Source organism: Athene noctua, chromosome 17, assembly GCF_965140245.1.
Source record: "Athene noctua chromosome 17, bAthNoc1.hap1.1, whole genome shotgun sequence".
Lineage (NCBI taxonomy): Eukaryota > Metazoa > Chordata > Aves > Strigiformes > Strigidae > Athene > Athene noctua.
Window position 1 is genome coordinate 927,746 of NC_134053.1, and position 70,446 is coordinate 998,191.

The window sequence follows — 70,446 nt, forward strand, 5'->3', positions numbered from 1 at the left end:
TTTCAGCAGAGAAAAGGTCTTGGGATATGAAATAGTTTCACCTGGTGCCTTCATCTTCTGGAAAATCACACGTGCCAATTCCTTTTGAAAATGATCAAAGCCAGGCACGGTGTTTCCTCTCTCCTTGCCGATCTACTCCAGTCTGTTTTATCAGATGGAGTTTAAAGCAATAGTATGTTTTATTTTAAAACAGACTTAAAAAATATTTCGGCCTTTCGGCTTGACCATTCAAACCATCTGGTTTCATACATTTCAGATCTTAGCCCAAAGAAGAGAAACAGTGTTAACAATAAGCAAAAGTACCTAATAATCAGTTTAATACAATGCTTACTTATGAAGTTGGCATATCCAAAATTATTACCAGAAGCCCAATCTTAATCCTTTTTAAGTTGGGGGAAAAATGGATCAAAAATTAGAATGATATCAAGCATAAAATAATCTTCTGTCTGTGTTGCACTGATAAAAAAAATAGAATATATAATTACCGTGTAAAAACTGCTTATGTTTGTGATTATATGTTGCTGCCATCTCCAGGTCCTCACTGTAAATGACTTAATTGGGTTGTCCTGATATATGGCTGCAGAGAGCAGGAGCTCCCGGGGGTGCCGGTGCTCGCGCCGGGCTGGGCGCTCGCCCGGGGAGATCCGGGACCGGCCCAAGGTTCGAGCCCCCGGGATGTGCTGCAGCCGGGCCGAGGGGCTGCTGCGAGCCCTCCGGGGCTGGGGAGGCCCCAGTGGCTGGGCTCGGGGTTTCGTTTTCCTCCTCCTTTATAATTGCCATATCCCACCACGGATTATATTTTTTCCCGGCTGTTTATGAGGAGAGTGAGCAGAAAGTCTGGCGGAACGATGGCACAGCAGCTCAAACGGTGGTGGGGTGGACGCGGCATGGGGACGCCCACAGGGCTGGCGATTTTTGAATTTAGAAAGTGCCTCGTGCCTGAAGGGCTATTGAAAGCGGTAAAGGGACTGGGAGGGAAGGACAAAGGATCGCAATGCCCTGTCTAGACGCTAAATGTACTTGAAAATCAAGTCATGGGATTATCTCCACATAAGAACAGACTGGGCAGACATACAGCAACCAGTGTTCAGGACTGAAAAGAAATTGAAAGGAAAAAAAGCAAAAACCACCAAGTCAGAAAGCTGGCAAAACTGAAAGGATGTGCTCTTTTTGTTGCTTTGAATAGTGCTCAGATAGATAAGTCACTGCCTTATACGGGAGGCAAAACTTCAGGGTATTAGAGAAGCATCTTTCCATCTACACACACGCGTTGCCAGCGGCGGGGAACCTGCCCCGGGTCCCGCATCCCTGCGGGAACGACGTGCGGGCAGGGGCCAGCGTCCCCTTCCCAGGGCTGGAACCACGCCGGGAGCCTGGGCCACGCGTAGGCAGCAGCCCCTGAGCCTGCGGTGTAACCCGGGGGTGCAGCCCCCCAGCAGGATCACCCCAGCCTCGGAACAAAGCGGGAGGACACGAAGCCTGGATTTCCGCCGTGGGAGAGGGGAGATGCTGAGGCTGGGAGCCGCGGGCAGAGCTTGGCTCATCTCCACCGTGCCCAGGGCAGAGCTGAGGAGCACGAGGTCGCAGCAGGAATGTGAAAAAAGCCTGAGCAGAGGCAAGAATCACATTTATATCTGGGATGAATAACACCCGAATGCTCTCGATGTAAAGGAGATACCCAAGGATTCTCTGTATGCAAGCTCCGATCTGCATCTCCTTGCAAAACAGATAGCTGTGTATAATAATAAATATCTGCCCATGGATAGACCATGAATAAGTACAACATGTATAATGCACCAGGATTACGTGATTTTTTTATGTATAAAAATGTCTTATTAGCTTTCTGGTTCTTCTCCCACATATCAAATAACAATACCCCACTTACAGCTGAAGTATGCTCCTTTTTACTACCCGCTATATTTATTACAGCTGAGAAAATAGATTTTTTTCTTTTTTGTTTGGTTTTTTTTTTTATTTGCTAAATTTAGCCATTTTTCTGGCGATGACGTTCAGCAGCATGGAAAGCAACGTTCTCAAATAAGTTCATCATTCTCAAAAGCCTTTGGTGTCATTTAGTGAGGGATTCTTGCTCTGAAAAGCATTTGAATGCAAATTATGGCCATTACCACAATTAAATATTTATTTTTGCCCCCAAATGCGAGGATAATTTCATAACTAACTCAGGAAGGTAGGCAGCAGCAGAGGGGAGCGTGACAGCCGCCGTACGTCGTGCGCCGGGGCGGCTCCTCGGAGCTGCGCTGGGAGCACACTGGGACGGGGGCTGCCAGGGAGGAACCTGCCGGAGCGCTTTCTGGGTCTGTGGAGCCCCCCCAGCATCCCCCCTAGTCCAGCTCTTGGGGAGGCAGGGGTGCTGGGGGGAGCGGGGAGGTGGTGGCCGCGGGGTCCCTGTGGGTCTCTGTGATTGCTGGTACTCGCCAGGTCCCGTCAGAAAACCTTGTTTGGTTTTTCCCGATGAACATTTTTGACTAATGGAAAACTACGGTGAAAAATCCTGTAATCGTGAATGAAAGTTTGGAATTTGCCAAAACCTCACACTCCTGACTTCTTGACTTTTTCATCGAAAGCCTGAATCTTTTACTTGAAAAATAGAGGAAAATCTGACAAAACTTCTGAAAAGATCACTTTTCCAGCAAACCCAAGCCAAGCCTTCCATCAAAAAGAGTGACACCATTGTTTTGAAAGAAGAGCTTTGCTCACCCTACACTGGGCAGGATGACACGAGTTATGCCAAAGAGATTGATGGGTCTGCTCTCAGTGCGTTTTTCTAGAGGCTCTTACTGGTCCTAAATTCTTGGGCAGAGTATTTTTCAAAATAGCTTCTAAAACTGCAAATCAATAAATGATGTTTGCTGAACAATTCAGTCAAATCAAAGTTATATTTTGAACCTGAAAAAGTACCCACTGCACTTTTTAATACCATTTACCCGGCGCTAATATTTACCTGGAATTAATTCTGACCATTTCACAACGTTGCCCTTCGGGCCCAGGCTGCCTGGCAGGGTCTTTCATTGCTCCTCAGGGGTGAAAATGTTTTGGATGAACGTAATTTGTTCTCTGATTTCCCAGGATCCAAAATCTATTTGATAGTAAAGGTCAGAGGAGTTTTCAGTTATGCAGACAAGCTGCCAAATATAGATGGCCAGAACCACAGAAATATGTAAATTCATTGACTTGAACAATTAACATTTAAGCTTAATTAAAACTAGAATCAGTGAAGACACAAGAGCAAGGGCTGTGCCCATCATGTCTCTTCAGGCTGGCACAGCACAGCCCGTTCTGATCCTTCGGCCCCATCTGCACTCAGGTTGTTTGTTTATCACCAGTAAATCAAGAATTCCGGTGAGTTTTGGCTGCCGTGCCGTGGACTTGTCTAAAATCCAGCAGAAATCTGTTTGCTGTGCCACGTCTCGCGGCGTCTTCCCCGGCCGTGCCAGGCGGGGGGTTCAGCTGGCGGCTCTGCCACGCAGCCAGCACGGGGATCTCGCCGTCCCTTCCTCTGCCCTCTGCTCTGTAACGATTCCTGGATGTTTTCAAGCTGGGAGGGAAATCGAGCAAGAAGCTGGTGGCGTTCTGGGCCACGCCACTTCCCTCTGCCAGCTCAGCTGCATCTCTTGCCATGACCTTGCCTCCACCCATCCCCACTCCTCTTACAGCAGGGACGGTGAAATCCCATCTGCTGTCTCTCTCTTTGCCTTGCCGTTCATTATACTTTTTAAACCACAGGTTCCTGCTGTGCCTGGATGCCTTTCCCTACCGTGACTGTATCTGGAAATCTCTCATTTCCTCCCATTCCTTTAGCAAGCAGATTTGAACTGGCGCCGCTTTTCTTAATTTTTCCTTACGGCACATTTGGGACTCGCTGCACGAGCTCGGTCAGGCTGGCAGGTGCCCGGAATTTCTGGTTTTGCCGTAACACTCCCAATTGCTGCCATCCTCTTAACACAACCTTGCAGCTGGCAGAAAAGGGATGTGCTCCCTAAAGCTGTCTGCTCACCGGCCATTGTGTGGGAGAAATTCCACACGGTGTAAGCATCTCTTCTGTAGTGCTCAGTAAAGGTGGGGCAGGAGAAGACAGGAGCGGCTCTTTAATGAGGGGGGATGTCTAAAGAAGTTTGTGAATGGACTGGGAAAGTCATGGGCTTAGGATCACATTGCGCCTGCTGAAAGAGCTCTGTAAATGGAGCCTTTATTGGTGGCGGTAACTGATCCGCCTCCTGGCTGAGAGTCATGGAGATTAGACATTAATTGAACATGGTCTCTGAGAGGGGAGTGTTTCAGGGTTAAAATGGGGAGGCAGGAGAAACAGTAGAATTGTAGAATAGAGAGGGGCTGTTAATAAAGACACAAGGGCAGCTGTGCACCGAACGTGGGGGGTGATATAGGATTTCAAGAGCCGGGGTCCTCTTTCCACTGACAGTTACCTTACACGGGGGTGTAACCCAAGGACTCGAGCCCGGAGCCGCTGCTGCTCCCCCGCGCTCGGGGGCCGGTGGCGCGGGGCCGCCGCAGCCCGGCCCTGCGAGGGGTCCCCAGGCAGCAGCACGGAGGGTTGGCCATCGCTTCCCACCGCACACGGGACCTTTCGTCTCGGCGACTTGAGGCTTCTCTGTCGCGGAAATTAATGGATCGGGAGGGGTGTGATGCGCGGAGCGCGCTGGGGAGGTGGAGGTTCACTGGCATGCCGTGCCCTAGCACAGCTGTGCCTGGATTTAATACTGAACTCATGATGAGACAATGAGTTTTCTTCGTCACAGCTTTGCAGTTCATTACTCTCCCTCTTTCTTTTCTGCAAATAAGTAAATGCACTTAACAGGTGGCTGCAGGTCACCTAAGCTAACTGTCATGTATGCACTCTTATCCCATGGTAATTGCAAAGTACTGTTACCGATCTTAAATGTCAAGAAAGTGATTTAAATATAAATTTACATTTGCTGCAAACTAAGAACGTGTACACAGACGGTCACTGTGGCCCAGCTAATGCACCGTAGCCTGTGAAATGTGGTACTCTGGGATCCTCAACCTGAGTGACGTTTGTATGTGCAGGAAATTTCAGAGGAGGGTGTTGCAACTTGGAAATCGGCTGCCAGTGCTGCGTGCAGCGGGACGGGGCGTCACAGCAAATCCCCACCTCTACCGCAGAGGCTCCTCTCCTGCGTAGCCTCCCCTCCAGCAGGTCCCAGAGGAAGGCCACGTTTTGCTGGTAGGAGTAGAGGGACTCACACAAGGCTTCCCCAGCTCTGCGCTGGCCGCAGGTGGCTCGGGGTGGAAGGGGCTCGGTGTGAACCCCCGTGTGTGCGTCAGGCCGCTCCAGGTGCAGCGGGAGGGGTGCGGAGTTCCCAGGCGGCGCCTCTGCCGCGTGCCCAGCCCAGGCCTCACCGCAGGCGTTCCCGGGAATTCGACAGCCAGAAGGACGTCGAAGCAAGCAAACCCCCCCCGCCGTGAGAAGTGGTGATTCCTCCAGCGGTCGTAAACAGCGAGCAGAAGCAGGAAGATGGGTGACCAGCACCTGCAGGCGCCTGGCTGGGGCTGGACACGGGGCTGCCCCCACGCCCCCCAGCCCAGCCTGGAGGGACCGGTGGGGCCTTGGCGCTGGCACGAGCCGACGGCGGCGGCAAAACGTCCCTCGCAGGCACGGGCAGAGGCGGCGGGGCCGGGAGCGGGGCCCTTGGCAGTGCGGGGGGAACGGGCAGGCGGACGGTGTCTGCAGCTCCCGCCAGGGCTGGAAGGAGGAACGGGAGGGGAACCGTTTCCAGGAGCAGAGCAGCACCGGCGAGGCCGAAGGGGGGACGTGCCTCTGACGCCCGCGGTACTCTGTACCTCTGGTTTCACCACCAGCCTGGGCGGAGGGGCTCTGGGCACCAGCGCGCCCCTGGGCAGCCCCGTGGGTCCCGGCTTTGGACATCGTGCCCTCAGGCAGAGCTTCCGGAACTAGACATTGTGTAAGGGCATTTAGAAACACCTGGTTTAGGTCTGAAAAAAAAGCATGTTTTCCCTCCCTGAATTTCAAGATCACTCCTGAAATTGCAAGTGAAATTCCCGCTCGTGGCCAACCTGGTCCCCGGCGCTGGGGAAGCCATCGCAATCCACGTAGCCTCCACGTAGCCGGGCTGTCCGGACAACCCTTAGTGATGTGTCCAAACTTGGGAGACACCGGTTTTGCCTCTTCCGCGTCTGACAGGCTTTCATTAACAGCCTTGGTGTAACTCTGATCCAGAGGATAATCTGTGTTTTCCTAACTGAGCGTGTATTTCCTCAGGCAGATAGCTGGCACCTTTCCCCTTCTTCTTCTCCCACAGTTTCCACATGAGTAGCCCCAGAAAGAGGCACAAACCCATTTAGCAAATGGATTTTTTCTTGTGAATTGTTCAAAAACAGTCGCCCTTTATTATTAAAAATGGTGACTGGTGTATCATGACTCAACAGTCTGAGGGCGAATCTGCACGCTGTATATCAATACTTCACGTAAGCAACTGAAGCAATCAATAGTTCAAGTATATTTCTGTATTTATTACATATTCAATCGACTAACTCATGCTCTTTCATCAATACATTAACTGATAATAAAACTCTGTTTACTATAGAAAATATTAGACGCTGTGTAACAAATAATTGAACGTTAGTGTGTGCAAGTATTGAGCTACAAAGGAGCAGCGGGAGGGAACTGTATAACATCCTCCTGGTTAAGCCCACCTCGTTTGATTAAAGGGAAAACAAAATGCCACAGATAAGAGATTAAAAACATCTTGTGCTCATACAGATCTGAAGTCATCAAAGAGGGAAAGACTAAAATGAGCCGGTTCCCGATCCCAAGTCGCCGCCCGCTCGGAGGCTGCTCCCGGGCCAGGTTTGCTGCAGCTGCCCGTTACCGGCAGCGAAGCTCCGGGCTCGGGCCCGCGGCCGGCCTGGGCTGAAGCGACAGGACTTTGGGTGCCAGGGGCTCTGCAGAAGCGTCTCTGCAGGGCAGCTGGTGACTGCGGATGGCTCGGGGGACAATCAGCTGGGCTCCAACCCAAAGCTTTGATTGTGCTGCAGTTTTGCACAGGTAACACAGACCTCAGTGTCTGTGACTGGGGCATAAACATCCTTCTCTGGCCAGTGTCTGCTGGCATAAGGGATAAGCTTTTTGGGGCAGTAACTTTTTCAAGGGGGGGTGCCTGGACCCTGCAACAAAGCCCCTGTCCCACCAGCAGTGGCTGGGAGCCTCCTCTGAGCCACTGCTCTTGGACACAGACCCGTACAGTAAAAACCCCAGACGGGTGCTGCAGCGCGTGAGAGCGCAGGGTCAAGCCAGAGCCAGGGGGGTGCCAGGAAACCCTCACACTGCACGGACACATGGCTGAGAGCCACGGGCATCGTCCAGGCACGGCGCGGGCAGCAGAAATGCCCCGCTTAGTGCAAAGCCCAGCGCCGAGCACAGGCAAAGGGGGTGCAACATCTTGCAGCAGGGCCGAGGTCTGCAGCAGCAGAGAGCAGTGGGATCCAGGCACGTTTTATCCGGGACAAACATTGGCTTTGATGATATTTTAGCTGAGAAAGCCTAACTGAAGCCATCTGGTTCCAGGGGAAGAGGACACCAGGAGGTGGTAGGTCAGGGGCTTTCAGACAGCCCTGGGCAGGGGTACCCGTGACTCGGTGTGTGCAGCGGAGCGGCGCCCGGCTCTGTAACCCTCCTCCAGGCAGGTGTCGGGGCTGCAGACACACTCAGGGTCTTCTTGCTCGCACAGGGTAACCCCTTTAAATCCACAGTGATACTTAACAGCCAGGAAGCATCTTGTTACAATTTACAGGGTATTAATGAGCAATCTGGTACATATGGGAACAAATGATAGCACTCTGCGTTAATACCAGGGTCATTAATGCATACTCTAACAGAGGAAATAATTAGGGTGAATTACAGCTATAAGGCTGCGTTGGCTGCTGCGTGTGTGGGTACAGTTCTCGGATCGTTCTCCGAACTCACCTGGTCGGTTTGAGGTGGCACCTGGGAGGGCAGCGGCGTTCCACTGCCCGTGGGCGACGGCCAGCGCCGCGCTGCAGCGGGCCAGCGGCTCCTGGGGTGGCCTCTGTCCTGAAGAGAGAGCAGCCGACAGTTTGGAGGCAAATGTGAAAGAACAGTTTATTTGGTGTCACTTTTAATTAAGCGTGATAGCAAAGCCTCTATTAAGCGTGAGGAATGTGTCCTATGAATGCACCGCATTACTATTAGTTATATTTTATTGTTATCATTGTTATTATTTAGCAGCCTGGAGACCCAGTATCCATCGATTTGTTTCCGAGTAGCCCAGATGAGCCCGAGTAGTTGTAGATCATCTTCAGCTGACACGGGCGTTTCGCTCCTAAACCGTCCAGCAGAGCGTGCGGGCTCTGGAGCGGGTTTGCTTTGAGACGTCGTTGCAGGCGAGGCCGGAGCCGAGAGCGGCCCCGGCTCCGCTGGGCGCCGAGGCCGCGCGGGAGCTGCATCCCGGCCGGCGCCGCATCCCGCGGGATGCCAGCGGCACCGCGCGCCGGGGCGGCCTCAGCGGGACCCGGAGCCGCCCGGGGAGGTGCAGCCAGGCGGGCCGGGGGTCGCTGCCCCGGCTAAGCCACCTCCCTGGCAGGGACTTCGCGGTTCAGAGAACAAAGAGCTCTTTTTTGTTGTCAGGACTAAGGATCGCGCTGTGTGCGCCGTAGCCGGCTCAGTGGAGGTGCGTGACCCGTCTACGTTCACTTGGAGAGCGCAGGGGGGTCCTGCTGCAGCGGGCAGGGAGCCGGGCCCTGCCCGCACTGAAAGCAGAGCGGGGATGAAAGCAGAGGGTGCGTTTTCCTGCAGCTCTGCAAATATTAATAACGCACAATCCCTTTATGAAAGCAAACGGAGGAAATGAAAGCATGAAAAGTAAGATGCAAAGAAAATTGAAAAGCGCTTCATCTGCAGCGAATAGGGGGTGGAGGAGTGAGGAAGGGCTGTGGGCTTACCACAGCTGGCACATCTGCACCCGCCAGCACGCCGTTTGCCCCAGGAACCGGGGGGCCTCAAACAGGGGAGGCTTTGGTCCTCGCTAAGCATTGCTCTCGGTTCAGCACGGTGCTCGAACGTGGTTGTCCCCTTTCTGGGAAGTGCAGGAAACCAGTGGGCACAGGATTTGGAGCCTGACCCCCCCTCAGCCTGTCCTGGGACTCACCCATCCCCAAATTGACGGGTCCCCCCCCGGCAGCCTGAGCTGCTGCGAGTGCCGGCGCGGGGAGGCAGCGCCGAGGCCGTGTGCCACGTGCCACGCGGTGACCAGCCACGGCCTCCGTGTCCAGACGCGCGGTTACATCCCTTTACTCCGGCGCTTTACGAGGGAGAACGCCCGTGTCTCTGTCACTGCTGATTGCCCGCCGCTTGTTCTTGCGTTTGATAGCTTCAGACAAGCAGCCTTCACCTGAGGACATGTCAGAGCGTCGCTGGTTGCTTGTCCAAAGGGGAAAACATTCTTTATCTCCTTCAGTAGCTCGTGCTTTATGATGCAGTAATATCCTCTGCTGCCGGAGCTGCAGCCTCCTCGGTTAGCACGAGGTACGTGTGAGGCGTAATGCAGTGATTCTGCAGATACTCCGTGTATTGAACCGACCACCTCAAGCACCGTGCAAAGAAGAAAAATCTGCATTGTTTTCAAGGTGGAAAAGGGGCTTCATTGCCGGAGGTAGAGATTTTTGCGGCAGAGGGGGAGGGTAGCTGCCCCGCTGCCAGCTCAGACGCCGCTCTGCGAGGGCAGGGGGTGACCCCGGGCTGGGCGGCAGCGAGCCCTCGGCGGCACGGCCCTGCCCTCACCCTGGCAGGAACGTGCTGGACACCCGGGGTTGACCTCGGGCAGCTGAACCACCAAGCCGAAACAAATCCGAATTACCGGTCAGGATTTTCACAGGGGCCCTTCAGCGTGGCCAGCGGCCGGCCGAGGCGCCCGTGATGGAGATGGGGGGTCATGAGCGGCTTTCGGCCCCGGGTGAGAGCTCACCCGCAGCCTCCTGCCAGTGCAGCGGGGAGCGGGAGCTGGGGGACAGGGGGGTCCCCTGGGGTGCACTGCCAGCGCTCCCCGAAGGCGCTTTGGATGGCGGGGGTCACCGCAGCCCCCCGCCCTGCCCTCGGTGCTCTGGCGCAGCCTCGAGGCCCCAGACACCCCCTGCGTGTGCAGATCTGTGGGTAGCGTGTGCGTTCCATAAAACACAAACTTACATTTCCCTTTTCAAATGAAATTAACATACTTTATTGCCAGCTATAAGAAATATTCCTTAAGGGTAAGAAGTTTATAAAAAATTTAAAGTAACAAAGGCAAACTTATAAAAAATTCATCTTTTAGTAGTGATTGCTCTATAAAAAAAAGAGTGAGTTTAAGTGAGAATACAAAATTCACAGAATTAATTATGTAAACAGAAAAAAAAAGCACAACGGTTGAGAACTGAACTAATTAGCAGCAGAGTCGCCCCGCCAGTGTCAGCCTGGACCTGCAAGTCATCTGCTTAAGAATAACCCACAGTGACAATTGTGTCCTGAAGTTATTTATTAAATAACTCTGCTAAAGTTCAGAACAGTGTTGACTTAATTAACTGAATGGTAAGTGAGGGGAGACACCAACTTTTCTCACCTGTGCATCACGCATGGCGGCACTTCTGTGGTATTTATACCAAGGCTGGCTGCAGGGATTCGGGGAGGTTTGCTCCTTTTCCCCGAGGTTTGCTCCTTTTCCCCGAGGGCACCTCCAGAGGAGCTGGCTGCAGCTCTGCAAAACGCGCCCATGGTCCATCGTGGGGTCCGGGCGGGACGTTTCGGCAGAGCCGTGACACGGCTCGCTGGGGCAGAAGAGGTGACTCGTGACTTCGTCCAGATGCTTAAGAAGCGCCAGGTTCAGCAAGTCTAATCTGCTTATAAAGTGCCGTGCCAAGGCACTCGCTGCTTCCCCTGTTTTGCCTGTGGGAGTGGGTTTGAAGAGCTGCCTGGCCAAGAGTCCCAGAAGGAAGAAGAAAAAAACCCCAGACTCATACAAATAAGAGCACCTGGAGAGAAATCCTCCTGCAGCTTCTGCTTTCCTGCCCTCTCAAAGCCAGAGCAAGGCTGCGGCCAAACACCCCGCACACCAAACCCTCCCTCCTCCCTCGGCGGAGAGCAGAGAAGGGGCAGGAGAGAGAAGACTGAGGGTGGAAGGAGAAGCCGCCTCGCCGGGGCAAGCGCAGGTGCCTTGGCTCAGGCTCCGTCCCAAGAGCATCCTCCTGCCACCGGCCCCGACCGGTGGACAGCCACGGGGGCTGCTGAGGGGGGGGCAGCGAGGGGGTCCCTGCCCTGAGTCTCTTTCCAGCCACCTCCAGGTCTGCAGGGCTGGCTCTCACCTCCCCGCGGGACCCCGAACGCGGGGCACGCGCCTCCCCGCACGTACTGGCCCACGCCTCGCGCCCGAACACGGCGGTTGGGCTCCCTTCTCCAGACCGCTCCGGTTTAATGATTGCCCTGCTAAATTCAGAACAGCCAAACGCAAAGGACGGGACTGGAATGAGCAAGAGACTTTCCATTCACAGGCACATTAAACGTGTCTTTGAGATGGAAGTCACTTGCTCATTCCAGCCTGCGCCTTGCATTATTTTTCACTGTAGGAAAATTTTCAGGAGGAGAAAAGAAACTTAAGGAACACATTTAAAAGTAAAGTTGAATAGAACAGGACTGTTGGGAATACAAATGCTGCTGAAGTTTCGTTCTGATTCTTTTTCATCGCTGTCCTCTGCCGCAGAGGCTCGGCCACCCCTGCCCCGGAGGAGCTGCTGTCAGCAGGATCCACCAGCGCCGCGCCAGCTCCCGGCACAGCTACGGGAGCGGGACAGGACGGCGAGTGCCACGGCTGCCGTGGGTGCCCACGTGGGGATGGCGAGTGCCACGGCTGCCGTGGGTGCCCAGGCAGAGCACCGACCTGTCTCTGCCAGTGTCCTCGCTGCACGTCTTGTGCAGCTGGGAGCACAAACAAACCTCAGGCCGCAGGTCCCGAACCTGCAAGAGAGGCTGTGAAGCAGCCCTCAGGAAATCGGGTCTGTGAGCGCGCCCCGAAGGGGAGGCCGGGATGGCCGTCCTCCAGCCCCGCTCCGCTCGGCCGGTCCCTGGTGGTGGCTCCGGGCAGGAATGGCTCGGCTGGGTCCTTGCTTTGGAAGCGCCTCTGATTTCTCTCCGGTTTTGCTTTTTGCCTTGAGCTCCACTGCTCCGCTGATAACTTTCCTCTGATGATGATCCCTTTGGCAGGTGACTCGTGAGAGAGACTGAAGGTCTTTGTCCCTCTTTCGTGCCACAGTGTTTGCCTTATCTGTTTGTTTTTCTTCAGCTAAAAAAGAAGATGACTGGGGTGACCTGTGCAGTGGAAAAATTGCTATTCCAGTGTACGTGGGCACTGGTGAAACCATTGGCCGCAGGCAGAGCTCTCAGCCCCTGCTCGGGGACCTGCTCCTGCGTGCTGCAGCAGGACAGGACAGGGACAGGGACAGGGTCAGGGACGGGACAGGGGACGAGGGCTGGCCCTGACCCTCTCCCCACAGCCTCTCCAGTGCTGCCATGTAAGAGGCAGAAGCATCATCTCAGATGGGGAAGGAGCAGCTACATTTAGAAAGTGCATGAAAGGAAGTGTTTGAATTTCACAGGAGCCCCTCGCCCACTCCTTTTTCTCACCCGCTCAGCTTAATGCATTCCTGAAAAATCTCCTTGCTTCATCTGTGGTTATTTTTGCCCGTGAGCTATAGCACGAGTAGGTGTGGATCATCTCGCCGTGCCCAGGTGTGCTGTCCCAGGGGCTCACACAGGTTTTGCAGCGTGAGGAAGCTCCATCGTTTCCCGGTGAAATGCCTGGAAGGATTTGCCTTCCCTCCTGCAGCCTCTTCCCTCCCTAGATCTGGTTTTCCCCTGCCACATGACGAAGCAGTTTTAATGGGAGCTCTGATGGTTTATGCTCCACGTTGTTCTTCCCTGGCAATATCGCAGTGATGCAGCTCCCGCCATCCCTGGGTGCCGAACATCCCTGCCCCAAATTCCTCCTCCTGCGTGGGGACACGGTGCCTGTCTTGTGAGGGGAGGAAGGGTCTGCGGGGCTCTGCTCATGCAGTGAAATCCTGGAGAAATGCAGGTGCCGAGGGCAGGGTCTGGCAGCCCCCACTGAGACCTCCTGAAGGCAGAGCAGGGACCAGGCGCTGCTGCACAGCGTTTGCTAGATGATGCAAAGCTGAAATAATCTCCCCCAGCCGGGCGTGCTTCTGCCAGCCCCTCCGATCTAAACACCCTCCTTTCCTTTTCCCTGCTGACAAGTGCCAGCAGCACAATGCATGTGGCAGTAGATGCTCTCCAGTGCCCTCTGCTTGGCATCGCTGCCCCTTCCCCTGCCCGCTCTCTGAAGTGACACTTAATGAGGATTTTAAGCTGTTCCTTCAGGCAGGTGCCTGCCAGGCCAGCCCACCTGGAACAAAACCCACCGTGGTAGCTCTTCTAATGAACCTTGCAGCCAGAGGAAGGGATATATACGTGTACTTCTTTGCACTTGCCTTTGCTGGAAGTGCAGGCACGGCTCTGAGCGCTCTGCTCCAGCTGCTGGCCGTGGCACCGGGGCCGGTGTCAGACTCGCAGTCAGAGCAGCGAGGGAGCAGGGACGGGGGCACCATGAATATTTCATGCTGCAGCGCCAGACCTTTTCATTAACACCGGAGTGGAGGGCTCAGCACTTCTGATGTTTGTTACCGTACACAGGAATGTCACAGCGAGCAAGCCTGGGTGGGCTCCGCTCGCCGAAACAGGAAAGCAGCCAATGTTGTAATTGTTTGCACAGAACTGGCCAGTTGGCCCAGCAGGACCTGGGCATCGGCTGCACGGCTTGATGGAGACACGGCGATAATAACGCCCTGGATTTCCTCGGGGCTCTGAAAATACGTGACAAAAGAGAAAACGTTTGTTATAACGTGAGAGCGGGAAAGGTTGGACTGACCTTCCCACGAAGCGCCAGCTGCCACCAGTAAAAAGGTCACTGAGAGTATTTTTGCTGCCTCGGTTCCCTGCAAGGGGAGGGAGCCCCGGGCCCGTGGGGGTGGCGGGGACAAGAACCTGCTCGACACGAGTGGGAGCTGCCGTGGGAGCGAACACCAGCCCTCCCGGCGCAACCCCCCGTCCCGCTGCGTCTCGGCCTTGGGAACCTTTGGCTGGTTTTAAAGCAAAAGGGTTTCCGCGGGGTCGGACGCCGCCCGGGACCCAGCGGCGGGGCCGACAGCCTCTCCCCGAGCAGAGCCCTGCAGCCGGGCTCCCTGTCACCGCCTGCTGCTCTGCTCCAGCCCTGGTGATACCAGAGCGGCACTTCAGAGCTGGAGAGCTCTCAGCTGGGAGGTGCTCCCTGCCACTGGCACTAGTTCAAGCCGCCTGGTGAACTAAATTGATTTTTTATAGTTGCTCTGGAGCAAGTTTAATGAATCTGTTAGTAGCTGCTCCCTGCTTAAACCTTTCCTCGGTGCTGGAACTGCAGCACAGCGTTTCATAAAACAGAGGAGGCTGCTTAAGCCGCGGCGCTCACCCCCGAGCAGCACGGCCGTGATTAGCTGCCTGCTGCATAACTCCACATCATTACCGCACGCTCGGAGAGAGCCGTCAGCTGAGCGAGCCGCACCGAGCTGGGAGAGGAATCAGATGCCAATCTCGAACGGGAACCTTGTGCAAAACACGACATACAGGTGTCGGTGTGCTCCTGGTTTGCGTCTGCAGCCTTCTGTGTCAGGCCGGCGCCAGCTCCAAGTGTTCAATCACTGGGAGTCATGCTCTGCGATCACAAGACTGCCTCAGAGACAATGAGGTTAAAAATTACAAGCAGTTTTGCTTTTATTTTTGTAGAGGTTTTTTTCCTTCTTTGAACATTTTCCCACATTTCTGTGCGGTAAGAGGACTGTCAACCCGCTCCCAAACAAAAGCATGGGCTCAGATTCACGTGACTCCGGGACCTGGAGCCCTGAGAAAACAAAGGCCACCCCTTGTGCGTGTTTGCTCCCCAGGGAGATGGTGAATCTCAGGGGGGTGCAGACGAGGGGGCTCGACGGCTTCGCTTCCCCGCGCCAGGCAGCGGCGGCCGGGGGGACGCTGAGCTGCGGAACATCCCTCCCCAGAGCGGGGCCAGGCCGGCGGCGCGCGGCGGCGGGGCTGGCACCATCGCGGGCGGTTTCCATCGCAGCACACAGCTGCCGAGCGCGGCTCTTCCTTCAAAACAGCTGCTGGGATCTGACCCTGTCGATCAGGCAGTGCCGGGGAACCCAGCGAGCCTGCCGGCAGCCTGCTCGCTGACATAAATGTTTTCAAACATGCAGGCAGCTATCTGATCGGCGCCTTCCCCAGAGGACGGGGCTCGGGGCCTCGGCGCACGCTGCGCGCTGGGTTTTGCCGGTAAATGATGCTGCTGCCGAGCAGAGTGTTTAACTCTTGACGCGCAGCGGGGCTGGGGCGGGCGCTGGGGGCTGTGCCGGGGGCTCCCGGCTCGCACCGTCCCGGCGCTGGGGAGAGCAGCGGGACGAGAAGGAAACTTTGGAGAGGGAGGAGGCAGAGCTGGAGAGGCCAAGGCTGGCGGGAGGTTTCCTGGTGGTGCCACCACTGGGGGCAGAAAGGGGCACAAATCCCGCATGACATCACAAACAATGGGTAGGGAATAAAAAAATGGGTTTTGTTGACTTGGGACAAAAGATAATTAATATTGATTAAAGCGATATAAATGTCACCAAGCATTAGCCGGAGAGCCAAGAAATCACTTAACCAGCAAACAAAGGCTGCCTGCGAGGGGCCAGAGCAGGGAGCAGGGGAAGCTGCCCGGGAGCCATGGCGAGCTCCCCCCTGGGCTGGCCACTGCCCGCGGGAGATTTTTGCCTCTGGCCTGGCCCGGGGGGATTTGCTGCCGTAGGGACGGGCACCAGGGGAGTCACGTTATTCCACGAGCCTCACTGGGGCTCTGACCCTCCCGGAGCTGGCGTCGCGGCGGTTCCCCGGTCAGGTGGCTCACGCCTCACCCTCGCCCACATGTCTGCCCCGGAACCCTCACCAGCACAATGCCAGCACCCGCTGGGAGATCCCTCACCCTAAAACCAGCAAACAGGGGGGGTGCCCCTGCACAGGCCCTCCAGGGTGAAAAACCCTTGGGGAGGGGTTTGTCCCCAGCCCTGCGGTGCCACCGGGAGCCCCGGCGGCCCGGCTGGGGTCACTGAGCGCTCTCAGGGCCGAGCAAACAAGGGCTTGTGGCAGACGGGACCATCTGTGCCCGTCCCGTGGTGGCCCAGGGCGCCAGCTGGGGGGATGGACGGCGGAGATGGGCCCAGGCTCAGGCCGGCGGCCCCGCGGCGATGCCCGGGCTGGCCCCCCGTCCCCATCCCTCCTGCTCAGGCGGTGAAGGTGCTGCCAGCGCCCGTTTGCTTTATTGTTTTTCTGACTTTAGAAAGTCATTAGGCTGGAAGCGGAGGAATGCATCTTGGAGCACCCTTGTTAATTTGAACAACTATTTACTTAAGCATCCAGCCCGCTCCCCGCTGCATTATGTATGCGGCGATCCGCCTGCTCTCTGTGTGAGAACTGCGGTATCGACCGGGACCACTTCAATAACCTCATTGAGATTCCGGACACTGGCTCAGGGACTCTATCTCAGTGTCTGGTCAATAGCTTATATTTTTAATTTGTCGATAATCAGTCAGGACCTTGGTCTGAGTGCTGCCGAGGTTCTTTGCTCAATGGGGAAGGTGAAATCACTCAAGCAGGGTCATGTTTATGGCCTAAGCTGAACCATGGGAAATGGAGATATCAGTCAGGCTTATGAAAAATAACATGCTATATTATTTTTCATAAACCTGACAAAATCATATTTATTTAAAGACAAAGATAAGGCACCCAGCTGGCAGCACTCACTTTCTCTTCTCATCTGAACGTGCTGTGCCCTAGAAAGTGCGAACAGCCCCAGAATGTGCAAGTCTTGCACCCACGCTGCTGCTTCCCAGGCCCCCCGCTCCCAGGCCGGATCTCCCCAGGGAGAACAGGGGTGCAGGTGCAGCTTCACCTGCGCTGCTCGGGTTCCTGTGAGACCTGCTCATACCCCCACCTACCCCCCTGCCTCAGCTTGGGCCGCTTCTCCTCCTCTTCCTCACCCCCTTCAGGCTCCAGCTGAAAGCCATTCCTGCAGCCTGACCTGTGCCCTTCGTTAGCAGCAGCAGGGGGTAATAAGGCGTTGGGGGGGGTGGGGGGTGTATATCTGGCTCCGGGGAGCAGCCACTGAAGGTCAGTGTGGGGGGGCTGCTGCTCCGGCTCTGCCCAGGGCTCCTCAAGGTGTCTGAGGTGAAGGTGGGTGATTTTTGGAGAAAGAGGAGAAGACAGCCCTGTCTGCAGGTGGGTGGTGTGGCCCAGTGCCTTTTTCCACTAATACTTGGGGTGTTTAACTTGTTTTAAGGCTTTTTTTTGAGTGTTTGATAAGACAAAGGGTTAATGTCTAAAAATCTTGGCTTTTGTAGTTTGTATCTCTGGACAGTGTCACAAAAGGCAAGTTGTTAGTGTTGGCTTTGCTGTAAATGTACCTGTAAGTTTTCAGGGGAGGGAAAAATAAAGCTTGAAGTTGTAGCTTCAGCCCTGAAGCAGGTAACTTGGTTTGTTGAGTTTTGTATCTGCTGGAGGTGTGTACCAGGGCAGAGGAGCCCCCCGCAATGGTCTGTGCGAGGATAAGTGCGTTGTGGGGGGTTTCCAGGCCCACGGGCTGTGCTGGGCTCAGCTCTGCGGGCTGGTGCCTCCTGCTCCTGGTGTAGTGATGCTGCGAGAGGGCAGCGCTGCTGGGGCTTGGCCCCTCTGACAGACTTACCCCCTCTGGACTGGGGCGAGCGGCTGTGCCCAGGCTGGGTCTGTGTGGGCAGACCTGTCAGCGCTGGGGCAGAAAATGGGGCTCGCTGCAACTGCTGTGAAATGAGTTCTGAGGATCTTGTTACTTGGCGATGTGTATTTTTGTGCGCGGTTTGGCTGCAGTCACTCAGATACCGTGCGCTCAGTTCAACTTGAAATGGCAAAAGAAAGGGTAGAATAAACTATTGGAAACCCCCCAGGCAAGATGAGCTGACAAGTCAGAAATTGCATCTGAACACCTGGAGAGGCTGTACCGAGGAAAAAAGGCAGAAAAACCTGTAGTGTTGATCAGGGAGACTTCAGTTGCCTTGACACTGCAGGGAAGGGAGGAAGGGGCAGGGCTGCACGCGTGGAGCTGCTGCCTTGCAGGGGTGTCGTAGCATCAGCCGGCGCTTCCCGACGTCCCCAGGCAGTGAAGTGGACAGACGGACAGAGCGACCGACCGTGTGCGGGGTTTTAGTGGTGCTGGGCAGGAGCTGGGGCTGCGTGTGCGAGAGGAGTTTGGGTGTGTGGAGTCAGGAGAACCCTCGAGGGGGATTTTGGGGAGACGCTGGAGGCTGTGTCATGGACGATGGACAGAGGAGGGGGGAAGCGGGGGGAAGGCTGCGTTCCGGGACAACCCACCCAGGCAATTAGAAATGTGTGAAGAAGGTGAGGGCAGGCTGGCCTGGGGACGGGTATCGGAGCAGGAGGCAGCGCGTGGTCTGGGGCTCCACGGTGTGCTGCAGGGCTGTGTGTGTCCTGGGGCACAAGGGGCTCTGCTCCTCTCCTCCTTGAAGGTGTGTGGACGGGAGGAAGAAGAGGCACAGTGGGGTGGGGGTGCCTGTGACCTGCCTGCACAGGAGGGAGGGATGCTCTTGGACCGATCCTGCTCCCGGGCTCCCCCCACGCTGCCGGTGCTGAGAGCCCCCTCCGTGCCCCACACTGCCCTGTGCCTGTGTCCCCCCTCTGCCAGCAGCTGGCCCTGTGCCCCCCCCCATGAAACGGACTGTGGGCTCGCCAGCCTGGGGGGGGGGGGGGGGCTGCGTTTCTGTGGCTCTCGTATCCACCAAGGAGTCCTGTTCCTGTATCGCACACTTGTCTCCTTCGATTTCCCTGACAGCCAATTCTGGAAAGTTGGAAGGTGTGCCATTATCTGGGACTACATTATGAAAGTGTCACACGGGTGATGAATGGCAGCGCTCACAGGCTCCCGAGGAGCGGGGAGGAAAGAGTGACATTAGGAAAGATTTTCTTTTTATGGTTTCTTCAATAGGGAGGGTTCTTCGGAGGGTTGTATCTCAAATCAGATAATCAAACGCTCCTCTTGGCCTCCCAAACTTTGCAAGGAGCTGCCGACGGAGTGCCCGGGTAGGGTAACAAGGGGGGAAGACCCGTTCCAGCTCTCGCCCGCCTACTGCAGCGAGCCCGTGGGCAGCGGCGTCCGTCCTCGCGTCCCGCAGCCTGCGCCGGCGCTGGGCCTTGGCTGGGTGCTGCTGGGGTGGGGAGCGGCTCCGGGGGCGGGGGGGTTGCTCCATGCGGGGGGAGAGGCGCAGGGGAAGCTGCGGGAGGTGGGTGGGCGCTGGCGACCCCCGTGCTCTGTGGCTCCTCGCTCATGGGCACCCTGGGGACGGTGAGACATCGCTGGAGAGGGGGGACCCGGGCCGCCGGGGTGGGGTGGGGTGGGTGGGGGGCCGAGGCGGGCTCCGGCAGCTGACAGGATCCTTGTGTGCTCCCACCTGGACACGGTGAGCACGCGGGTCCCAGAGAGGCCGCGGCTCTCCCCGTGTCCAGGGCTGCCCCGTGGCTGCCCCGACGCTTCCCAGGCGCTGCCTCGCGCTCTGCCATGGGAGCAACTAATAAGGTACACGGGCACGTCATTTAAAATGATATTTAATACTGCTGGAAAAACCCTAAAGACCTATTGACCGTGCAATATACTGTGTCAGTGCATTTTACAGGCAAGTACAAAGCGAACATCAATAACCCCACATGTGCTATTACTACACACATCTTGCCATTAAAATAAAGATCCAGCTCAGCAGCTGAAAGCCCTGTTTGTGTTTCTCCTGTCACGGTAAGCCCAATGCCTCCCTGGGCGCAGGGAGGGGACAGGACTGTCCCCCTGTGCCCTCCTCAGTGTGTGCCGGGCAGCATTAAGTGCTGGTGTGAGAGCTGGGAGGTAACACGCACCTACAGCTGCGTGTCTGTGCCTACGAAGCCTTACTCATTTTGTAGCAGTTAGATGTCTGCACTACGGGCAGAGACGACCCCGCGAACCCCTCCGGTGTCGGACACTGCACGGCCTGAAGTCCCGGTTGCAGGGCTGTGGTGCTCTGCGCCTTGCAGTCACCTTTGGACACTTCTCTGTTTTCCAGCCCGGCAGAATTTCCTGTTGGGCTGAAGCAGGCTTTGTTATCCCACGTTATTTTGTTATCCTATGAGTAGAGGGGGAAACTGAAAAGGTAGTGGGTTTGGAAGCAGAAGTTTCCTTGTTTCTTTTCACATATTTATATATAAGCAAACCCCGTGCCTTATCGGTTGAATATTTGAAGGTCAGTGGTTGGCTCCAAGATAAAGCAGCTCTCCTTGCTCTAATGTGTCTGTGCTGATGGTATCGATGCTGGTCTCGGTATCGCAGAGACTTGAAGGAGTAACAGCCCCTGGAGAGCAAACACACAGGAACTGTTGATATGGAAACTCCATAACTAGTACATAGAAACTCTTCCATTTATACTGGATAATGAAACGGAATGTGAGTTTGTGATGGAGTGCAGCCACAGGGCTGAGGAAAGCTGTGCCCGGGGCTGGGGGTGCCCAGGCTGCTCCTCGCCGTGGCCCCGCAGGTCTGGGCTGAGCCCTGGGGGGGTCCCTGCTCCGTGCCTGGGTGCTGTGTTTGTGGGGTGGGTGATAGCCCCCCCTTTCCCGCAGCTTGGCCTTCTCCTGTCCTGCAAGCTGCTTGGCAGGCTCAGCTGCAGATTATGCAGCATGTGGTTTAACACACACACACACACACACACACACCCCCCCGCTCAGGACGAGCCTTCCTGGCATGTGCGAGTGAGGAAGCAGCAGCGATAGCATCAATATTGATGTGGGGGTGACCTCGGCAGGGGTCAGGTACCTGCTGGGGAGAGGGGTGGTGCCTCCCCCAGCTCGGGGCCCTGCCTGGCTCTGACACGGGCTGGTGGGGTCAGCCCCTTGCATGGTGGGGAGGTAAAACCTTGGGGACAAACTTTGTGACGCTTCTGGTTTTGAGACCCCCTGGAAACGATGGGCTGGCGAGCACAGTGCCGGGAGACAGTCCGGGCAGACGGGGATGTACGTGGGGAGATCTGCCGAGGTGGGATGGGCCCGCGGTGCCTTTCTCCTGCGCCCTGGCCGCAGAGGAACCTTAGGGGTCTGCAGGGCTGGTACTTGACCCTGCCTCCAAGCAAGGAGAGGGCGCTCAGGCTCGTTCTTTTCCTTCCAGGCAGATGGGTGCTGTCCTACATCCCGCATAACCGCCCTATTTAATAAGACAAAATACAAGCAGCACCAGCCATTTCAGAAAGCAAAAGCTTTTCTTTTTTTTTTTTTCCTGTTGCCTTCAGGATATTAATAAAAACAGATTAATAAAATCAAAGGCAGCACAATTAGACAGGGTATCAAGGAAAAAAAAAATGTTTGCTGTACAATCTTTCAATTTCCATGGCAGTTCTCACGCTGAGAAAATCTGTCTGCAATTGCTGATGAAAAGATAGAAGGCTAATGTATGAAACACAAGGGAGGTGTGTGTAAGTGCGGCTCCCTTTGTGTTCCTCGTGTACAACACTTGTGCGGCGATACTAGCAGGTTCCCAGCGCAGGGATGCCCCGTGCTTTCATCTGGCAATACCTGCAGGATGGGGCTTGCTGAATGAGCTGGGGGGTTAAATAAAGGTGCCTGGCAGAGGGGGGGTGTGGGGGGTGAGCCGTGAGCCCCTCGTGGGGACGGGCGCCTGCTCCCAGATCCCCACCAGCCCTGAGGGTGGGCAGGGGCCGGTGCAGGGTCTGGGGGTGTGTTTGCTGGGCCGGCGACCCCTCGGCGTGGGCTGTCGGGTGAACCTGCAGGCTGGTCTCTGACGCGCGGGCTGAGATCTCTCCTGGTCCCTGATTCTCCCAGCCCTGTTTCATAAGGAAAGCATTTATTTTAGCAGCGTTGCTGGGTTACCTCCATTAACCTGGACCCTGTTTGTAACAGCGGAGACAGTCTGGCATGTATTTGGGAGGCTGGGTTTGCTGCAAATCATAAAACACCTCCAGCATCTCTATTTTTATTTTTTTTTTGTGAGATTGAAGTGGGGTTGCAGTAGGAGCGATTCGGGGCGCAGCTGGGGCTGGCGGGGAGGAAGCCTGTCCTCGAGGAAAGCGCGTCCCAGCCCTGGGAGCCTTCTCTGTCCGGCTCCTCGCATTTGCGTGTGGTATATGTGGCTCGTATAGGGCTTGTTCTATTTGCATAATGAGGCTGTGGGGACTTCCCTCGCCTGCAGAATCGCAGTGTAAGTGCAGTGAGTGAAGGCAATTATACCCGTGTTTACATTTGCAGGAAGACACCTCCTGATGATTTTCCGTTCGGAAAATTCCGTCTTGGTGGAGCTGCTGCCTGGGTTTGCGTGTTGCTGTTCCTGGCCGGTGCCTGTCGAGACCAGGGAGGAGAGGAACACAGGCAGAACCGTTTCCTTGATCAAGGCTGAGACATTTTCAATCAACAGGTTGTTTAGGCTGCAATTTTGTTTTAAATAATTTTTAAACCGCTGGGAAGTCTGAAGCCAGACAAGCAGTGCTGTGGCTGTACGAGGATGCTCTCTGTGCCACCTGCGGGGCTGCCGGGGAGGGGGGGCGCTGGCAGGGCCGGGGTGTCAGCCCATCACGTATGCGCATCGCACGGGCAGCCCGGCTCTGTCTCGCCTCTGAAGCCGTTCATCATCTCAGAGCTGGGGGAGCTGGAGGAAACAGCAAGAAGCCTTGGCTGTTTGGGCTTTTTTTTTTTTTTTTTTAAAAAAAAGGGCAGCAATAAATCTGGATCTAGTTTTGCCAGTGTAAACAGGAGCTGGTCTCAGGGAGCTAATCTGGAGTGTGCTGCTGAGCAGGAGGGAGCAGGGCTTGGTCCCTGAGGCTGGAGGGGCCTTGGTGCCTGTCACGGGGGCTCAGGGGGCCGGAGAGCCCTCCTGCCTGCCAGGGTCAGGGGAGGGTGCCGGCAGCGTGGTGGGCAGGGTGCTCCGGAGCTGTGTCCCCCACAACATCAGTCCTGGGGGAAGCGTCAGCTGCATGTGGATCCCCTCTGACAAACGCCGAAGCACTTTATGGAATGATAGTAATTATTATAGTACTAAAACAAAGCACCAAAAGCTTATTGCTTTGGAGAGATCACTAACTATCTTTGTCTAATTACTTGGCTCCAATTAACATTTTACCACAGACTTCTTCTGCAAGCACTTCTCTCCAGAAGGGAAAAAAAAAAAACAACCCCAGTGTCAACAGCAACATAAAATAAAGACTATTTCCAAGGCTACTGTATTTTTGACATGACACCGGAAAAATAAGAACAAAAAGCTTGGTCCTCCCACGGCCCTGGAGAGGGGGATGCTGGCGCAGTGGGCCGAGGGTGGGCAGGGGGGAGCTGAGGGAGCTGGAGGAGCCCAGGTGCCGGGGCAGGAGGCTGGGACGGGCTCTGCCCGGGGATGGGGACGGGCAGGGCCCCCCTCCTGCACCGCCTCTCCCGGACTGTCCCATGCCTCAGCGGCGTCACCCATCACCTTGGGGGAAATGAGACCTGGTCTGTGGCTTGGAAACTGTCAGGAGGGCGAGGAAAAGGAAAGATTTAGTAAATATATATATAACTGGTAATGCAATAATAAAAATAATGCAACAGCCATGTCAATAGAGAACAGTGCACGCTATAAACAGTCTTTGGCAAAACAAAATCCTTTTTCCTTTAGAAAAAGAGGACTTAAGCCTCTATCTTCAACTCCCAAAGCTGGTATTTTACACTAAATTATTCTCTGATTTTCCCCCCACACACCCTTTTCAACTGCCCCGGTTGCCCCATGAGATAATCCCCCGCTCTAGCACAAGGAGCAGAGTTAACAATCGCCCCCACCCTGCCACCAAGAATGTCCCCAGCCCGTATAAATAAACACCCACCCCACTAAAGTCCGACAGGACAGAAAACAGACCCCCACCGTCAAGAGTAACTTCTCTTGGAGGTACCAAAGTTCAATAAACCCCCAACAAGAGGCACCAAGCCCGCGCACTATCCCACAACATGCCTGTCCCCCCCAACCTCTGGAGCCACGGAACAGGCGCAGCCCCCCGGCGTAGGCACAAAAACTGCTCCCGAGGGAGGGACAAGGGGAGGGGGCTCCCCCCGAGCGGGGAGAGCGTGGCCTGGGGGGTCCTGCCTGTGCCCCTCACCCCAGGGCTGGGGCCTGGCTGGGGGTGCTGACCCCGGCGTGGGGGTGGCACTACAAGCCCCTGGGGACCTGCCGGGGGTCTCACCGAGCCCTTGTTGCTGTCTCTCTGCCCCCTGCTCCCCGCTCGCCAGCTGCTTTGATCCGGCCCCGGTTGCTGAACGTCCCCGTCTCCCTGGAAAACTGTCTGGGGGTTGGGGCTGCCCTGTGCGCCGGGGTCCGTGTCGCTGCGGGGTGACCTCGGCTGGCTGTGTGACCTCCAGCCCTTATGCAATGCTGCCTGGAGAGTGGAAGAGGGTGGGGGCCCCCCAGGAGAGGGGCAGCAGGTTCCCCCCGGGCTTCTCCGTGTGTTTCTGGGTCTCGCCGCAGTCGCCTGCGGATGCTGTGCCGGCTGCTCGGGGCTTCTCCTCCCTGGGACAGCGGGGGGGAGAGCCGGGGGGTCACTGAGCGTCCCCCCCAGTGTGACCGTGACCCTGGGGACAGCGGCAGATCCCGGTGCTGGGGCACAAGATCGGGTTTGGGGTTAGAAGTGTCTCGGCAGAAGTCGCGGGGCGCTGGGGCGGGGTGGGCTCTACCGATGCAGCACAAAACCTCTCCAAGCCCCGGGCTCCTCCTTGCCAGAGGGCCCCGGGAAGGGCCAAGGCCGGCATCCCCCTACAACACCCGGACTCAGCAGTGCGTGTTGCTGTGCTTCCTAGAGCTTGCGTATTTACATACATCCTATAATTACCATCTGCACAGCCAGAGGCATTTGCTGGAAATGGGTTGATTCCATCTGTTGGTGCAATTTTCTCAGAGGAATTTGCATTGATCACTTTTTTATGCAAAGCTTTTGTATAGATCATTTTTCCCCTTTTTTTTTTTTTTTTTAATACAGCTAAATATTTTTGGGGAGGGGAGAGGCTCTGCGATGGCGGAGCGACCGCCCGGTGGATGCTCCCTGGCCTCTGACTAACCAGTTGCTGCTGGTTTTCTTCTGCTCTGTTTCAGCACAGACTAGCAAGTGCAGGCTGCTCCAAGATGGCATTTCTCTAATATTTATAGTTTTATTTTATACTTGAGGTGGTAACTCATCCTTAATGTGATGACCTTAAATTAGGAGAAATAGGGTGTGGTAATTAGTCAGTCAGCTGATTATTCTAGATCAGAGAGTTCAGACTCTGTACCTGGTATGACCAGATGGGACTTTTTGCATATTTTTGACAGCTGTAATGAACAGGGCAGCATCGTATTGATTAAATGTCTGGGAAATTAACGGAGCCCTCTGGAGCTTCCTTATTTACTAGAACTGTTCCAGGTCCCTGTGAAGTTTCCCTAGGAGGAGGCTGGGGGCGAGCTGGGCTGTGGGGTGGCCATGGGGTGCGGGACCCTCATGGATCAGGTGCAGGGCCACCCTCCCTCTGGGGAATGTCACCATGTGGGACTTTTGGATCCCTCCTGGTGTCAGGGGCTGGGCTGGGAAGCGCTGATGCTGTAAGCTGAGCAAAGGGGGTGGTGGCACCCCAGGTGGGGGTGCTGGGCTGGGGGCTGCCGGACCCCCCGCTACAGCCCAACCTCGCTGCTGGCGGAGCAGCAGCTCCTGGCAACAGGGAGAAAACTTTAAAAAGCTTTAAACAAACAAAAATAGCTGCTCTCGTGCCCTGCGGATCTTGATTAAAGAAGTTATTCTAAGGAGGTGGTTAGACTTGCTAATTGGGGCGGGTTAACCGGGCTCGCTGGGATCCGCAAGTTTCTGCCGCCGTGTGCTGGGGGGAGAATAAATAAATAAATAAAATTCATTGTGTTGTAAACAGTTATCAGGAAAGAGCAGAGAAAATGAAGTGAACTCTTCCAATGCATCATGGAATATTACTGTATTTCATTTACTGTGGCACCAATTAGATGAGAGCCTGTTCTATTAACGTGCACCCTTGCAGATCCATGCTAAATTAACTGCTAGATCTTCACTACAGCAGTAAAACGATTGATTTCTCCCCTTAATCAGTTTATTTCATTAGTTATACATTTATTTTTACATGCATTTTGCCAAGCTGCAGTGAAATGACCTATCAAGGTATGTGACATCATAGAGTGATTTGAATATTAACCAAATAGCTATTACAGCAGTGGTAGTGCTTAAAGATCATATGTAAATCAAATGTCAGGGGATAAAATTGCAGCAAGGGCTGTCAGAAAACAATTTAGCAGTGGTTAAAGGGACAGCTCACAGCTGGGAGAATCGTGAACTTTGTAAATGGATAATCTCGTTGCCTTTGCTTCCCCTCCTGGTTCCACGGGAAAAAGATAAAGTTTTCCCCATACTGTACTTTTTTTGTTTTGTTAAATTCATTGTACGGTTTTGAAAGCTTTCGCTTTTGTATTCTGCATCTGGTTCCTCAGCAGCCATTGTAACTTTAAGGTTGAGCTGGGTGCAGAATAATTTCCATTTCTGACCCAGGAAGCCTAAATATGTTAAATATAAATAGCTGTGAATAGTGAGAGGCAAAAATGGCTTCTCCGGTCCTGTAATTATGGGAAACGTACTCCCAGGAGGGAAGGGGAAGAAGAGTGAAGTCTGATGACACGTTTCTCATCTTGTGTGTCTGAGGCAGGAGTGTGAACCAACTGTTCCTCCTTTTCTCCTCGCGTGCAGAGGAGGGTCCGGGGCGCTTTGCTCAGCGAAGGTCCCGCTGGGGCTGGGGGGAGCCGGCTCTGCACCCCTGTGTGCGAACATCGGGGCGAGGGGCCCAGCCCCTTCCCCGGGGGCTCCCTGCAGCGGCCCAGCCGACGCTCGTGGCGATCCAGGCTCGGAGCTGAGCTCGCCTTCGCCCTCCAGAAACACCCGTGTCCGTGCCAGGAGCCGTCGGTCCCCGTCCGCCTTCTGCTGGGCTCCGGGCCGGGGCACGGCAGCTCGGGGCAGACCTCGCTCGGGAGCACGAGGGGTTTGGCGTGGGCAGAGCCCCGAGCAAGGGGGCAAGGAGTTGCCCTTGAGTCACGGATGCGGGTCTCTGGGCCACCAAGCTTATCCCACACGTGCCCAGGAGGGGTCCCAGTAGGGCAGGGGGGGCTTGGGCCACCAGAGCCCATTGGCACTGACAAATCCTGGTGGCAGCAGCTGCAGCCCGAGCTGGGGTCTCTGCCTGTGGGCTGGTGCCACATGTGGGTGTGGAAGTGCCGGAATGGTGAGATTTGGTCAAATTGGCCGAGGCCCCTGGGGGCGAAAAGCTGCGTGCCGCTCGGGAGAGCACCGAGTGGTTGGTTTGTCTTTGAAGCAGCAATGAGGAAATGAAGCATCAATGACCAATAATCAAAAGCAGCGGAGGGGAAGAACCAGGGGTAGGTAGCCCTGCAAAACAAACGATCAGGCAGCAGGTTGTGATGTGAGTCGTGCCATAAAGCTATCCGGCAAGTGCTCCCTTCCTAGGGTTTAAATCCAGCTCTCGTGTCCCTGGGGCACCATCTTACAAGATCCGTCTGCACAGAGTAAACATTGAAATTATATAATTAGCCCCTCAGAGAAAAGAATTCTAAATTCATGGGAACTTAAAGTTAAGAGAGAAATATTACATCTCTTCCGCCCCTCCCTATCGTCTCTAAACGTGGAGCCGTGGCAGGGAGAGGCAGGAGGAAGGGCTCGGGCGGGTTGGCTGCCCCGGGGGTCCCGCAGAGCCCCGCTTGCTGGGGTGGCCCTTGGAAGGGCTGTGGGTGCCGGGGTGCAGCGTGGGGCAGGTGGGCTCCAGCAGCCCGCGGAGAACAGGGGGGCAAGGGATGTGTCTGGCCTGGGTCTGCCGGTGTCTAATCAAACGACAGCGCTGGCAATAACCCGGGATTATAAATGGGAATTGTACTCCATCAAAATTGATTCCAGGGTAAATTGAATATTGAGTTAAATCCAGTGCCTGGTGAAACCTCTGCCGTCCCCGTTGTTGCCATCCAGCACTGAAGCCAATCCATCCCTGAGTCATCTGGATATAACGCGCTCCTATTTGACCTTGGGTTACTACAGTAACCTTAAGTGCACAGTAATATACTTTCAGTCACTGTTCAATGCTCAGGGGAATGTTTTAAGGCCCTTGGCTGGAGTGAATATTTTTATGCAGGCTATAATTTCTTTTAAGACCTTCGCCGGCAGCCAGGCAGCCTTCGCGGCGTCCTTCTGTTCCTTCTGCAGCGCTGCGGGGTGGGGACCCCGGCAAAGGGGACCCCGAGCGCGCAGGCGCGGGGAGACGCCGCTCCCCGGCCGGGGGCGCTGAGCGAGGGGGGTACTCGGGGTCGGTCCCTTTTGGGGGACTTGGGGCAGGTGAGGGGCTGTGACCAGCCCACCCGCCCGCCTGCGCGCGCAGCCCTCGCCCGGGCCAAGCCGGGGTGGGTGTCAGACCACGCGTGGTCCTGGACGTGGCCGGGGCAGGGCTGGAAGCAGGCAGGAGCGGGGAGGAGGGAGGAGAAGAGATGCCCAAAAAGAGACACGGGGCTTTTCTCTTTCTCTGCCTTCCGAAGGCCGGCGGCAGCCCGGCAGCTTTCTCCTGGGGAGGCTTCCCCGCGCTGGCTGGGGCCCCCCTCGGGATCCCTCGTCCTCGCCGCTGGCTGGGAGCTGCCCCGGGGGCCAGGGAACGCGGCGTGGCCAGTCCCTGCCCTTCCGTGGGGCTCTCTGGGGCTGGATGCACCCCGTGGTGAGGAGGAGGGGGTTTTGGGGTCCGTCCTCTGCCCGGCTGCCCTGTCCCGGTGCGTCCCTGCTCCGGCCCTGCCCCGCCACCCTGGGGCCTCATTTGAGCAGAGCTTATGCTAAATTCAGTTAAGCTGGACAAATGCTCACTAGGGACCCAGAGGAGAAACCCCCAAACTGATTTTCATCTGTGGATCAGGCAAAATTTGATTCACAGTTCAATTCTCCAAAGAGGAAAATTTGCACAGAATCCCTGCTTAGATTTTATTTTAAGCAAATCCTATAAAAATCCATCTGAAGGAGACAGTAACTCCATCTTTCAGGTCCTGCACACTGTATCCGGGAACATGAGTTCTGCTTTTATATAATAAAAAATGTAGAGTTTCCTCATGTTGCCATATGTTTTTGCATTTATCTGTGCACTTGCTATAACCCTATCTGCTGTGTGTGCCTACAGTGCTATCTGTGTCAGTATTGAAATGCATCGAGCGAGTATCATTCATGCAAAAAATGAGCCTAAAATCTCCCTGAAGAGTGGAATATAATAGAATACAATTGTATCATTTAAAAAACTTTGCATCATATTACACAGTCAAAAAAGATAATACATGCTACGATGGAGGAAGCAAATGAAATACTGCATTAACTCTTTAGCTGCCCTCGCTGCAGCAAATCTCATCGGCCCTTGAGGCGCGTCGGGCGCTGGGACGGGCTGCGCGGTGGGTGCTCTCGGGGGGGACACGTGCTCTGCCTTTCCCCTGCAGCCCCTTGCTCTGATTTTATCCTTTGCTGCCCATCCCCTGGCACCGGTTTTGGCTGGAAAACCAGCAGGGTCAGGGAGAGCACGACTCCGCAGGGTTTGCTGGGGGGGGGGGTTACCCCTCCTGCTCGTGGGCGTCCGACGGGCGCCCGGGGCTGGACCTTTTGGGGGGGTGTCACTGGCCTCCTGGTGCCATCGGGTGGCCACAGCGACTCTGTGCCCGCGGGACCCCCTCGCTGGCGCAGGGCACCCACCTCTCCCCGTGGCCAACCCAACCCGGGCGCCTCCTCGCCATGGTTGGCATAAAAAGGAATATTCTCTTTCTCTCTTTGAATAGTATCTGTTCCCAAATCATGTATAAAACATTTGCAGAAACCACTTACTCCTCATGTATTTTTTATGAGTCCGATCCGAAGTTAAAATATATAAACATAAAAATATCAAGAAGTACTTTAGGAAAAAAAAAGTTATTTCATAAAATATCAGGAGACCAATTTAAAACCTTGCCGAAGCTCCTGCCCGCCTGTGCAGCCCTGCCTAATGGCGAGGCGTTCAGCGGGTTTCTCCCACCAGCGGGGACCGTTTCCATCATTTATCCAGCCCCTGCCTCTGGCAGGCTCAGGCTTTCACACTTGAGAAATAAACCCTATAATTTTATTTAATCCAGGGGATAATCTTTTTGTAATGTGCCAGGACAAAGATGGGAAGTTTTATTTCCTGAAGACCAGATTAAGACAGTTTTGCACTGCCAGGCAGGAGAGCCAAAGTCTTCCCAGAAACCCAACCAGCATCCTTTAAGGGAGGCGTTTGCCAGCAGCATCCCCGGGCAGCCGGCGGGGAGTGGGGCAGAGTCAGCCTCTGCCTGGCTCCCAGGTGGTTCCAACAAGGAGGAATTTACAGGCAATCCCAGCTCTCAAGATTTATTTTTCCCTGTTCAAGGACGAGCATCCTTGAAGCCTCCTCTCGCTGTGGATCATTTCGGCCGCCAGCAGAGTGGTGCTGGGTGCCCCGTGGGGGTGGGTGCTCGCGGGACTGGCCATCTCCACCCCAGGGGTGCTCTGAGCCCCCCAGGATGCTCTGCCTGGGGGGGACCGGCCGGCTGGGGCCAGGCGTTAAGGAAAAGCCCAACCACGGGCGCTTCCCTCCGCTTCGTGCCCGTTCCTGGCAGTGCCGGGGTGGAGCGTGGCCGGGCTGCTCGGACCCACCGTCGAGGTGCCACTGTGGAAAGGGTCCTGCTGGGCTCCAGACCCTCGTCCGCCCGTTTTCCTCCAACCAAGCCAGCTCATGCCAGCACCAACCTCGGGGCAGCCGTGGCCACCTGGGCAAGCTGCGCTGCCCTGAAATCCAGCCCGGAGACCCGCCGCCCTGGGGCCAGCCCTCCCCACAGCTGTCCTGCTCTCACTCCTCCGTAACCACCCTAGTACCTCAAAACACCTCCGTAAACTCTGCTGGCTGCTCTCAGGCAGGGCTGCCTCTTGCCACGAATTCCTGGAAAAAAGTTGATGTTTATTTTTTCCATTTTTCTCTCTGGTCCTGAGAAATTGGGAGAGTTAACTGGGGGAAATTACCACCCGTACCCATCAGTGCGGTTCATTTGCTGAATACTTTCTGCCAAATGGTCTCTCTGATTTCTGTTTTTACCTTTCTATTTTAATTGAGGAAGAAAAGAAAGGAGGCAAAAATAAAAAAAAAGGGGGGGGGGGTTGTTGGGGGGTGGCGAGGGGGGAGGGAACCAAGCCCCGGCATCCCCAGACTTTGCATGAAGGGCCAGGTGAGACGCCGCTGCGAGTCTCCAAGGGGGAGCTCCAGGGCCTGGGCAGCTGAGGACCCGCCGAGCGCCCTGCGGTGCCGTGTGTTACTGGAGGAGGGTTAAGCAAAAATTACGGACAGGGTGATGTAAAAGGCCTTTGCTTCCTCCGTGCCCTCCCTCTCGGACTCATTGAATCCTTCCTCAGAAAAGCAGAATTCTATTTTCTTGTTAGGGCAGTTTTACTGGAAACCCCTGAGACAAAACCTTGCTTTGGTAGGTAAAAATTGCTACTTTTGTTAATTTTGCCTTTAAGCATTATTAGTTAAATATTGTTTCTTTAAAAATGTATTTAATTTCAACTAAAATGCTGGAAATTTCCTTTCGAGAGTACTTTTTTTCATGCACATGAATATTAATGCCTTTCTCAGAGATCTACTTGAAAAAAACAAGAATAAATTAAATACCTACAGATTTTTCTAATTCCTCTTTTTGGTGACATGCCGTCATTACATCAAATTACTGAGATGTGCTCCCATTTTTTTGTGTGTGTGAAAATTATGGAATATAAAGTATATGTAAATGCAGCAAAAGGCTGTGAAGAAAGAACAGGGACAGGAGAAGCATTAGGTATTCAGCCAGCATCGTTGTGAGCCAATTAATCAAGCAGTGGCGAGGAAAGATGCAGAAACGATGAGTTCGCCCTTCATGTTGATGAGGCCGGTCCAGGGCAAATGCTGCTGCACCTGAGCTCATAGTTAGGCATGCAGAAAGGAATCATGGGAATATCTTCACGCCTTTGTCTTTCTCGTGAAGGATGGAAAATGTCAAGCTGTTGTTTGGCTGCATGTGGGAGACTCGCTGAGAATTCACAGTCTGGCGAAGCAGGGTTTAACTCTTTGTGGCCGGGCTCTCCTGGCACATCTGCACCGAGCCCCGCCGCGGCGCGGGGCCGGGCTTTTGGCAGGGGAAGGGGCTCCCTGGGCTGCTTGCAGCAGGGATTTTGCGTCGTCTGCCTCTCCTCGCCAGATGTGCCCCGGCCATGGGGTGCAGAGGGAAGAGGCGTTGCACCCCCAGCCTGCCCTTTGCTCTCCCGCAGCCGTTTCACCCCCCAACCCCCGTCCCTGCAGCTCCTCCCGCCTGGTCAGCGGCTGCCGGACAGGACCCAGGGCCCTGCCAGCCTTTCCCCCGTTGTGTTTTTTGCCTTCCCCTTGTTGTTCGTATGTATGTTATCTCCAGCCTTGCCAAAAATAATAGTGATAAAGGTTTGGTGCCTAGAGGCTGTTGGCTGTCTGCGGGGGGGCTGCCCCAGCCCACGTCGCGGCGGGTCGTGCCCGTCGCCGTTCCCCTGGGCTCTCGGGGTGTGCAGCCGCGGCGGTGGGTGCGCCTGGACGCGGGGCTGGCGGCGGGGGGAGAAGGACCCTGCTCCTGGGGGCCTGCTGGGAATGCACCTGCAGCACGGGGACTGCCAGGGGGTCAGGGGGGCTGTCCCGGGAGCCCAGCAACGAATCGCCGCTCCCGAAGCGATTCCCAGCGTTTCCCCGCCACGTGTTGCACCTGGCAGAGGAAGTGGCGCGGGGATGCACGGAGGAGGACAGGAGTTCTGCAGGGTGTTATCCTCCCCCCTCACTCGGGCGAAGTGTCACCCATCTCTGGTCCTTCTCCTGACTTACCTGGGCCCTGCTGGCCCGTGGTCCCAACCCCGGGACAGTCTCTGAGCTGAGTTGGTGAGAACAATTGCATCCCACCCACCACATCTGATGTGCTTCTCCTTATAAATTCCTGCAAATCATTTGCTTTCCTTCAGTATCATGGTATTGTTGGCCTAAGTTCAACTTCTGGAATGACACCTAGATCCTTTATTCCCATCACACCAGTAATTCCCCAATTACACCGAACTTCAGGGGCTGCGCTTTGCACCTGGATCCATCAGATAAATTCCTATTTTCTCAAGTAATTTCTAGCATTTTTCAAGACCTTTGCCATTCGGATTCTGCCCTCTAATGCATTCAGAGATTGCAAATTTAATAATTACTTTTTTCCCATCATATAGGTCAGCGCTACTGAGTAGCACTGGATATAGATAGATCTATTCAACAGTTTTTCATTTCAACAGCAAACCATTGATGACTAGTCTCTGACTGCAGTTTTTCAGCTGGTTTTACACTCACCAAATAGTATTTTCATCTAGACTATGATTCCTCAGCTTGCTTGTGAGAATGTCATATAAGACGGTGTCAAAAATCTTATTAAAGTCAAGATATGACATTTACTGCTTCTTTTCTATCCAGAAGGCCTATTACCCTGTCGCAGATGAAAATTAGATCGGTTTGCCACGATTTGTTCTTGACAAACCCATGTTGGCTGCTACTCACCCTGTTATCTTCTTGGTGCTTATAAATAGTTTGTTTGATCATTTGTTCCAATATTTTTCTGGGAACTGAAGTTGAACTGACTTAAACTGATGATAATTTCCCAGCCGCTCCTTCCCCTTTGCCGAGCAGACTCTGTGTTTGCTGATCGGCGTCGCCGGGTGCCTCCTGCGCCGGCCTCGGGGACCGCCAGGAGCCAGGCTGGGATTTCCTCCCCCTCCGCCTCTCGGCGCCCTGGCAGTCATCGCGCCAGCCGCCTGGTCACGGCTGACCTGGTTTTAGTGATGCAGCAGCAGGTTTAGAGCCCTCACCTTTCCCACACCACCCCTCCGCATCCTTCCCTTCCCGCTCCTCGGCAGACGGCTCCTTCCCGTGCGCCCCCGCCACGGAGCAGGGAGATGCTCCGTCCTCTGCCCGCGCCTCGCTTGGTGCCTGGGGACACCCGAGGTCACCCAAGGACACCCGCTTGGTCCTACCCACCCTCTCTTCGTGCCTCGATTTTCCCCTCCTTGCCCCACCTGCCAGGGCTGCACCCGACCTCCGCTGAGCTGAGCAGACGCCGGCAAACGCTCTCCGGAGTTTTCCAGGGAGAGGCACAAGGTGCCATCGCAGCCACTTCCCGGCAGCCTGGAGTGGGGGTCACGGGCCAGCCCCACGCGCTCTGGGGGGCTCCTGGGCTCCTGCTCCTGGCCCTTTGGCAAGAAGCCGTGGCGATGCCCCGGGCAGCGTGGGGTGGGTGGTGAGCGCGGGGCGGGGGCACCGGCGCTGCCTCCGGGGGATGCTCCCCCCGGGGGATGCTCCCCCCCCCGGGTCCTCAGCGGCTCCCGCGCTCAAGTGGAAATGAGAGGGGATGGAGACCAGAGCGTAACCTGGCGGGGCAGAACGCAGGGTCTGTTGCCGGAGGCTTCTCATTATATGGAGAAGCATTTCCTTGTTTTTAATTAAATATAAAGACTATCTTACAGTTATAATTAGTACCAGGTGGCTAAGGATTAAAGGGGCAGCATCAAAGGCTTGCCTGGGAGAAGCAGAGGCCAGGTTTGCCGCCTCCATCATAAATCACCAGGAATCTCTGTTCTCTTGAAAATCCCTGTTGCACGAGGCCGCCTTCCAATGCTGCTTGGGCTCCAGTCAGAAATTCTGACCCTTACAAAATCTCTCTTCATATTTTAAAGCAAGCGGAGCAGAAGAACAATAGTTAATAAATACCAGTCTGCTGAGATCAAAAGTTTCTGTGAAGGGGTCAGAGATGTTGAGCCTGGTGAAAGCGCGCGCTCTCGGAGCTGAGTTCCCGCTGGGATGCTGAGGGCAGCAGGACGCCCTGTTGCCATCCCCAGGATGGTGTTTGGGGCTGGTTTGGTTGCCAGTGTAAGTACATGGGCTGCGCACCCGCCCCGGTGCCCCCAGGTCTGGACCGGGACCAGCAGCCACCCCCTGCATGGGCTCAGGGTCAGCCCCCGCTCGAAGTGCTGGGGGGTCTGGGGACGTAACAAGGTCAAGGCTTGTATGGAAAAGGAAGGGTGGGCGAGCGTTCCCAGTGGATGCCCCTCAGCAGCTGGTTTTTTGCCTCTCTGGGCTCCCAGTGCCGCCATCCCCAGCCCCCCCTTGCCCCGCTGTGGGTGTCCTCCTGCTGCTCCCCCCTTCCCGGGCTCTCGGCGCTGATCCTGCATCACGCCCGGCTGTCGGGGGCTCTGGGGACCTGCTGGCACTCCGAGCCCTCGGGGCCTCCCCAGCTGCCTCCTGCGGGTCCCGGTGCCCACGGCCGGGATTCAGGTGGCGACCAGCAAAAGCCACGGCAGGAGCCTGGGGCGGGTGCTCCGGCCTGGCGGGAGGCAGCTCGGTGTCTCTCCCAATCCCAGCCTGCTGTTTCACTCCGGTCTTTAATTTTATTTAACATCTCATTTGGTTTGCTCTGCTCAGAAACCCTGTGCAGCCCATCAGCGCGGCGCAGGGAGCTGACAAATCCATTCCCCCCATGATGGATCGCGCTGCCTCCTCCCCAGCGCGGCCGGTTGCTGCACGCCCGCCCTGGCCGGCAGCTCCTGCCCGCTGCCCAGCCCCTGCCTGCACCCAGCGCCGTGCCCCCGCGGGGAAGGTGCCGTGTTATTTACACCCTGGGCTCCCGTCCCCAGGGGAAGTCAGACAAACACACAATAAGCTTTGACACAAATAGTGTTTATAAAATATTGCTCCTCTGGGACCGCCTTGCCTACAGTCATCAGGATGCTACTAGTTGCAATAAAATGGAACTGCTCTTTTACTCCTCACCACGATTACTGCTGGTGTCTGTTCCCTGACAGAGCGAGGCTCGCCGGCCGAGCTCTCCCTGGTGAGGAAGCTAACGGGGAAGAGAGCTGCCGTTGCCTCCCTGCGCGATGCTGGGCTTGCATAAGCAGCCTAATAAACCCTGCGTGGTTCTGCCAGACCTTTCAGTGCATACAGAGCAGCCCAGAGCCCCGCTTGCACGGGCGAGATAGAAATGTTAGCTCTGCTCCACGGGTCCGGGGGATTTTATAGTCTGTATGAGATGCGATAGCATCCTTCCTTGCTGCCTGCACGTCTGAACAGCTGCGGGGAAGTTCTCTCACAAAGGATGGGTGTATTGTCGCCAAACTGCAGTTGAGGGAGCTGCATTCTGCTTTGCTGCATCCCCCTTGCAGCTTCCCAGCCAGCCGGCAATCAAACGTTTGCTGTGTTTACCCACCTCTGGTAGCAAACGCTGGGAGAGGAAAAGCAAAATCCATATGCAGTCCAGGAGAATGCCAGGCAAATGGGAGTCCCGTCGCCAGGAGCAGCCTGTGCTCCGATTGCAGCATAATTCATTTCACAATGTATAAGAAAAGTTGAGTTATTGGGACATGTGACATTTATTTAGTTACATATCTCCTGTGGGAGGTTTCTGGGGCCATTAATGTAGTGTATTTGCATGGCTAGTTTACATGCCTTTGCTTGTTATTGCTGTCTATATTCCATGCACCTCACACTCAATTTCAATTCAAAGTTTGGCAGTTGAGGTGTCACGACTAAAAAATGGAATGGCCTCCCTCAGAAATGAAATAATTTTGTTGTTCAGTTCCGAGCGATTTTGTAATTTCATGCTTGTGTATGATAATTTTATGCTGTCCTGCTCCACGTAACTCAGCTCTGCCAAGCCCTGACAGGTGATAAATACAATCTTTTCCACCCGGCATGCGACAGGCCAGGATGAGGAGAAGGGGAAAGAATAAAAGTGGCGATTTCACATCTGAGGTCCTAGCGCAGCCGGAGCCACGGCAGTCCCGTTCCTTCATCATTTCACGCCTGGATTCCGGCAGGCGCACCCCCTCGGCTGCGGCGGAGGGACCCCAGGGTCAAGGAAAGTGTCCTGGAAATGGAATGATGCTGGAGAGGAGCCAGGCGATGTTGTGTATGAAGGGAGAAAGTTATGACTTTGGCGTGTCCCCGTGCGCGGGCTCCGGGATGCGGCGCGTGATTTAGAGCCCAGGCTCTCTCTAATGGAGTTCAATAGAACCGTAACCTTTTGGAGAAATTATTTTTACAAATCTGTTAAACATTTGAAAGACAGCAATTTCCAATAAAAGAATATGAGTCCTTAACATTTATCACCAGGCTACAGATTTTATAACTGTTACTTCATATTGTTCTTGTAAAAAATGTTTCTCCTCCTGAGAGCAGATGAGTCAAAAGACTATTAAGGAAATGCCAGAGGTACAAGGGGGATATAATGGGTGCCAATAAAATGAAAGCAGAAGCAAACCATTTAAATTAAATTCAAGTGGTGATGAGAATCATCATTCCAACTACAAACCTGGAAAGCTAAACACAGCTCAGAGCTCCGCAGCCTCGCTGAGCCGCAGCGAGCGCCGTGCCCGGCGTGCGGGATCGGCCGCGGCGCTGAGCTCCCAGCCGGGGAGGGGGCTGGCGGTGCTGAGCCTCCCCGGGCAGCAGGCAGGAAAGTCCCTGCCAAACCGGCGGCTTTTGGGGGGCAGCTGCTTGGTGCAGGTGAGGAGAGGCATGAAGGGGTTGAAGCTCTCCGAGGAATGTCGGGTGATTTCCCTGCTCGAAGGGCTGAGACACCCTTGTGGGAACAAACGCTTCTGGCAGTGGGAAGAGCGGTGACATCTCACACGTGGCCCCGGCTGGCTCAGACTGCATCCTCCTTTGTCCGTGCTCTGTCCGTGCCTGTCCTGTCCCCACCCTCGCTTGGCAGGGAAAGGAAGGGGCCAAGGAAGACGGGACACCTCGGTCCCTGCGTTGCCCCCCGGAGCTGATGGCAGAGGAGGGCTCTCCAGACAGCGTAACCCCGCTGGGGCCCGGGCTGGTCGCCCGCAGCAGGTCTGGGATCGCGGACGGGGACGGGGACAGGGACGGGCCCGTCTGCCTGGGACCACCAGAGCTGCCGGGGCCGCCCGGGCTGGGCACCGCCGTGCAGGGAGAGCCGTGTCTGCTCCTGCTAGAATCCGCTGGAAAACTCCAGGGAGGGGGAAAGGAATCAAGTGGCAGACGGTGATTGCTTTTCCTAATGAGCAGGCAGCGGCGTTCCCCTGCCAAGGGGACCTGGGGTGGGCGAGCAGGCGAGCAGGGTGGGTGCCCGTGGAGCCGCCCTGCCTGCGCCCCGCTGCCTACAGAGAGCCCTGGTTCCACCGCAGCCTGCCCCGCGCCCCGTGTGGTGCCCTGGCTAACGAGACGAGCTGCTGGCTCTGCTGAGCCCCTGGGCACGGGAGCTGGGGCTTCGCCAGCCTGGAGCCCTTCGGGGCGCTGAGGCGAGTAGGAAGGACCGAGGACCCCGTCGCTCTCCCTGCTGCGTGCGCTGAGGGGGGTGTCGGGGGCTTTGGGGGTGTCTGGGCTGGCTCAGAGGTGATGGCTGGGGGGGTCAGTGGAGAAGGGGGTCGCCCCGTGTGCTTGACCACTCAGCAGGAAAACCCCGCTCAGGGCTGGGGCGTGGTGCCCAGTCCCTGTTGGCAAGAGGCGTTTGGAACGGGCCCCGTGGGCGAGCCCGGGAGCCGGGGGGGGGACAGGCCCCGTTGCTCGAGGTGCCGCTGGACCCTGCCGGGAGGACGCCCCTTGCTCTGGGCTCGGCACCGCTCCCCGGCCGCGGGGGAGCCGTTCCCGGGGTGCTGGACTTCCCTCGGCGAAAGCAGCCGGCGAGGGATTTCCTGGGTGCCGGGGGGCGACGGCTGAAAATGCGCCGTGTCCAGCTGCTTATGGCAGGCGGCGAGGCAGCTGAGGCGGGGGCGAGCGCGGCCCCCTCCCTCCCGCCGGTGGCCACCAGCCAGCTCGGCTGGGCCTCCTGCCACCTCCCCATCTGCTGACCAGCCTGCGCCGGGGAGCGCAGCCTGCGTCTTCGTCACAAATTGCTTCCAGGTCCTGAATAGTCAGTGAGGGCAACTTTCTTGTTTCTGATTCCGGAATTTAAGCCATCTAAGAAAAACATTGGCAGAAACTTAAATTTTTTTTGCTCTTGCTTTTCTCTTTCATCTGCCCTTCTGTTGTGGGCTGGGAGTCTGTGGGGAAGCTGCTGCGTGCCATGAGGGATGGGGCGGCTCTGCCTGCCCGGGCTGGGAGCACCAGGCTGGGCTTTGGGGCTGCCCTGGCCGCCTCGGCTGGCCGGGTCAGAGACAGGGGCACAGCGAGCACCTCGCAGTAGCCTTGATCGAAGAGGTGGGGGAATAGCGCCTTCTCCAAGCGAGCTTGGGGGCACCCAAAAGGATTAACTTTGTGAATTACTTCATCCCAAAACTAATTGGAAAATGTGTTTAAAAAATTTGGAAGTTCTTTTTTATGGTTCTTAAGAAGATACTGTGTTGGGGTTTGGGCTTTTTAAAATTATTTTCTTTTTAAAAATGCAGGTGTACTTGTAAAGAGATAAGTTTGCAAACAAAGTGAAATTTTTTTTTTTTAATGAATTCTTTCTGTTGCCTTTCCATTTTCATATCACTTTCATTTCGGTATATCTAGCAAGCTAACTTTTCTGATGGTGTTATTTTTGGCTTGGCCAGCAAGCTGGGAGCTCTGTTACTGCAGAGCTCAGGCCTCTCGCCTCATCCTGATGCAGAACCGAGACCGGACTTTAGGCATGGCTTTGCATACAGGATCTGTCCTTTGGGGGCCTTCCAGAGCTCCCTGCTGGAATACGCAGAGCTCTGAGAGAAAAAAGAGTTGGGGTGGAAGGCAGGATTCGCAGGCAGAGCGGTGAGAGCCCGCAGCCAGCCCGCGCTGCCGGGCCATGGCCGCGGGGCGAGGAGGCCAGCGGCTCGGAGGCTGACGTAGCACTTGCGGCTATTTGTGTACTTTTGTGTCGGGACTAACGATTTGCAAGAAGTACAAGCGTGTGTCACACACCGCGTTAGGAGGCACCTGCTGCTCCAGCTCTGACCGTGTTGTCTGCAAATACATTTTCCTAAAGGACACACATGAAAGATATTCTGAATCAACATGACTACAGCTCTGTTAACGTGGGTTACCCTTAACCAGTAGGTCACTTCACATCACTGTGCTCACAAGACCAAAAATAATGTATTCAGCATAAACCGTAGATCAGAAAAGCAGCGTGTGCGCGGGCCGAGGGTCCGTCTGCGGCGCCCAGGAGCGTGGGGGACGGTGGCACCAGCTCCCTGCCTCCTCGGGAGGAATCTGGGGCGGGGAGCGGATGTTTTATTACTCCGCCGGTGTTAAAAATAACTGTAAAGTGCCCAGGATAGAAAGGCTGTGAAAGTCTCTGTCACGTCCCTGTCGTGAGGCTGTTCGCTGCGTAGCAGACGCAGATCTGTAATACACAATTAGGACTTTCTCAATACGCGCGTGCAGGCTCAGCCCACCCCTCAGTGGCATCAGAGCCTCGTGATGCCTCCTGGTGAAACCCGTGGATACTTGGTCCTCTTTGCCCATTTATCTCTTAACTGTGAGTTTATTTCTGGGTTGAGGTCTCATCTGGATGCTCTGAATCATCTCTGACCATTGCCCAGCCCAGGTCCTCGTTGTTCTGTCACAGCTGGGTGCTGCAGAATAAATGTAACGTCACAGACAGGGTTTGGGCTTCTGGCTGGGCAGGACCGAGGGGCAGACGGAGGGGACACGCTCCAGGCCGCCGTGCTCATGGCAGCGCAGGGCCCCGTCCACCCCTCTGCAGAGCTGCACACCGCGGCAGGCAGGTCCACGTCCAAGGGGACACGTTCTTCAGCAGCCAGTTCCCCTCCGCGAGAGCGCGGCGAGTGCCAGCGTGTTTGTGTGCCTGTGTATTTAGGGGGTAGGAGCTGCCTGCCAAGGATATGCCTGAGCTGGAGAGATTGTGTGTCCAGACTGAACCTGATCGGAATTGATGAAGCTCTGAAAACCTTCTGATGCATTTCTCTGGTTCCTAAATAAGGGAACCTCAGAGCAAAAGGCTGCTTCAAGCCATAACTAAGGTTCACCAGACACTCTGCTTCCAGCTCTACTGAACACTGTCATCAAAAATCCTCCTGTGCGCTCTCCTCCTCCCCATCCCTCACGCAGGCTCGCTGGCTTTGGGAAGCCGTAGATACTGTGAAATGGAATTCAGAAGGCACAGAAAAGCACAGCTAGAGTCAGCCCGGGGTGCTCCGTCACCCAGCTGGCCTTGCCCGTGCGCCTCCTTCACACCTTGCAGTACTCAAAACGCTTTTCCTCAGAGCTTTCATCTGCTCGGCCGCCTGGGACGTGCGGCAGGGCCCGAGCACCTCTAGCCACCGAGGGTTCCCCCGCGTGGGACCAGCGTGAGGAGCTGCCCCTTCGAGCCCCCGCTCATCACACCCTGCTGCTCTGGAGTAACTGGGCACAGACTGGGAGAGGGTTTGTCAGTCCCGTGTGTTTGTGTGTGGCTCTCAGAGCGCGTCCCGCTGCTCCCAGCTCCCTCCTTGTGCCCCCCGGCCAAGTCCCTGTGCCCAGCTGAGCGGAGACTAAAAGTCCCTGAGGTGGCACTTTGGGGTTTTCCATCAAGGCAGAAAGCCCAGATGTGGTGGGAGCGTGCTCAGCCCTGTCCCTGGCCTGACGCTCCCCAGATCTGCAAATTAACTCCATAACGTAATGGTGCTCTGTACAGAACAATAAATTAGAGTTGATTTTTTTTCGTTGTTGCATATTTTTACACATCGCATATTTAATGTCTCTCTGAAAATATAAATAAAACATACGTAACCATTAGAAATCCTTAGAATCTGGGAAGCGCCTAAGAATTTATTTGTTTTCAGGAGGATCATACATATTGTATTAAAACTATATAAAGGGTTTAATAAAATGGCAAAAATAAAGCAAGAGCGAAGGCTCTCAATCTGCACTGAGAGGAGGGAAGTGATCTTTCTTTGATGCCTATTAAATGTTCCAGCAGATGAAACCCTATATTCTGCCAGGAAATGAGTTTGCCACAAGCCGATTGGGTGCTGTCGTGTGTGCTCGACTTTACCACTGTCATTCCTCTTCCTCAAGCAGCAATACATTACGCCGCCTCCATTTTTCATTCCTCACTGCCCGAAATGCAAATTTTCTCTCTGTTGTTTATATTAGGTTTTCAAATATATGGAAATCCAGATATCTGGAGGAAAATGTCAGGGCCAGAAATACTTGTGATCTGTCTTTTCCCCAGCCTGACACTTTTCTCCATCACTTACACGGAAGCATGTGAGGAGTATTAACAGCCGGGGAGGGGATGGGCGTGCGGCCCGGAGCTGCGGGGCCGCGGGACGTTGAGCGGCCGCGGGTCTGGGATGGGGCACTTTGCTGCTTGCTCTGGTTCAGTGTTTGCACAGGGTTTTTTTTCACCTCTGTAAAGCTAAACATATGGCCTGTGGAGGAAAAGGACCACATTGTGCAGGGAAGGTGTCTGAGCGAAGGGGAACCCCGCGACAGCTTAAACCGGAGCCGTGGGAGAGGGGTGGGCTGTGCCTGGGTGCCCAGCACCCCCCTGGGACCCTCCCTGTGGTTCGAGGAACTGCTGGAGCTGGGAGTGATGTCTGTTGGGGGGGTGGGCCCTGGAAGGGGCTCCCAAGAGACCCTGTCCTGGCACCCTGAGTTTGCTGGGCTCGGGGGAGAGGGGCAGGGGTTTGCTGCTGCGGCTCCGGGGCCGGCAGCGAGCTCCCATGTCGATGCTGCTGCTTCCAGCTGGAGAGCGGGAGACGTTAGCGAGGTATCGGGCAGTGACAAGTCGAGTTTCTGGACAAATCAGGCTGAACTTCTGGAGTTCCCCTAAGTTTTGTCAAGTAAGAGGTGTACAAGTAACTTTCAGTAAGTACAGACGTGACCCGCAGAGCAAACAGCGCTCGGTGCTTTTAGCTCAGGGGTGTTTGTGAATTGCCCATCTGCCCCCACTGCCTGTCCCTCTGCGTGCCACAGCTTTCCCACTGTGGCCCAGCCCTCAAGGCTAGTAACTGTGCTGGTTTATACTGGGCAGACCCAGATCTGCCCTCCTCTCTGCCCAGTACCAAGTTGCAGCTTCCCGGAGGCTTGGCACGTCCCAGGTCCAGGTGCCCAGCGTGGCTGGTGCCAGCGGCTCAGCCCTGGCTGATGGTGCTGCCGGGGCAGACAAACAGATTGATGTGGGTCACAGGTTAGTGAGAGCAATCCGTGTCATCAGGCACCTTGTCTTCCTCTGCGAGCTGGGGAGGAAGAAGTGGAGGTGTGAGGGGAAGGGGCGAGGTACCGTGGGTGCAAGGACTGTGAATGACACGCCAGTAATGAATGTGAATTGCATCCGTTGCTTCTCTATGAATAAGGGAGCTATTTTAGGCTCTGGCAGCTTGAGAGGACGATCTGAAGGGAAAAATCACTGTCTCCCAGTGCTGGAGAAAGCCTGATGTGCCTTAAATGGTGTCACAAGAATCCTTCTAGCAGGTACCAGGAGGCTGCACATGCCGGTAACCATCGCTGGAGTCAGCACAACATTTGTTCCTTAGTTGTTTCTCCATGCGAGGACATGGGAGAGCTGAGGGAACGATGCATAGCAGCAAACTCCCTATTAATAGGTTTTTATTACATCTTGTTCACATTTCTGAATGAGTGTGTTACTCAGAATTGCGCTTCTGATGCTTTGCCCATGCTGATGGCTTACGCACAAAAGCTGCCACCACGCTCTGGTTATCGTTGCTCTGGGCATCACTTTCATCTTGCAGACCTACACAACAAATCGTCTATTCTGAATTCTGCAACCCGGTGTCGGCTGTGAAACTTGTTGGACGTATTTGAGTACAGTATCTGCTTTCATGATCAGTCGAGCTCCAGCACTTGAACACAGGTGCAAAGAAAATCGTAAAAGGTTGCAAACATAGTTACACTGAAATCTGTGTTTGAATGAATTTTATATACACAGAGATGTTTTCGTCTGTTTGCTTAGCTCTGCACAAACACTCCTTCAAGCACTTGTACACGGAACAGCAAAGAGGTTGTACAACCTCCATGCACACAGAGGCCACAGTCTTTTTAACGAGGTATTTTAGTACCCAGCAAAAAAACCAATATTTCTGAAATCACAGGAGAAATTCCAGGATTAAGAAACAAACAAGCATGAAAAATCCAACCCCTCTGGTGAGCGTTATTGTCTGTCCCGTTCCAAACACACACACACACAGAAAAAGCTGATGCAGATCCCGAGTCCAGAGAGCACGTGTCGGAGATTTGTCCCTGGTGTGCAGCTCACCAAGTCCGTCGGTTGTGCCCCCTTTAAGAGAAGCAATTTTTTTGTAGCAAAAATATTCCTTTACTATGTCACTCATAAAAAGCCTCAAGCATATGCTTAACTTTAAGCCCCTGCTGAGCTGAAGTGCTTGGTGCTTTGCTTCATCAGAGCTCAACTTGAGCGCAGCCCCTGGCAGAGGACGAGCTGTTAAGTTTCACTGGGAGGTTTGCAGAGGTTTTATCACCTCCGAACTCCACTGGTGGTGGCATCGCTGCGCGTTTCTCCGCACAATCACAAAAGGCCGCCCTTCGGTTACGGGGAAATGGTCCCGACCTGGGGTTTTTGCCGTTGTTGCTGAGCGCCTGACTCTGGAGACAGGACCCGACCGGGGCTTTGCGCGGGGCTGGCTCTGCTCGGGGCCCTCTGCCCGCGCCTGGGGGTGGTGGGTGGGCACCAGAGACAACGCAGGGAACCCTTCACTCCCCCGTGCAGTCAGGGGATGGCACTTCTGAAAACAGCTCGCACCGTTCCAGTGTGCTTCAGAAACCTTATCCAAAGTGCGTTGGCTCCGTGACTCAAGAAAGCCGCTTGCTGTGCCCAGGTTTTGATTCCCAGAGTGGCAGTGGGGAAGTACACCTGGCAAAGGGAAATCACATCCGAGGGAATATCGGGGGGACAGGGTTTGCATTCTCCATCATCTCTGCTGCTGGGGACGGCTGGTTTCTCCCACAGAGTGGTGTTAATATTCTCTGCACTTGCAGAAGCAGCACCAAGGCGACTTCAGAGCCCTCTCCTATGCAGCTCCCCCTCTCAAGGCTGGGCGTTTTGGCAGACTTCTTGTTCCAAACCAGTGGACCTTGTTACACGTTGGAATGCATAATCCAAACCTCCCTCCCCTGAAGAGGCAGGAGCTGGGAAAAGCACTATGTACCTTCTCTCCTTTAATTGCCGGTTCTGACCAAGCTGCCTGGAACTATAAGGGGTTTTCTTTAGGTTCTTATTTTCCTCCTGCCCTGGCCTGCCCCGTTGTGTCCCGCAAGCTCAGAAACGCTTGGAGACGTTGTCCCCTCGCTGCTGGCACAAGGGCTCAGGCCCCTTCCCGAGCCTGGAAGCTCCCCCAGGCAGAGCCTGAGATGGAGCCAGTTCTGCCCCCAAGAGCAGGGCCCAAAGAACGTCCTCCCCGGGTGCTTCGTCACTTGTGCTCTTGGCTGAAAGGCGGCTCTGTCTTTCTGAGCACCGTGGAGCTGCTTCCTGGCCACAAGCAGGAGCCTGTGGCTGGAGAGGGCTTCTAGCTCCTGGCCCCACCCTAGTCCTTGTCTGTAAAGGCAGGTCAGGCAAGCGGAGCATGTTGGAATACAGAAACAGCTAGTCCAGATCCTTGGCTTCTTTCTCTTCTTACCTTTGGCAATAAGTTCCTATAACAGTGATCACAGGGGGCTGGTTTTTCTTTTTTAAAGGGAGAATCCCTGTGGCCATCGTGAGATCCTGAGCACAAAGAGGTGATCAATCCCCTTCGAACAGAAGCAGCCGTTACACACCGACACCCAGGGCAGGGAGTGCTGTCCACAAGGCAGCTCCCAGCATATCCCAGTTTGAGGCCGATAGCAATTTGCAATAGTTTTATTTCACCAGAACGAATTAATACAAGAAAAATAATTTACAGATTACATGAATTCCTTCAGCACCATATGACTCAGAGCCAGGCAAGCAGCCAGTATTGAGAGTCAAATTATTTGCAGCTACGCTCAGCTCTTGTGCCAGGTCTGTTCTGAAGTAAACCATAACGAGACACAGCTTCATACTGGGACGCTTGAGCACGAGAACCTGAGCCTCAGCCTGGCCACTGCACTTGACTCACGTACAGCCCAGGTTTCAAATGCAATTCGGATTCACTTCATATAGGTTAAGTCTCCTGGTCATCAGAAACCAGACTATTCCCTGCATGCACCGACAACCCCCAGAGATCCGGGGAAGGACATCAGGTTTTCCCCTCAATTCAGTGCAGCTGCAGGTGATGCATCAGAGTGAAGGCTTTCAACTGATGATCTTTACAAACAGGCCATCCATCATTAGTGAAGGTCAAGTTGGAGATGAATTCCATCATTTTGCAATCATATCCTTCCCCCCCTTGCCCTTGGTTGGGTCTTCAACAGAAAGTGAAGCTCCCGTGTGTGGGGGGGTGTTTTCTGGCTGACTGGAGAGTGTGCTCAGTGCACTCGCTGGAACAAACGGTGGTAGAGAGCAAGACATCACGGTTGGCTCCTCATCTCTTCAGAGGTTGATGAAAATAAATCCTGATGGTGTGTGGGCAGCTCTGCAGTTGGTACGTGGACCCTCTGGTTCCGCAAAGACCCTTTGAAGCAGAGGGCAAGGAAAATCTGTTCTGGTTCATGAAAGAAAGAGCCTGCAAGGCACCTGTGGCGGGTGGAGGCTGTGTATCTCCTTGTAAAGTCTTCCACAGGCAGCTCCTCCTAAATGCAACGGTAGGCAATCCAACTCCCTGCTTGTGTTTGCCTTCAGCTTACAGCTGAGTTACACTTGTTCTCTTGGTCCAGAAACGCATTTGGAGGGAGGAGATGAAAACTGATGGTTGCAGCCAACTTACTCCAAGATATCTCTAAGTCACAGATGTCTTTGAGTATGTTGGTTGCATTTTAGCCACCAGCAAGACCAGAAAATAGGGGCCAGAATGGAAGAACAGCAGAGCAAGGGAAGGAGCTATTAAGGCACAAATTTAGCATGGGCTGAGCAGTTGTAGGAAGAACTAGGAAAACGTTCAGGGTGTGCTTTTGGATGACTCTTTGTGTTCGACCTACTTAAGCACTGTCTTATGGGAACAAGTTTTTAGCCAAGCTGGTCTGGAAGCCCAGCTTTAGAAAGGAAAGATGTTCTTGGGACTCTGTGGCACACCTTGGGTACATCCAGGCTGGGAATAAACCTCCTCCTTCTCCTCCGTGCAGTGGATGGATTGTTTTTTTCTGTCATAGGACAAACTAGAATGGAAGAGCTCCTACCTGGCTCCTGTCGCCGCAGAGAAGTGCAGTGTCTGCAGCACGCAAAGGCGATTAAATGTGTCATGTGTGCATCATTTAAATTAACGCTGCTAAAACAACAATGCTATTTTTAATATTTAAAGAGCCCCTTTGAAGAAGAGGAGAATCTGTCACCTTTCCTGGTGGATTTGAATCTTGTGTTCTGAGGGTTTTTCTTCTCTGATTAAAGGAGTTGGCTGCATGAGGAGCAGCTACAGATGATGTGCTGGGAGGGGGTGTGGGACCGACGCGTCCCGGGGAGCAGCAGCTCCTGCTCGCAGCGTTTGAGGAGGCAGCCGGGCGGATTTTCTAGGCTTTCTTTTGTGGAGCTCCCACCCAGGGTGTCCTCCCTGTGCCAGAAGCCAGGGGCAGCTGGCCAGACAGTGCTTTCCTGGACACCCACCCCTTGCTGTCTCTGCTGGGATGCCAACAGCCGCCTTGGAGCATCTCGGGGTCTGGGACACTTTGTCTCTGGTTTGATGGGGAGTAGCTTCCTCCCCACGCTGTCTTCACTCCACTCTCCCAAGTCTCTTTTTGTGCTTTTTTGTGCAAAAACCGCATGTTCCACCCGAGAGAGCTCCGGTTGGTGCCTTGCAGGCAGCACGTTTACTGTTGTGGCAGCATGAGATTTGCCTTTGAACCCAGGTCCCCTTCTTGGCAGCGCCCGCTCGCCCCTGTTTGTGCAGCTGGATGCTCCCGCTGAGCCGCACGACTTCCACTTGTCTGGGCTGAGATTTGCTCTGCTTTCGGGCCAGGCCTCCAGTTTGTTAACAAGGTTTTGATTTCTGATCCCCTCCCAGTGGTCTTATGCTCCATCAGGCTTCTGCAAACAGAGCTTGCGTTCTCCCTTTCCCCCCAAATCAGGTCAGTGGGAACATGGAGCAGCGTCTGACCCACCTCCCCTGGAGCCATCCAAGCAAGGATCTCACGCACCGTTGGCTGTTGACATTGGACTCAGGGAGCTCCTACAGTGACTGATCCATGTCCGTGTGTTTAGCTGCCCTTCCATCTCCCCTGGATTTCCACCCGGAGGAGGTTTGCTGTGAACAGGGAGCAGGAGCTTCTTCCCGAGCTTTAGTGGTGACCAGAGACCAGGATCCAGACCCCGGCCTCTCACGGGCTGGTTCTCAGTGCCCTTCCTCTGCTAGAAATGCATCTCCCTGAGCGGAGCGCCGGGAAGCCAGAGAAGGGCCCATTGTCAGCAAGGCCAGAGCAGGGAGCAGATATTAATGTTATTGGAGGGAAAAGACTATTAGGATTCTGTAGCTCTGAAAAATACATAAGTCTGAAATAAGACTAATGAGACATTTACTGGTGCGGTTGGGTTGCATTAATGACCCTTCAGAGGATACAATTGCAAAAGGCTTTCACTGTAATTACCGCACTAATGATCGGCAGTGACATCACTTTAGACCAAATGCGATGCTTGTTTTGGATGCGTTTCAAGATCGGGACTTCTCCGCGGCTGGCGTATGAGGCCTATCAGCATTATTGCCTGTCCCCGTGCTCTGCTGACCATCTTTCTTAGCTGCCTCCATGGCTGCTGGCTTCCCTCCAGCCTGGGCCCGGCGTCCAGCATTCCTCTGCTTTTTAAGGTGCTTCTGGGACTGTGAGCTGAGAACGGCGATTTGTCAGCTCCGGCGGGTGGGATCCCAGCGCTGGGCACCACTTGGAGGAGGGAGAAGCTGGGGGAGAGCCGCACACCGACTTGTATTCTGCAGGCATCCTTAAAAGGCTTTTAATCAACAATGATTTGTTCTCTCCTGGCATGGCCCGAAGCACATCTGCGCCGTGCAGCCTTCGGACAGCACCTGCTCCCGAGCACCCACTGTACAGCCGGTGGGGACAGGCTGATCCCGATCTTCCCCAGCGCCTCTGGGCTTAGAGGAACGTATTAATTAACCTCATTATCCGGGATCATTTCAGCACTCGCAGAGGCGGGGTGTTACAGTGAGGCTGGGGGCCTGCTCCTGGGCTCGGCCGGAGGGTCGGGATGTTGGCCGATGCAGGGGCTGGGGAGGTGCCCAGCCGGCGGGGGCTCATGCAGCAGCCCCCGGACTCCGCTCCCGGAGGAGGGATGCTGCAGGAGAGCCCGTCCTCCCCTGGCCGCGGGTTGTTGGTGTGAGGAGCCCGGTTTGGGGCTGGCCAGGAGCTGGCGGTGGCTGCGTGCCCGGCTCTGCGTGTGCCCGGCCCTGCTGCTCCCCGGCACCCGGCTCTGCGCGGGGTTAAACCCGACAGAGCATCAGCTTCTAGGGAGTCAGAGAAAGCAGGGCTTTTTAATTATAAAAAATAAATTAAAAAAAAAAAAGGCAAGTCATAATTTCTGCTTTTCCTGTTCAGCTCTTGTGGAAGCAGCATTCCTGCTCCAGGATTTAAAAACATCAAATTGACGGCCCTGTCATCTGTGCCCATAGGCTACCGCTCCGTGCCCCAGCCCTCCCGCCAGGGCTCTGCCTTTGAAGGCGAAGGCTCCGCTGTGCGACCGCCCTCAGGGACCTTCATTTCCCTCCCTGCAGCCTCGCTGGTTGTCACCAGCAAATATCCAGCCAGGCTCCCACCGTCCCCTTGTTCCCAGCAGCATCCTGGAAAATACTGATAGCGGTCCGAGGCAGCGAGAGCGGCGGGTCGCTCCCTGCGCCGGGGCCGCAGCCTGGGAGTCGCTCCCGGGGGGGCACAGGGAGACGGGGGCGGCGGGTGCAGGATGCCACGGGAGTTTGTCACTCTCTACCTGTGATTTTCTGGTAGGTGTATATGGAGCTTTCTTATTTTGGAGCTCGTTCCGTCTCCAAAGAAGGTGAATGGTAATTGGGAGTGTGGTCTCGGGTGGAGAGCTTACGTATCCTTAGAGACCTGGGGGGAGCAGGAGTCCTTGAAAGGGAAAAAAAAAAGGCACAAACATCCATAATTCTCAACTGCCTTAATTCCCAAATCTCCTCGCTCTGCCCTGGACCGGGCGATCCCTGCGCTCACCGGCGTGTCCAGCTGAAGCCCAGCGAGGGTCCTGCACCCTCTGGGTCCCAGCCCCGAGGCGGTGCCCCCCGGGACCAGCCCCTGCCCAGCCGAGACCCCCACCCGCGGCAGGGGTGTCCCCCCGCCAGCGCCTCCTCGGGGGGGGATGCTCCTGGACCGCTCTCGCCCCTGCCCTGCTGCAGGAGCCCCTCACCCGCTCCTGGGCTTGGCAATTGGCGTTTCAAGGGATTCGCTGACTTTCTCACAATTTGCTGAGAAATTGCTATATTGCTTTTAATATGAACATTTCATTCAGATGACAGCGTACAGTCTTAGAATTTCCTTTGTTATTTTTTCTCTTGACTTCTGATCACAGAATCCCAGACTGGTTTGGGCTGGGAGGGACCTTAAACCCCATCCAGTGCCACCCCCTGCCCCGGGCAGGGCCACCTTCCACCAGCCCAGGTTGCCCAAAGCCCCGTCCAACCTGGCCTTGAGCCCTCCCAGGGAGGGGGCCGCCACAGCGTCTCTGGGCAGCCTGGTCCAGTGACATACAATAGGGTAAAAGATCTAAAGATGAAGTATAACATTCTGAAATATTATTTAAAAAAAAAAAATAAAACACCGATTAAGAACAAAGCCAAGTTTCAAAGCCTTCTCGTTCCTCATCAGATGGAAATGCTACTTTTGGATCATTTCTGGTTATAGCGCATCAGAAATCCGAGGAAGGAAATTTGGCCTTTTTAAAGGTCCTCCTGAGCTTCCCATTTCTTTTGTGGCCCCATATTTTAGAGGCAGCGCAGGCAGGGTCTGCCTGTGAAGCGTATATCCATCACAGCGGTGTGTATAAATTTGCCAAGTAATTTCTGTTAGATGGTACCAGCTTTAGGAGGTTTTAAAGTCAGATTTGCATCTCAGGCTATTTTTGCTGAAACATTTGCACTTCGGTCAATGACTAAAGGCGTTATTTGTGCAAGGAGTGCAGAATCCCCGCTGCGCCCCGGGAGCGTCGCCCCAGCAGAGCCAGGGGTGTCCTGGTGGGAGTCTGAACCCCTGTGCACATGCCTCATCCCCACAAATAAATGAATAGGGGGAAAAAAAAAAAAAAAATAGCTGCTGCTTGTGTTCTGCTGAAGCCCAGCTCCTGTGCGCTCCCCTGGGGCTGCTTTCTGGCCAGTTTTTGATCTTGTCGGCTTCCATAACACCCCGACACCAGCAGCGGGGTGCTGGGAGCTGTCAGCTCTGCACAGGGAAGGGGGGCTCTGTACCTGCTGAAAATGTCTGTGAAAACACCTTTTAACATTCTCTAAATTGCTCCCAGACTTGGAATATGGAAATGTCCAGTTGAACACCGGAGAATTTTTTTCTAAAGATTCCTTTTATAAAAAAAAAAAATAAAAGCATAATCTTCCTTTACTGGTTTCCGAAGGAATCGTGCCCCTTGGCAGAGGCACCGAGCGGCGTCGCGGTGGGTCATGCCCAGACAGGGCCCCACGCCGCGCTTTGCTAATCCTCAGCCTAAAGGCGAGTTGCACCCGCGTGGCCGGGAGCCCAGCGCTCGAGCATCGCGGCCCGGTTCCCCTTGTGCCTCTGGCCCCCAGAGCGGGTCCTGCTCGGGCCCGACGCGGCCCCGCTCCCTGCGCCGCCGCCAGCACCGCTGGTTTGCGGGGCCGGAGCGTGGAGCCGCGGCGGGGGCCGCTTCTCCGGGCCCCGCAGGTGCGGGGTGGCAGCGCGGAGCAGGGCTTCGATTCAAGGTCTGTTCCCTGCTTGAGCGATCAACATCATTTCCATACTATAATTACATTGCCCAATCCTCTCCTGATTTTACTGCTATCTTGTAAGGCGTCCCGGTTGTGAGTAATTTAAAGCTATATGAGATGTCAGGCTCTGTGAAACAATCACCCCTCAAAGAAATATGGTCTGAGATAATAATTGATAAGTCCCATTAGGCACCGGGGCCCGCTGTTTCCGACTTGGCCTCTCCGAGGCGGCCTTGGTGATTCCCTTAACGCCGGTTTTGCCGCTCGGTGTCACCGGGACGTGGCGCGCCCGGCCCGGGCACCGCGGGGACCCTCCGGGGTGGCAGGCGGGGGAGCCAGGGGAGCGGGGTGATTTCTTACTGCAGGGCACAGCGGGGGTAACTGGAGCAATGCAGCCTCCTCCATTCCGGGATTACAATATTTCAGCCTGATTTATGGGTGTGTTTTCTCATAAAACATATTATGAGCGTTGGTTACCACCTGTATTTGCTCTGCAGGGTTTGTCTCAGCGGTTTCTCCTCATCCCCACCAGCAATCAGGAAACTCCCCCAGGCATCGCCCCTGGTCCCTGCCCCGCAGCCCCTCTCCCCGGGGTGCTCCATCCCTTCCCGGGGTGCCCGGCTGGGCCCGTGGCCCGGCGGCTGCTCCATCTCCAGCTGCACGGGTGCGACGGGGATCGTGGCGAAGGGCATCGCGCCCCGGGTCTGCTCGGGCCGGGGGTTCCTGAGGGATTGAGAAGCCACGTTTGGTTCTCAGCTGCGTGATAAGGGCTCCTCTGCCACCAGCTGTGCGGGACCCCAACCCGCCGGTTCCTTCGAGCTGCAACGACGTGTATAAACATACATCTGCACACACACACACACGTAAACATGCATGTGTGCCTGTGTAAAGCTGTCTGTATGCATGGAAACCCACAGACACAGGTGCCCACGTGTGTGTAAACACACAGACAGAGGTGCCCGTATACCTACAAGAGACCATCCCCGCGCCCGTGTGCTCCTCTCCGCTGGGTTTCCGACACGCGGGCCGGGGGCAGCCGGGCCAGGGACCGTCCTCGCCCGGGGGTCACTCGGGCCCCAGCGCTGCCCACGGCGTCCCCGGCCCCGCTGCCCCCAGCCCAGCCGCCCGAACCCCCTGGAGCTGGGCGCTTCGCTCGCTGCGTCGCGGCTCCTCCCAGCTCAGGAGAGGGGAAACGGAAAACTGTGGCTTATTTCTGTCACTGGGGTTTGCATTTTTTAACGCCGTGTCTCCAGCTTTTTAATGGTTGTACAGTTTACAAACTCTCTTCCTTTAAACTTTTAAATTTTTAATTAGAGAAGAGAATGTAAACTTAATTTTTTGTTGTCTGCAAGATAGGAGAGGTCTCGCCCATGACAACAGGATGAGTGATGAATTATGCAAGTAGCGAGGGAAAGGCTGGCTTTTTTTGATGTACTATTTTATAATTGCATAAACTACTGCACTCCTGAATCGGGCAAACGTTATTTTACACATTCAGTAACCTTTAAAAAACGGTGACAGCTAATTTATGATGTTCTATAACAAAAAAAAAAAAAAAAAGAAAAAAAGAATTACAAGAATTTTAAAAAGTTGACAGAACTCAGGCGTTCTCTCCAGAAAAGGTGAAGAGTTCGAAATAGAACGACTTTCTGGAAAAGAGATTTCTCTCTGCCTTGAGGAATAGATACCACAAATTAAAACATGTGCTAATGGAGGACTTAATTAGGGGAGGGGTTTTACCTTTCAGGGCAGGTTTGTCGTATATGGTGGGACAGGATTCAGCGTAGCAAAACCCTCAGTTGTGAGACCCACAGGAGCAAAATGAATGTTGGGTAAATCGGGGGCGACATTTGGGGCAGAACAGGGAGCATTTCAATTTCGTGTTAACTTTAACCTATTTGGAAAACAAGATGCCTTCCCAGGAGGGGGTTTAGTATTTGAAATCTTTTTTTCTCTCCCCTGGAGTGAGTTCACAGAGACGGAAATCTGTATTTCCCAGAATGGAAATTCTGGAGAAATGTTCCAATTCGTAAACACTGAAACAACCTTATTAGAATGACATGATCTGACAGCTGTTAAAATATTATAATAAAGCAGAAGAAAAAAGAAATATACCATAATTCATTACTATCTTTGAAATGTTTAAGAGAGTGAAGAAAGTCAAAACGGATCAGTTTTGATCTTGGATTATTGCAGTGAAAAATTCATCAAGATGAGAAAGTCCCCGCGGGATGTTTTGATGTGGATGTAAAAACGCTTTTGCAGAAAACATCTGGTTTTAGAAGGATTTGCTGGTTTCTCTAAATAACCCCCCGAGCCCACGTTATCCGCCGGGGCCGGGGCTCGGCCGCCAGCCCTGCCCGGGCCCAGCTGGAGCCCGACGCCCCGGCTCTCCCCAGGGGTGGTGGGGCAGCGCGGGGTCGGGGAGCCCGGAGGCTCCGCTGCCCCGTCCCCGCTGCCCAGAGGGCTCAGCCCGCCGGGAACAAGCCCCCGACACCCCCAGCCCAAGCGTGGGGTGTCCCTGCCCCTGCAGCGAGCGCGGAGGTGGGACGCTGCCTCGCCTGCAGACCCCTCCCGCCACTCGCAGCTCTGGGCCGCGGCCGCCGCGGAAAAGCAGCTTGTGTCTCCACAAAGCCGTTTGTGTCTCTGGGCCGTGTTTGGGGCTGGCATCACCCTCTGAGCGGGAGCACGAGAACCCGAGCGGCTCAACCGCCCGCTGCTGCTTCTCCCACCAGCACGCTCAGGGGTGGGTGCAGACGTGGGCCAGGCGGCCCCGCTGCCGCTCAGGTGGCTTCTGCTGGGCAGAAACGTGTGAAACAGCCTTAAAAAGCAAACAGACACCAACAAACCTTAACGATAAGCTGCAGCGTGTTCTTCACCGCCCTGCGTGGCAGCGCTGCCGGCACAGCCGGAGCAGGGAGCATCCCGCAGGAAACTCATCACCTGAAGGGTTCGGAGAAAATCTGGGGAGAAATCCCCACACAAGGGTCCCTGTGCCTCACCCCAGCACACCCAGAGCCTCCGCAAAGGGACGGGGCTCCCCAGGGCCGGACCCGGCGTCCATCTGTCCCGGCACACCGTCACTGCCACAGGGAGGGCGCGGTGATGCCGCCACCAACTCCCGCCTCCGCCTCGGCTGCCTCTTTCTGCCCGAAGTCGGGCAGGTGGTTGGTGCGTGGGGCTCCTGGGCCAAACCCTCCCCTGGTAATTTTTTCGAGAGATGCTCTGGGAGGTGAAGTTTGGGGTCGCACGGGGGAAGCAGCGGGTGCCAGGGGGCCGCGGCCGCGCCGCAGCCGGGCACAGGGCTCTGCGCAGGGGCAGGAGCGTCGCTGATCAGCTCAGCCCCACCTGAAGTGAAACACTTCTCTGTTTGGAGATGGCTTGAAATCCAGCGGTTTATAAATGATTGACGCTTCCCCCACCAACAGACACCCAGGGTACACAAAAGGGGCCATCCTTTTGCTTGTAAAGCTCCATTAGAGAACTGTAGCAGCAAAATAAAAATGCAAATGTTTATCTCAACTCCTCTTTCAGGCTTGAGTGCTGGTGAAAGGAGCTTTACAAATTCAGAATCCATTGCCTCCCTGGAGACATCCCAGCGCTGTTTTGTAAGCAAAAGTACAAGTCTTTGCCACACAGCTACTGTGAAAGTTTTGACAAGAAAGCAGCCGCTTTTAAAATACATGGGTGGCACACACTGATCAGGATTCATTCCCTGCTTGCCGAGGACAGACACGAAGGCAGACCTCTCCGGCGCTGCAATAACAGATGGCATTTTGCATTACGGTTCCCCCTCTCGCCGTGAGAGCTGGGGACTGGGGGGTGCTGGCGCGGCTCCCACCCAGCTCCCGCCGCCCTGCGAAGGGCCCTGCGGTGGCACTGCCCTCCCTGGCCCTTGCAGCCCTTTGCAAACCTTCTGCAAACCCTCTGCAGGTGCCCGTGCCGGCCCCACGTCCCACCCATGTGCTGGGGTGTTTCCAGCAGCAGCTGAAGCCGGTTGGAGCCCAGCGACGGGCACCGGTGCCCAGCAGGGACAAGGATCGCCCATCTCTGGGCTGACGCCCAATTGAGCAAAATTATCTCTTGCTCCTTTTGTTTCTGCCTAAGACCTCGCTGGCACCCAGCACCTTGTCTGGAGACCCAAAGAGGCCGTAATTTGATATTGCAGAAGCTAAAATTTGGTCCTTTGGACGCTGCAGGTCCCTCTGGTCTGTTTGTGGACGGAGCGGGCAGAGCCAGGGGGAGGCTGGTGAAAAGCAAAGGCAAATGTCAGGATTCCCCCTTCTCTCCACCACAGTTCCAACAAGCACTACAGCTCTCAACAGTGGAGTTGGATATAATTCTGACCTCTTCATGATTTTGCTTTTCAGCTCACTCCAAGTGTGTCCTTTCCTCTTTATTAATCCTATTTTTAAGGCTCTAAAAGAATGAAATTAATTGCCTAACATCTTACCTTATCATTTAAAAAGTTTTTATTCCCTTTCCTAACTTACGCAGCAAATCACTTGTGCTGATAAACCTGCTCACCAGAACCGAGGTTGGCGTGGTGGCACGGTGCCGGCGGGGGGGCAGGGGGTCCTCCCCTGCGGCCATCCCGGGACAGGGATCAGCGCCCACGGGCCGTCGCGGGGCTCCTCTGCCAGGCCAGGACGTGAACGGGGCAGCTGCAGTTGGAGCAAATACGTTTTTTGCCGCTTCTCCCTGCCCAGCCAGGCACTTTGGGTGGCATTTTGTGCCCGTGGTGGGTTCCCCTGCCCGGGAAGCCTGCGGTGCCCCCCATTCCTGCAGCCCTCTGGGCAGTGACCGCAGCCGCTTTTCCCAAGGCTCGAGGCCAGCGGTAGCGAGGCGGGAGGGACAAGGTGAGACCCCAACCCTGTGGCACGTCCTGCCCTGGCTGCCCGCCCTCGGCCTGCACCGGCCGCGGAGGGCAAGGGCCGAGGGACGGGACTCAGCGTTGGCCTAAAGGGGAGCTCCAGCCCCAAACACGCAGATTGCGGTTACACTCGTGATCCAGCGCTGCAGGGCGCCCCGAGCTGAGGGTCCCCGGGGTGGTCCCGGCTGGGGCCGGCCGTGAAGAGCCGTGGCTGTGCCGGGAGGGCTGGCGCTGGCACCGCGGGGCTCGTGGCGGCTCCGGTGCCGCACCACGGGGCACCGCCGGCAGGACCCGCCGCTCCGGGCACCGCGGGAGCTTTTGCTGGGAAAGCGGCTTTTATTTTGGCTTTGTATGTTCCAGGCGTACTGCCTTCACTTTCAAATCATCTCTCCTACCTCTTTCTCCCTCTAGCTTGGGTTGTAAATTTACCGCTATTAATTAATTTATAATTAAGTTCTATACAGCAACCTCTCACTCTAAGAGAGATGATTTCAGATAATCTCAGTTTGTCAAAATATGCCTGTCTCCTTTCAAAGCTGCAAGGAAAACACTGTGCAGCTTCAGGTTTTGAGATGTGGAACAGAGACAGTACGAGTGTTTACCCTGGAGGAGTCAGCTCAGCGGCGCGAGAGTGACGGAGAAGAGAAACACGCTCTGCGGTTTTTGGCCGTGCGGAACGTTCCCCCTCGTGCAGGTGCGGGTGCGCAGCCGGGGTGCGGGGCCGGCTCTGCCGGGGGGTCCCCGCAGCCTCTCCCCTCCCAGCCCCTGGCCCAGCCATTTCCCTGCTTCCCCGAGCAGTTTGGGGTTTCTCCTCTGCTGAGTGACGGTGCCCACCCGTCCGTGCCCAGGACCCGCAGTCACCACGACCCAGGGCTCGGCCGGGGAGACCTCGGCACCATCCCCATCCTCCTCCTCCTCCACCTGCTGCCTCCTGTGACCAGACAGACCAAGCGCGGGGGCTGCCCAGGCCCCCGTCGCCTGACGTAGCACTGAGCCCGTAGTGCAGCTGAATTATATAATAACTAATCCCCGCAGGAAGTGTTGGAAGTCATATTTAATACGTACGCAGACCATAACCTGTTTGCTATCTAATTGGCTGCAAACTAAACAAGCAATAGATACCCCATTGTGGGTTGGAGACCGAGCGTCCCATGTCCCGCCGTAGCTCAAAGGCTCAGGGAAGCATTTAACTGCTGATGAACAAGGCGCAAGGATTAATTTGAAAGGTGATTGCAGTTTAATATGGCTGAGCGGCGCTGAGCGTTCACGGGGCGAGTGGCAGGAGTCGTTACTGTCCGAAAGCAGCGCGCCGCTCCCAAAAACGTCTGGTGGGTACAGCACCCTGGGGCACGTCTGTGGGACAAAACCAGGGTGGGGTTTGCTTCTCACTGCTCCGATGGACCCAGATGGGGTGTGAGCGGCTCCCGGGGCTGCTGCTGCTGCCCTACCCCTGGGGAATGTCACCAGGAGGGGCTGCAGCCCGCAGAAACCCGCTGATTCCTCCCTGGGCTTAAAAATGGTTGTTTGCCTGGGCAGAAAGTGCTGGGGTGGGGGGGAGTTTGTCCCCTGCCCAGGCTGTGGTGGGCTGAGCAGGCACTGACCTGTGGCGAGGGACCCCACCGGCCCCAGCCCCCTGTGGCCTGTGACCGCTCGAGCCCCCGGTGAAGGGGACAGGGTCCGGGGTGGTGCCCCACATCCACACCGGGGGCAGCTCCAGAGTCCCCAGGAGCAGAGGGACCCCCACCCCAACCCCCCAACGTAAAAAAAAAAAACAGAAAGAAGCAAAACCAAGCAAGCAGTATCTGCATTGTTTCTTTCTGGGAGTAGCAGGAGCTAAGAAAAACAAACAAGTCTAACTAAGTGCTTTGGCAATTATACAGACAAACAAATCACTTTCCCAAATTGCTTCTTTGGGGAATTACGGCTCCTGGAAATGAAACACAAACAGATTATTAAAAAAGAGCTTCCCGTTGGGAGAGAAACAGTATTTACAAGAGAAGATGTGCCTAGCTGGACCTCTAATTGCTGTTCATTATCTCATATTGATTTAATTAGTTGCTGCACTCAGGTCTAAATTGCCTGCTGTCCTCAGCAGGGATTTAGGAGCCGGGGCACGTCCCTGACCCTTCGGGCGGCGGTGAAGTGGGGTGTCCCCTCTGCCACGGCGGGGACGCAGCGGTGGAGCGGGGTCCCCTCTGCGTGGTGGGGTCACGGCAGCAAAGCGGGGTCCCCTCTGCCACGGCGGGGACACGGTGGTGGAGCGGGGTCCCCTCTGCCACGGCGGCAGTGGGCAGGGACAGCGGCGTGTGCTGGTGGGCTGCTCCTTCTGTGGGATCTGCGGTGGCTGTGAGGCGCTAATTAACTGAAGTCATTAGAAAGTGTCTTCATAACAGAGTGGAAGTGTCTTTGTGAAGGCGGGTGAGATACATGGCTTGGGCTGGCTGCCGGGAGGTGTCGGGGCAGCCGGGGCTGGGGGGCGCCGGCGGGGCTGGGGGAACTCAGCCCTGCCCGCGGGACGCACGGCCTGGGCATCCCGGCCAACGCGCCTCACCCCCCCAACAAACACCTGAGGACTATTAACTTAGAGTTACGGATTAGTGACCTTTGGGGACGGGCTGTTTAGCAGATTTCTGGTTTATAATTGCGGGTGATTAATGGGGGAGCCGGCAGTTGTGCTTAGAAACATCAGTAATTGCTTCTTAAGGAAATCATGGCCAGGCGGGACGATGAGACGTTACACGCTCGCTGGAAGCTGAATCGAGGAAACTGATGCTCCTGCTGCAAAAATTCCCTGAGTGGAAGTGGCGGCTGCAGCTCCAGCACGAGCCCAAGGAGTCGCAGCGTCAGCGCTTTCCCACGCAGGCTGGAGCTGGAGCTGGAGCTGGAGCCTCGCCAGCCCCCACGTGTCGCAGCCGCCGGGGTGGGCACGGAGAGGCCGGCGACGGCCGCGGGGTGAGGGCGCGGGGTGCGGGGTGCAGGCAGAGCTGCCCGTTTCGCTGGGAAATAACCCCGCTCCCCCGGCACGCTGCCAGCGGGGCACGGGCACGCTTCTGCTCTTAGGCACCGGGGCTGTATTTCCCTCTTGTTTATCGGCTGCGCAGCCCCTGGATCTCATCTTCCCCGCGGCACTGGAAGAATGATTCTAGTCCAGAGCGGAGAACCACGCGCAGAGGTGAGCCGTTCCTGCCTGATGCTCGCAGCGCCCGCACACAAGCAATGCTGCCTTGCCCTGGGCATCATTCCCGCTTTGTTCACGCAGCGAGATTCTGGGGCTCACAGAAATGTGGGAGCTGAAGCAAGAGCCCCAAGGGCGGAGGAGGGAGGATGGCGCTCGGTGGGGCGATGCCGCCTGGCGCACCAGGAGCCCTTCCCTCCCCGCGTCCCCGCTGCACACGCCGCGCAGCGGGATCGAACGGAGGATTGGATCAGTGGAAATTGGAGGTACAGCTGCTGTTAAAAATGATCCTTTGTGCATCAAATCAGTATTCCACAGGCTGCTCGAGATTCAATACATCAAAGGTTGAAGGATCATACAACCCTATTAGCTACAAACTTTAATTTCCCTTCGGGGCTGGTGTGTTACAATGCAACTACAGCAGCAATTACAACTTTTCCTTCACTGACAACTTGTTTAGATCAATAATGTCCTCAGCATCTTGAATCAAGATGGGCTCCATCGGCTGCAGGAGCGAAACCCCAGACCCCACGATTCCCCTCCGTGGAGCCCGGCGCGAGGGCCAGCTTCCCACTGCCGGTCGGCCGGCACAGGCAGCTGCTTCCTCGTGCCGTGGTGGGTGCAGTCGCCCACAGGATTTTGCAAAGTTTGACTGTCTCCCCCTCATCCTAACCGAGCGGAAGCTCCCCGGCCTCCCTGGTTTCTCTCCACAAGGCTCCATCCCCCGCCGGAGCCGAGACCTTCCCTTCCGGGGATGGGGACCAGGGCTCCGCACCGCGTCCGCGACGCCGCACCTGGGGACCGTGACGCCCATCGCTGCTGCCGCGGCTCGGCGCCAGGCAGCCCTGGGCAGGGAGCTGCCTCTCCTCTCACACACAGAATACTGCCACGTCATCCTCGGAGGAGAAAGGGAGCTTGAAGCCCTTCTCCCTGTATTTGACAGAGCCGTGACACCCCCCTGAGAGTCTCACGGGGCAGGGAGAAGAGATTTCGCTCAGATCAACATCTGTAAAACCAAACCCCCCCTGCGCAGCGCCGGGGAGCATCGCTGGCTCTGGGGTGCTGAGCCCCTTCCCACGCGCCGGGACTCTTCGGGGACCAGAGCCGTGAGCCTGGACACGACGCCGATGGCTGTCAGCGCAGGACCACGTTTCCTTCTAGTTAGAATATTGCCTGAGCTGCTGTTTTCCCGGCTGTGGCAGGGAGCCAGGGAGCACCGAGGAGTAGTAATAAATCTACCCACTGAACTAGAGCTGACTTGGGAATTGAAAAGGAGAAAAATCCAACCAGAGTGAGTGTGGTCTCCATCCCCGAGACAGATGGCCTGGTGGAGCCATAAAAAAAAGTGGTACAGAACTTGTGGGCGGAACGGGACGCAGTAATTATGGTCCTTCAATGAGTAAGAGCAGAGAGGCTTCCAGCTATCACCTGCTAATCCCTAAGAAGGTTGGACACCGCGCTCTGACCGGGCGAGGACGGTGATTTAAGGCAGGCGCTCAGGATTTTTTAAGGCAGCAGATGGACTGGACCTGTTGGAAACTCCTGAGGTTTTTGCTGGCACATTTCTGGGGGCCCGTGTGCCAGCGAGGGCAAGGGAGGGTGAGGATGGCTCCAGGCACTGGAAGCTCCAGGTGAGAGCTGAAAAACGGCAGGCTCGCACGTGAAGTTTATAAAACAGCAGAGTGAAACATTTTGCAGAACATTAGAGGTGGGTGAGATGGCCTTGAAAGAATGAGTGTGTGATGTACGGACTCCGAGTCCATCGCCCTGGTACAGGCTATTCCTTCCAGCGGATACACTAGAATGAAGGTTTGGGAAACCTCATCAAAACACAGGAGATAAACGTCTTGTGTGCAAACACGTTACAGAGCTCTCTGCCCTAAAGCCAACAGCCTTGTTTGGGAAGAAACAGAATTTAGTCTTTAAAAAGTCAGCTGAGCTGAAAGTCGCGGGCCCGTGGGTTTGCAGGGGAGCAGAGAAACGTGCGCACACGTGGACAAGCGTAGTACGTGGAGTTCCACAACTGGCTTTCTCACAGGAATAATTATGTCTGCAGGTTCAGCGAATAACTGAGTCTTTAGCAAATGTAATAGTTCTCCCCGAAGTGGGGCAGGTGAAAGGCTGCAGGGAGAGGGTTCCTGAGGCAGCAGCCAGGCCCTGCAGGCTGCACGGACGGAGCGTCCCGGGTTATGAGCTCCCCAAGGGCGGCATCGAGCAGAGGCTCCACTGGGCTACGAGAGGCTTCTCGTGGCCCCGGTTAGGGCTGGGCTACGCGAGAGACAGACCCGGCACTGCTGGAAGAGGAGATCTGAGCAGCAGAGCCATTAAACGACTTGACCAAGGTCACGGGGAGACTCTGTGCCCAGCCAGTCCCGCACAGCCCTGCCCGGAGCACGAACCCCGGAGCGCTGGTCCCGCTGCCAGGGCTGCTCCCGCCCGGAGCTGCGGCCGCCCTGAGCCCACACGGCTCGGTGCCGGGCCCGCCGGGGGCAGACAGTGGCCCAGCGAGTGTTTGCTGCTCAGTCACGAGCTGGGCTCGGTGCAGGCGTGTTCAGTGAAACATGCTGCACAGCGTGCCAGGACTTCCCTTGAGTTACGGTGTGGTGATAACACTCTAACTCGCTCCTATTTAACACGTATTTCAGCTGGCCCTGGACGTGTTACTCTCAGAATCGGAGTCGCTGCACGAGGAGCAGGCTCCAACCGCGCGAGGCTGGGGCGCGCGCCGTGAGCACGCTGATGGCCGTGCTGCTCAGCTCAGGCGTGCTTTGCCTGATCAGGTAGCAGGAAAACTCTCAGAAATTAAATTAAGGAGCAATACCACAAGTACAAAGAACAGAACAAGGCGTGCCCCGTTGGCTGGCGAGCTGAGAGCCGCAGTGTGAGCGCGGGTGCTGAGCTCCCACGCGGGTCCTGCCTTCGGGGAAGGGTTCCCACACGGGCGGGGTGTCGGGGTGAGACCCCAGGGAAACAGGGCTTTTGTTTCCAACTCCTGAATCCAAACCTTGCACGTGTGTCTGGTTCTGCTTCGGCGGAGCACAGTGCTGCTTTGCGGTAAGACTGTTGGCAAATCATTTCTAGGGCTCTAATTCAGCGAGGTACTTAAGCACATGATTAATTTGGTAGTCAATAGGAGTTCTCACAGGTTGAAACTTTAGGGATACACGAGACCTTGCAGAATCAAAGCTGTAGTAATGATTTACTAACAATTCTTTTTGGCCTTGTTGATGTGGGATCTAAAAGACTGGATGTGTTTTTCATAAAACTGAAGTTTAAAAGGTTCTTTTTATCGACTTGCTGGTTTCTGGCAAAGTTCTTGCTTGCAATTATATTCCCTGAGGGTTTTCTTTGTAAGCAATGGCTGCACAAGGCACAGGGCTGAAAGGAGTACGGCGCTGGGAGCTTTGAGTGTCTGCTAGGAAATTTCAGGCAATTGTAGCTTCTCAAGTGATGGTCCCTTCTCTCAAAGTGTCAAGAGTGCTTTGATGGATGTAAAGTGTTTGTCAGAGAATGTCTGCTGCTTTCCTAGCTACAGGAATTGTTTGCCAGCAGATTCAGAAACGGAGATGGAGAAGCCAAGTAAGCGTCAAAGTGTAACCTGTGGGGAATTTGAACTTTTCCGACGCGGACTTTAAGCCTCAGAGCTGCTCTGAATCACGCCGCTGGCGGCTGGGCGGGTGGACATGCTGAGCTTTCCGTGTGGAACAGCCACTCGGAGCCAGAGTTCGTTCCTTGCTTGGAAACGCGCTTGGGATGGGGCAAACGCCGCTCTGATATATAGTGCAGGATCTGGCAAGGTTGGCGTGAGGTTCCCTCGAGTCAGGGTGGCAAAGGAAGACGAATGTGGGTTGCTTGGAGCCGTAGAGAGAAAGCACCACCCAGCACCTGGCCCTTGGCCAGGGATCTGCTTGCGATGGAAGTCCAAGGCTGGCGTCCAACATCTTTTATGTTTCCAGACGGCTTGGCACACGCTTGCAGGGCCATTGCCTGGACGCCGAGAAAGCTCATCAGCCTGACCTGTCAAGACTGTGCTTGGGCTGAAAAATGCACTCGTCTCTGCACTCCAGTGCCTTGATAATATTGACCTGTTACATGCTGATCCGAGTACAAATCCTGCATGAGCACGGCTTGCGTGCGTCACACCACGCGTCCTTTTTCTCTATAAATGTACCTATTTATTTATTTGCCCCCGCTTCAGTGCGAGGCAGGGGCGTGCGTGGTTTGCAGCCGCTGGGCTTGAGAACCTGCGGAGAATTCGCTCTGGTTGTGTGTCACACCCGGAGAGGCGAGGACCTTCGTGCCATCGTCCCGGGGCGCGCGGGGGACACGCAGCCCCCCAGCAGGTGCCTGCCACCAGCCGCGAAATGCTGAAGTTATCAACTTTGTAAAAGTTAAAAAAATAAAGTTTTACTACAGAGAATGACTCAGTTTTATAACGTCTATAAAAGCCTGTTAGGTGTTTGTGAGTGGTCTGCTAATCCTGCCTCCGCCTGGACCTGTAAAGCCAATAAAAGCCTTTTGCTTCCAACTGGGTCACTGTGGCTTAATTACTAAAGTCCTCAGGTGCCAGTTCTCATGAATAAACAATTGTTTCGTGGATAAAACAAATCAACATATTAAACACCCTTTATAGCTTAAAAAGTTCCAACCGTTATGCAAATAGACCTGTTAAATGAAGAATATTCCTAGGTAAAATAATTATGCAGAACAGTTTCCCCTCTGCATAAGGTGCCAAAAATTATCTCAGTGATGCCAATTATCTGCTTGTTAGCACTGACATTATCATAGTCATTACACAGAACTGGTGCAGTTTATGTAAGATCTACACTGTGTTCTATTGTCATTTTTTTTTTCCTCTATTTACAACTCTGTATAATAAATGTCATTTTTCAAATGTTAAGGTATTTGGTATTTAATCTATCATTAAGGCTCTGAATATGTCTAGCCCCTAATAGGATGACTGGTTTTAACACCCTGTGGTACTCAAAAAAAAAAAAAAAAAAAAGGCAAAAAAGAGAGAAAAAATATCTAATCACCTTAGGTGGGGAAAATGTGAGGAGCAAAACAGTTTAGCTGCTGTAATGATGGGAAAGGAGCGGGGGGGGGGTTGCTGCTGGGTCTGTCTGCTGGGGTGGGACCGTCCCAGTGCTCGGGGTCCCGCCGGTGCTGCTGGGGGGTGCTGGGGGGTGCTCGAGCAGCCCCGGCCCAGCTTGTGTCCCGCTGCCGAGGCACCTGCTCTGCTGCTGCCGGTGAGCGGGAGGGGAAGGAGCGGGGGCGCCGGGCTCTGCAGAGCCAGCTGTGCCGCCCAGAGCTGCGCCCGGGGGCCGGCGGGGGGGCCAGTCCTGCCTGGGGGAGCGCCCGGGCCGGGGCGTTGGGATGTTCCGGCACAGGGCACCCGCCGGGGCCACAGAGCCGCCTTCCTCCGGGACGGACAGATTCTGGGGGCTCTCTGGGCTGCCGGGGCCCGGCCACAGGCGGGGGGCACACACCCGCCCCCCGCCACCTGCCCGACCCGGGGAGCCCCCGTGGTGGTTTGCTGGCTGGGTTCGTGGTTGGAACACGCTGACAAAACAGCTCACGGCGTGATGAATTCAGCTCTTGGCGTGGCCATCTGGAAGCTTCCAAGTGTATTTATGTGTGCCCTTACAGAAGAAATGCCTCCAATAACAAAGTTATTAATCTTTGATAACTCTCTTCGGGCCACTCTTCGTTGTCATTTTCTCGTCAGGATCTTTCTTACCCGTAACTCCTCCCTGCTGAGAGCTGTCTTTGTTTAATCTCTTTATAATTATTGGAGTATCACACTTAGCAAACTTCAAAATGGCACCGTGCACAATGTGGGATGCGCTCTCCCGTAGGATGCTCCTGAAGGGAAACCTTGCTGGGAGCAGGGTGGGGGGACCCTGCGGGTCCCTCCCGCGGGAAGCAGAGCTGGGGGAAGCGCTGGCACCCCCCGCTGAGCGCCGTGCAGAGGAGCTCTCCTTTCCAAAACCTTCAACAAATTATCTGAGAGTTTCCCGAATTGTTCACTCAGACCTGCTCCTCGCTCGTGACGTGAGGGAAATGGGATTGTTTAGCCTTGAAAACAACCCAGCAGCTACTCTCTGATTTTTGCAGATTTCTAAATGACAAAACTAAAGACGGGTTAAATTATCTTAAATGTAACAGTCACATTATTTATGCTAATTGTCACTCTTCGTGTTGAAAAAAATACCAGCCTGGCAGTGAGATGCTGAAGCCGTACCCCGAGCCGAGCTGCTGCGGTCTAGTTCCACGCCGGAGCCCCCCTGGGCAGAGGGAGGAGGGGGGGCAGGAAAGGGGGGACCGTTCTGCCGTGGTTTGAGGCAGGAGGGTCCCCGCAGCCTGGGGTCCTTCCCTGTCCCCCAGCCCACGACGATGCGACCCCGAGTTTTATAGAGAAATAAATTAGCCTTTCTACTTGATTCTGTAAGGGCTTTTGAAATGTGCTAAAAAACATCTCTTAATTATTCAGAAATTACTGATAACTGCCTCTGCAACAGGTTATGAACCATCCTCTAATTATGTATTATAGCCACAGTATTTCTATGAATCATTAATTAATTATCCTCAGCTATCCAGCATGAAAAATTGATGTCTAGAGAAAACAAATGGAAAAGGAGAAACCGAACACATTCATAAACAGGCGAGAGAAAAAGCATCCAAACAGGCAAGGAACAGGCAGGGAGGAGGAGGGCTGGGAGGGAGAGGAGGCTGAGGGGAGGAAGGCAGCTGAGCAGCCAGCGAGGGTGGGGGAAAACGCACAGAAGAAAGAGCGATGCCCAAGGCACGCGGCGCTGAGCAGAGCGGGTGACGCTCCCCCTTCGCCGGGGCCCGGGGGTGCTGAGCCCCACCGCAGCCGCCCGCGCCGCGCCAGGGCCGAGCAGCCTTCCCCAGCAGGATTGTGACCCTGCGGCGATTAAAATACCTGTTATTAAAAAAAAAAATAATAAAAAAAATTACATTCTAATTACTTTGACACAAGACATTAAGCAGATTGTTCTCAGAGTGCGATAAACGGGGACGTCAGAGCCGTGGTGCTCGGGAAAGGCGTTTACACGGCACCAGCCAGCGCGTCCGGCCCCGGGCGGCTCCCGCACCTGCTCCGGGGTTGCCGCGTGTGGCAGAGCTGGGCCCTGGGCTGCCGGGTGTGGAAGGGCTGGACCAGGCGATGCCTGCAGCACCCCCCTGCCCCCCGTTGCCATGGCAACAGCGCTCTCATCCGTCTCCCTCCAGCACCCGTTTTCCAGCTCCCGATCCCCCCTCGCTGCCCGTCGCATCCCTGCCGGCTGCTCTCGCGGGGTGTGAAGGGAGGGGCCGGGTGTCCAGAATATGACAAACAGGAACGGAAAAAACAAGACAAAAATAGAGAAAAGGGGCAAGTATCTGTCGTGACTGGGTGCGTGTACTCCACAGGCTGTTCTGTCCAGGGAAAACACAAATAAAACAGCAGTGAGGGCGCTCGGGTGAAAGGCTGCGGGGAGCGATGGGCGGAACAGAAATGTTTGGGTCTGGATCAGTCTGGAGCCGTGAGAAGGTCCACGCTGGGCATCGCTCGCCGATCCCTGGTGGGATCCAGCTGTGGACAGAAACCTCTGGGAGCCCGAAGAAATAAAGATCCCCGGGAAAGGCAGAGTTACCCGGGAGGGCTGGAGAGCAAACAGCACTCCTGGCTGCAGGGACGGGCAGGAGCTTCGTCCCAGCAAGCAGCGACTGCCGACTGTTAGGGCTGGTTTCAGCAATGAAAATATTCCAGGACATGAGCTGGTCCTAGTGCAGGCAGGGCTGGGAAGGGCTGCAGGCAGGCGGAGAGCCTGGGTGCTGCTGGCACTGCAAAACGCTGCAGGAACTGCACAGGGAGCAACGGTCCCCGGCAGGAATTAATAGCGGCGATGATGGCACTCAGCTAGCGGGTAACGAGGGAGCTACGCAGAATAATGGTGAAAAATGTGATAGAGTCAACTGCAGACCGGTGAGCCCGACCTCAAAAACAAGCCCCTCTGTCAAACAGCAGCTGTGACCGTCCCTGCCCTCGCTGGGCACAGGCAGCTCGTGGCCAGGGGATGCCTGGGTTCAAACGGACCCAACAGGGATGGGGATGAATGGGTAGAATAGCTAAATCACAATAAACCTCCCTAAATCTGCTGCTCACAGATGCTACAGACCTGCTGGGGTGTCCCCTCCAGTCCCTGCCTGGGTGTCGGGAGCAGCACGGCACCTACGCTGCACCCAGGGTGCCCCAGCCAGCATTTGGAGGCATCTTCTGCCCCGACACCACACAAACTCTACTGGTACCACGCCGGGCTGGGACAGGGCCCCGGCAAGGGCTTTGCCCGGGGGAGTTGCTGGAGAAGCAGCTGGTTTCTCTCTCCGGAGCGTCGGGTGCGTCGCGATGGATCTCGCCTTTAAGTGACGGGCTCGTTCTTCCATCTTGCGAGCACGACGCGGGTGATGATGATGCCTCGGAATTCATCTCCCGGCTGTCGGAGGCAGGAGGGACGGCAGGAGCTTCCCTCCCGCCGGCGCCGCGAGGCTCCGGGGACAGCAGCCCCCTCCGGGAGAGGGGCTCGGCGTGGAGCCCCGGCCCCCGCAGCCCCTTCCCCGGGAGCCTTCACAAGGCTCTTGTGTTTATTACCCTGTCTTTGGTCTGTGAGAAGGGACGAGCGTGTACCTTCAGAAGTGTCCCCTTATAAAGTAGGGAGTGCTCAGAAATATAAAAACCTGTGAAGTCTAAAAGCCTTGAGATTAGTCTGCCATTAAAGCTTTGATACAAAGAAAAGTCTGATGGAAATGTCAAAATATTTGATATTTTACAGCAAAAAGAAAACAGCTCTACTAATGGAAACTCCGTTTCCTTGTGCCTCGGCGCCACTTGTTTGATCATTGAAGGGCAAGAAAATAAATGTTTCCTTGTAACCGTGGATTTCAAATTCCAATGTAAAATCCAAGCAAATATCCCCTGACCCGGGGCGGGGGGGGGAACTTTAACCCCGTGTTGGCTGTGCCGAGGGAGCCAAGCCCTTAACGCTGTCTGTGGCACAGCATCGCTGCCAGAGGGCACATGGGCTGCCGGGCCACCTCGCTGCCCCTGGATGGTGGCCCTGGACGGGGGTGGTGGCCTCAGCAGTGCCAGGGTGTGCAGTTTAAACTGCTGAAGGCAACCATGAGAGGCAGCTGCTGAAGCAGACGGACGGACGGACGGACAGGCTGGGTGGTGGGACACAGCCCCTCGCCTCCCACCCGCCGAGAAGGGCTGAACGGGCGGCACAGCCCCGGCAGGAGCCCGCCTGCCTTTCTGTGAAACAGTATTTTATTAAATAAACAAACTGGAGCAATTCCAACAGATTTACGAACACTTCCTCCTCTCACTCCTTCGACCCGTTGCAGATTTATGGTTCTGCATTAACCTCATGAGCACTCATAAAGTTTACTAAGATAATGTTGGCAGGAGGGAGAAGGGATTTTTATGGGTAAGTAATAATTACAAAATGCAGAAGTACTCCGGGAATCTGTTTATTAGTCGTGAGTGCTTGGTCAACAGTTACACCGTACGCCTCATCCCCTGCTTTATGGAACTCTTGCCTGCATGCCACCTTCCTAGATCAGTTATTCTCCCTTGTTTTCCCTGCTTTTTCCCCTCTAAAAAAGATTCTGCGCCTGTTCCCGCAGAACTGAGCATGTTTTAAGGAGTTAATAAAGCAACACGCCTGCCTGCTCCTGATGCTGCATGGGGAGGGAGCTGCAGGCGGGGAGAGGTCTGGGACAGCGGGGAGAGGGTGCAGCCTTACCTGGGTGCCCTGCTCAGTGCATCTCCCCCCGCCTGGGGCACCCCCGAGGCATCCCCAGGCAGGTCACAGGGCAGGGGGTGCTGGGGACCCCCCTCACCCTGGGCCGGCTCCCGGCGGGACGGGAGATCTCAGCCACGTGAGAGCCGCCTTTGCACGAGCAGTTGTCAGTTAGGTGACAGGACTTTTAAGGCCCCCCCCTCCCCGAGCAGAGCAGGTCACCGGCACATCCCAAATCCCCCTTCGCTGCGACTTCCTATGATTTGAAACCCAAACAAGGCAGCATGAATAATGTAATGTGCTCCTTCCTCTCTTCTTGCCTTCAAATCCTCAGAGGATGAGTGAAGCTTCTTGTCTGCCTCATTAGTGGCTGTTCAGCCATTTGATTTCTGTAACAATGAGCGTGCTCACCA